General features: G+C 38.6%; 3 protein-coding genes across 4 annotated transcripts; 2 read left to right on the forward strand and 1 right to left on the reverse strand.

The window, feature by feature from the left end:
• Positions 1 to 30,698: 30,698 nt before the first annotated feature.
• LOC308389098 (uncharacterized protein) lies at positions 30,699 to 32,756 on the forward strand. The gene is made up of 2 exons (XM_080870253.1): positions 30,699 to 31,335; positions 31,848 to 32,756. Exons 1-2 carry the CDS (start codon positions 30,742 to 30,744, stop codon positions 32,181 to 32,183), a joined length of 930 nt encoding a protein of 309 aa, XP_080726379.1. The 5' UTR covers positions 30,699 to 30,741; the 3' UTR covers positions 32,184 to 32,756.
• Positions 32,757 to 34,021: 1,265 nt separating this feature from the next.
• LOC308389622 (uncharacterized protein) lies at positions 34,022 to 36,686 on the reverse strand (the record flags this gene model as incomplete). The annotated part of the gene is made up of 3 exons (XM_080871112.1): positions 36,528 to 36,686; positions 36,002 to 36,077; positions 34,022 to 35,878 (listed from the first exon to the last, which is right to left on the reverse strand). The coding sequence occupies exons 2-3, from the start codon at positions 36,074 to 36,076 to the stop codon at positions 34,022 to 34,024; spliced, it is 1,932 nt and encodes a 643-aa protein (XP_080727238.1). The 5' UTR covers position 36,077; positions 36,528 to 36,686.
• An 11,333-nt stretch (positions 36,687 to 48,019) lies between these two features.
• On the forward strand, positions 48,020 to 56,218 carry LOC308389148 (uncharacterized protein). Of its 2 annotated transcripts, none has more exons than XM_080870327.1 (2): positions 48,020 to 48,714; positions 53,645 to 56,218. In XM_080870327.1, exon 2 carries the CDS (start codon positions 54,030 to 54,032, stop codon positions 55,710 to 55,712), a length of 1,683 nt encoding a protein of 560 aa, XP_080726453.1. In that variant the 5' UTR covers positions 48,020 to 48,714; positions 53,645 to 54,029; the 3' UTR covers positions 55,713 to 56,218. The 2 variants fall into 2 exon arrangements, with proteins under 2 accessions (XP_080726453.1, XP_080726454.1); XM_080870328.1 differs by having other exon boundaries at positions 53,655 to 56,218.
• The last annotated feature ends 15,871 nt before the right edge of the window (positions 56,219 to 72,089 follow it).

The following is a 72,089-nucleotide window of genomic DNA, read 5'->3' on the forward strand; positions in this document are numbered from 1 at the left end:
ACTCAGACAAACATGTTTATGGCTTTATCTTATAGAACTCAATATCCCCGTGCTGGGCAAACAGGTCTTTGCAGCCGATTGAGCTAAGATTTTAAAATTATTCACATAATGAAAACCTATACTTAGTTTCAGGCGAGTTTCCCATTCAAATGCATGTAACAGTGAGAAACGCATTGTCTTGGCGAAATAAAGCGTTTTCGTACAACTTCATATAAATCGCTGTAACTTTTGATAGAAGACTCAGACAAACATGTTTATGGCTTTATCTTATAGAACTCAATATCCCCGTTTTGCAGCCGTTTGAGCTAAGATTTTAAAATTATTCAGATAATGAAAACCTATACTTTGTTTCAGGCGAGTTTCCCATTCAAATGCATGTAACAGTGAGAAACACACTGTCTTGGCGAAATAAAGCGTTTTTGAACAACTTCATATAAATCGCTGTAACTTTTGATAGAAGACTCAGACAAACATGTTTATGGCTTTATCTTATAGAACTCAATATCCCCGTGCTGGGCAAACAGGTTTTGCAGCCGTTTGAGCTAAGATTTTAAAATTATTCACATAATGAAAACTACTTTGTTTCAGTCGAGTTCCCCCTTCAAATGCATGTAACAGTGAGAAACGCATTGTCTTGGCGAAAGAAAGCGTTTTTGTACAACTTCATATAAATAGCTGAACTTTTGATAGAAGACTCAGATACACATGTTTATGGCTTTATCCTATAGAACTCAAGGTCCCCGTCCTGGGTAAACAGGTTTTGCAGCCGTTTGAGCTAAGATTTTAAAATTATTCACATAATGAAAACCTATACTTTGTCTCAGGCGAGTTTCCCATTCAAATGCATGTAACAGTGAGAAACGCATTGTCTTGGCGAAATAAAGCGTTTTCGTACAACTTCATATAAATCGCTGTAACTTTTGATAGAAGACTCAGACAAACATGTTTATGGCTTTATCTTATAGAACTCAATATCCCCGTGCTGGGCAAACAGGTCTTTGCAGCCGATTGAGCTAAGATTTTAAAATTATTCACATAATGAAAACCTATACTTAGTTTCAGGCGAGTTTCCCATTCAAATGCATGTAACAGTGAGAAACACATTGTCTTGGCGAAATAAAGCGTTTTCGTACAACTTCATATAAATCGCTGTAACTTTTGATAGAAGACTCAGACAAACATGTTTATGGCTTTATCTTATAGAACTCAATATCCCCGTGCTGGGCAAACAGGTTTTGCAGCCGTTTGAGCTAAGATTTTAAACTTATTCACATAATGAAAACCTATACTTTGTCTCAGGCGAGTTTCCCATTCAAATGCATGTAACAGTGAGAAACGCATTGTCTTGGTGAAATAAAGCGTTTTCGTACAACTTCATATAAATCGCTGTAACTTTTGATAGAAGACTCAGACAAACATGTTTATGGCTTTATCTTATAGAACTCAATATCCCCGTGCTGGGCAAACAGGTCTTTGCAGCCGATTGAGCTAAGATTTTAAAATTATTCACATAATGAAAACCTATACTTTGTCTCGGGTGAGTTTCCCATTCAAATGCATGTAACAGTGAGAAACACACTGTCTTGGCGAAATAAAGCGTTTTTGAACAACTTCATATAAATCGCTGTAACTTTTGATAGAAGACTCAGACAAACATGTTTATGGCTTTATCTTATAGAACTCAATATCCCCGTGCTGGGAAAACAGGTCTTTGCAGCCGATTGAGCTAAGATTTTAAAATTATTCACATAATGAAAACCTATACTTTGTCTCAGGCGAGTTTCCCATTCAAATGCATGTAACAGTGAGAAACGCATTGTCTTGGCGAAATAAAGCGTTTTTGAACAACTTCATATAAATCGCTGTAACTTTTGATAGAAGACTCAGACAAACATGTTTATTGCTTTATCTTATAGAACTCAATATCCCCGTGCTGGGCAAACAGGTCTTTGCAGCCGTTTGAGCTAAGATTTTAAAATTATTCACATAATGAAAACCTATACTTTGTCTCGGGCGAGTTTCCCATTCAAATGCATGTAACAGTGAGAAACGCATTGTCTTGGCGACAGAAAGCGTTTTCGTACAACTTCATATAAATCGCTGTAACTTTTGATAGAAGACTCAGAAACACATGATCATGGCTTTATCTTATAGAACTCAATATCCCTGTGCTGGGCAAACAGGTCTTTGCAGCCGTTTGAGCTAAGATTTTAAAATTATTCACATAATGAAAACTACTTTGTTTCAGTCGAGTTCCCCCTTCAAATGCATGTAACAGTGAGAAAGACACTGTCTTGGCGAAATAAAGCGTTTTTGAACAACTTCATATAAATCGCTGTAACTTTTGATAGAAGACTCAGACAAACATGTTTATGGCTTTATCTTATAGAACTCAATATCCCCGTGCTGGGAAAACAGGTCTTTGCAGCCGTTTGAGCTAAGATTTTAAAATTATTCACATAATGAAAACCTATGCTTTGTCTCGGGCGAGTTTCCAATTCAAATGCATGTAACAGTGAGAAACACACTGTCTTGGCGAAATAAAGCGTTTTTGAACAACTCCATATAAATCGCTGTAACTTTTGATAGAAGACTCAGACAAACATGTTTATGGCTTTATCTTATAGAACTAAATATCTCCGTGCTGGGAAAACAGGTCTTTGCAGCCGATTGACCTAAGATTTCCAAATTAATCACATAATGAAAACCTATACTTTGTCTCAGGCGAGTTTCCCATTCAAATGCATGTAACAGTGAGAAACGCATTGTCTTGGCGAAATAAAGCGTTTTCGTACAACTTCATATAAATCGCTGTAACTTTTGATAGAAGACTCAGACAAACATGTTTATGGCTTTATCTTATAGAACTCAATATCCCCGTGCTGGGCAAACAGGTCTTTGCAGCCGTTTGAGCTAAGATTTTAAAATTATTCACATAATGAAAACTACTTTGTTTCAGTCGAGTTCCCCCTTCAAATGCATGTAACAGTGAGAAACGCATTGTCTTGGCGAAAGAAAGCGTTTTTGTACAACTTCATATAAATAGCTGAACTTTTGATAGAAGACTCAGATACACATGTTTATGGCTTTATCTTATAGAACTCAAGGTCCCCGTCCTGGGTAAACAGGTTTTGCAGCCGTTTGAGCTAAGATTTTAAAATTATTCACATAATGAAAACCTATACTTTGTCTCAGGCGAGTTTCCCATTCAAATGCATGTAACAGTGAGAAACGCATTGTCTTGGCGAAATAAAGCGTTTTCGTACAACTTCATATAAATCGCTGTAACTTTTGATAGAAGACTCAGACAAACATGTTTATGGCTTTATCTTATAGAACTCAATATCCCCGTGCTGGGCAAACAGGTCTTTGCAGCCGATTGAGCTAAGATTTTAAAATTATTCACATAATGAAAACCTATACTTTGTCTTGGGTGAGTTTCCCATTCAAATGCATGTAACAGTGAGAAACGCATTGTCTTGGCGAAATAAAGCGTTTTTGAACAACTTCATATAAATCGCTGTAACTTTTGATAGAAGACTCAGACAAACATGTTTATTGCTTTATCTTATAGAACTCAATATCCCCGTGCTGGTCAAACAGGTCTTTGCAGCCGATTGAGCTAAGATTTTAAAATTATTCACATAATGAAAACCTATACTTTGTCTCAGGCGAGTTTCCCATTCAAATGCATGTAACAGTGAGAAACGCATTGTCTTGGCGAAAGAAAGCGTTTTCGTACAACTTCATATAAATCGCTGTAACTTTTGATAGAAGATTCAGACAAACATGTTTATGGCTTTATCTTATAGAACTCAATATCCCCGTGCTGGGCAAACAGGTCTTTGCAGCCGATTGAGCTAAGATTTTAAAATTATTCACATAATGAAAACCTATACTTAGTTTCAGGCGAGTTTCCCATTCAAATGCATGTAACAGTGAGAAACGCATTGTCTTGGCGAAATAAAGCGTTTTCGTACAACTTCATATAAATCGCTGTAACTTTTGATAGAAGACTCAGAAACACATGATCATGGCTTTATCTTATAGAACTCAATATCCCCGTGCTGGGCAAACAGGTCTTTGCAGCCGTTTGAGCTAAGATTTTAAAATTATTCACATAATGAAAACCTATACTTTGTCTCGGGCGAGTTTCCCATTCAAATGCATGTAACAGTGAGAAACGCATTGTCTTGGCGACAGAAAGCGTTTTCGTACAACTTCATATAAATCGCTGTAACTTTTGATAGAAGACTCAGAAACACATGATCATGGCTTTATCTTATAGAACTCAATATCCCTGTGCTGGGCAAACAGGTTTTGCAGCCGTTTGAGCTAAGATTTTAAAATTATTCACATAATGAAAACTACTTTGTTTCAGTCGAGTTCCCCCTTCAAATGCATGTAACAGTGAGAAAGACACTGTCTTGGCGAAATAAAGCGTTTTTGAACAACTTCATATAAATCGCTGTAACTTTTGATAGAAGACTCAGACAAACATGTTTATGGCTTTATCTTATAGAACTCAATATCCCCGTGCTGGGAAAACAGGTCTTTGCAGCCGTTTGAGCTAAGATTTTAAAATTATTCACATAATGAAAACCTATACTTTGTCTCGGGCGAGTTTCCCATTCAAATGCATGTAACAGTGAGTAACACATTGTCTTGGCGAAATAAAGCGTTTTCGTACAACTTCATATAAATCGCTGTAACTTTTGATAGAAGACTCAGAAACACATGATCATGGCTTTATCTTATAGAACTCAATATCCCCGTGCTGGGCAAACAGGTCTTTGCAGCCGTTTGAGCTAAGATTTTAAAATTATTCACATAATGAAAACCTATACTTTGTCTCGGGCGAGTTTCCCATTCAAATGCATGTAACAGTGAGAAACGCATTGTCTTGGCGACAGAAAGCGTTTTCGTACAACTTCATATAAATCGCTGTAACTTTTGATAGAAGACTCAGAAACACATGATCATGGCTTTATCTTATAGAACTCAATATCCCTGTGCTGGGCAAACAGGTTTTGCAGCCGTTTGAGCTAAGATTTTAAAATTATTCACATAATGAAAACTACTTTGTTTCAGTCGAGTTCCCCCTTCAAATGCATGTAACAGTGAGAAACGCACTGTCTTGGCGAAAGAAAGCGTTTTTGTACAACTTCATATAAATAGCTGAACTTTTGATAGAAGACTGAGATACACATGTTTATGGCTTTATCCTATAGAACTCAAGGTCCCCGTCCTGGGTAAACAGGTTTTGCAGCCGTTTGAGCTAAGATTTTAAAATTATTCACATAATGAAAACCTATACTTTGTCTCAGGCGAGTTTCCCATTCAAATGCATGTAACAGTGAGAAACGCATTGTCTTGGCGAAATAAAGCGTTTTCGTACAACTTCATATAAATCGCTGTAACTTTTGATAGAAGACTCAGACAAACATGTTTATGGCTTTATCTTATAGAACTCAATATCCCCGTGCTGGGCAAACAGGTTTTGCAGCCGTTTGAGCTAAGATTTTAAACTTATTCACATAATGAAAACCTATACTTTGTCTCAGGCGAGTTTCCCATTCAAATGCATGTAACAGTGAGAAACGCATTGTCTTGGCGAAATAAAGCGTTTTCGTACAACTTCATATAAATCGCTGTAACTTTTGATAGAAGACTCAGACAAACATGTTTATGGCTTTATCTTATAGAACTCAATATCCCCGTGCTGGGCAAACAGGTCTTTGCAGCCGATTGAGCTAAGATTTTAAAATTATTCACATAATGAAAACCTATACTTTGTCTCGGGTGAGTTTCCCATTCAAATGCATGTAACAGTGAGAAACACACTGTCTTGGCGAAATAAAGCGTTTTTGAACAACTTCATATAAATCGCTGTAACTTTTGATAGAAGACTCAGACAAACATGTTTATGGCTTTATCTTATAGAACTCAATATCCCCGTGCTGGGCAAACAGGTCTTTGCAGCCGATTGAGCTAAGATTTTAAAATTATTCACATAATGAAAACCTATACTTAGTTTCAGGCGAGTTTCCCATTCAAATGCATGTAACAGTGAGAAACGCATTGTCTTGGCGAAATAAAGCGTTTTCGTACAACTTCATATAAATCGCTGTAACTTTTGATAGAAGACTCAGACAAACATGTTTATGGCTTTATCTTATAGAACTCAATATCCCCGTGCTGGGCAAACAGGTCTTTGCAGCCGATTGAGCTAAGATTTTAAAATTATTCACATAATGAAAACCTATACTTTGTCTCAGGCGAGTTTCCCATTCAAATGCATGTAACAGTGAGAAACGCATTGTCTTGGCGAAATAAAGCGTTTTTGAACAACTTCATATAAATCGCTGTAACTTTTGATAGAAGACTCAGACAAACATGTTTATGGCTTTATCTTATAGAACTCAATATCCCCGTGCTGGGCAAACAGGTCTTTGCAGCCGATTGAGCTAAGATTTTAAAATTATTCACATAATGAAAACCTATACTTAGTTTCAGGCGAGTTTCCCATTCAAATGCATGTAACAGTGAGAAACGCATTGTCTTGGCGAAATAAAGCGTTTTCGTACAACTTCATATAAATCGCTGTAACTTTTGATAGAAGACTCAGACAAACATGTTTATGGCTTTATCTTATAGAACTCAATATCCCCGTGCTGGGCAAACAGGTTTTGCAGCCGTTTGAGCTAAGATTTTAAAATTATTCACATAATGAAAACCTATACTTTGTCTCGGGCGAGTTTCCCATTCAAATGCATGTAACAGTGAGTAACGCATTGTCTTGGCGAAAGAAAGCGTTTTCGTACAACTTCATATAAATCGCTGTAACTTTTGATAGAAGACTCAGACAAACATGTTTATGGCTTTATCTTATAGAACTCAATATCCCCGTGCTGGGCAAACAGGTCTTTGCAGCCGATTGAGCTAAGATTTTAAAATTATTCACATAATGAAAACCTATACTTTGTCTCGGGTGAGTTTCCCATTCAAATGCATGTAACAGTGAGAAAGACACTGTCTTGGCGAAATAAAGCGTTTTTGAACAACTTCATATAAATCGCTGTAACTTTTGATAGAAGACTCAGACAAACATGTTTATGGCTTTATCTTATAGAACTCAATATCCCCGTGCTGGGAAAACAGGTCTTTGCAGCCGATTGAGCTAAGATTTTAAAATTATTCACATAATGAAAACCTATACTTTGTCTCAGGCGAGTTTCCCATTCAAATGCATGTAACAGTGAGAAACGCATTGTCTTGGCGAAATAAAGCGTTTTTGAACAACTTCATATAAATCGCTGTAACTTTTGATAGAAGACTCAGACAAACATGTTTATGGCTTTATCTTATAGAACTCAATATCCCCGTGCTGGGCAAACAGGTCTTTGCAGCCGATTGAGCTAAGATTTTAAAATTATTCACATAATGAAAACCTATACTTAGTTTCAGGCGAGTTTCCCATTCAAATGCATGTAACAGTGAGAAACGCATTGTCTTGGCGAAATAAAGCGTTTTCGTACAACTTCATATAAATCGCTGTAACTTTTGATAGAAGACTCAGACAAACATGTTTATGGCTTTATCTTATAGAACTCAATATCCCCGTGCTGGGCAAACAGGTCTTTGCAGCCGATTGAGCTAAGATTTTAAAATTATTCACATAATGAAAACCTATACTTTGTCTCAGGCGAGTTTCCCATTCAAATGCATGTAACAGTGAGAAACGCATTGTCTTGGTGAAATAAAGCGTTTTTGAACAACTTCATATAAATCGCTGTAACTTTTGATAGAAGACTCAGACAAACATGTTTATGGCTTTATCTTATAGAACTCAATATCCCCGTGCTGGGCAAACAGGTCTTTGCAGCCGATTGAGCTAAGATTTTAAAATTATTCACATAATGAAAACCTATACTTAGTTTCAGGCGAGTTTCCCATTCAAATGCATGTAACAGTGAGAAACGCATTGTCTTGGCGAAATAAAGCGTTTTCGTACAACTTCATATAAATCGCTGTAACTTTTGATAGAAGACTCAGACAAACATGTTTATGGCTTTATCTTATAGAACTCAATATCCCCGTGCTGGGCAAACAGGTTTTGCAGCCGTTTGAGCTAAGATTTTAAAATTATTCACATAATGAAAACCTATACTTTGTCTCGGGCGAGTTTCCCATTCAAATGCATGTAACAGTGAGTAACGCATTGTCTTGGCGAAAGAAAGCGTTTTCGTACAACTTCATATAAATCGCTGTAACTTTTGATAGAAGACTCAGACAAACATGTTTATGGCTTTATCTTATAGAACTCAATATCCCCGTGCTGGGCAAACAGGTCTTTGCAGCCGATTGAGCTAAGATTTTAAAATTATTCACATAATGAAAACCTATACTTTGTCTCGGGTGAGTTTCCCATTCAAATGCATGTAACAGTGAGAAAGACACTGTCTTGGCGAAATAAAGCGTTTTTGAACAACTTCATATAAATCGCTGTAACTTTTGATAGAAGACTCAGACAAACATGTTTATGGCTTTATCTTATAGAACTCAATATCCCCGTGCTGGGAAAACAGGTCTTTGCAGCCGATTGAGCTAAGATTTTAAAATTATTCACATAATGAAAACCTATACTTTGTCTCAGGCGAGTTTCCCATTCAAATGCATGTAACAGTGAGAAACGCATTGTCTTGGCGAAATAAAGCGTTTTTGAACAACTTCATATAAATCGCTGTAACTTTTGATAGAAGACTCAGACAAACATGTTTATGGCTTTATCTTATAGAACTCAATATCCCCGTGCTGGGCAAACAGGTCTTTGCAGCCGATTGAGCTAAGATTTTAAAATTATTCACATAATGAAAACCTATACTTAGTTTCAGGCGAGTTTCCCATTCAAATGCATGTAACAGTGAGAAACGCATTGTCTTGGCGAAATAAAGCGTTTTCGTACAACTTCATATAAATCCCTGTAACTTTTGATAGAAGACTCAGACAAACATGTTTATGGCTTTATCTTATAGAACTCAATATCCCCGTGCTGGGCAAACAGGTTTTGCAGCCGTTTGAGCTAAGATTTTAAAATTATTCACATAATGAAAACCTATACTTTGTCTCGGGCAAGTTTCCCATTCAAATGCATGTAACAGTGAGTAACGCATTGTCTTGGCGAAAGAAAGCGTTTTCGTACAACTTCATATAAATCGCTGTAACTTTTGATAGAAGACTCAGACAAACATGTTTATGGCTTTATCTTATAGAACTCAATATCCCCGTGCTGGGCAAAAAGGTTTTGCAGCCGTTTGAGCTAAGATTTTAAAATTATTCACATAATGAAAACCTATACTTAGTTTCAGGCGAGTTTCCCATTCAAATGCATGTAACAGTGAGAAACACACTGTCTTGGCGAAATAAAGCGTTTTTGAACAACTTCATATAAATCGCTGTAACTTTTGATAGAAGACTCAGACAAACATGTTTATGGCTTCATCTTATAGAACTCAATATCCCCGTGCTGGGCAAACAGGTTTTGCAGCCGTTTGAGCTAAGATTTTAAAATTATTCACATAATGAAAACCTATACTTAGTTTCAGGCGAGTTTCCCATTCAAATGCATGTAACAGTGAGAAACGCATTGTCTTGGCGAAAGAAAGCGTTTTTGAACAACTTCATATAAATCGCTGTAACTTTTGATAGAAGACTCAGACAAACATGTTTATGGCTTTATCTTATAGAACTCAATATCCCCGTGCTGGGCAAACAGGTCTTTGCAGCCGATTGAGCTAAGATTTTAAAATTATTCACATAATGAAAACCTATACTTAGTTTCAGGCGAGTTTCCCATTCAAATGCATGTAACAGTGAGAAACGCATTGTCTTGGCGAAATAAAGCGTTTTCGTACAACTTCATATAAATCGCTGTAACTTTTGATAGAAGACTCAGACAAACATGTTTATGGCTTTATCTTATAGAACTCAATATCCCCGTGCTGGGCAAACAGGTTTTGCAGCCGTTTGAGCTAAGATTTTAAAATTATTCACATAATGAAAACCTATACTTTGTCTCAGGCGAGTTTCCCATTCAAATGCATGTAACAGTGAGAAACGCATTGTCTTGGCGAAATAAAGCGTTTTCGTACAACTTCATATAAATCGCTGTAACTTTTGATAGAAGACTCAGACAAACATGTTTATGGCTTTATCTTATAGAACTCAATATCCCCGTGCTGGGCAAACAGGTCTTTGCAGCCGATTGAGCTAAGATTTTAAAATTATTCACATAATGAAAACCTATACTTTGTCTCAGGCGAGTTTCCCATTCAAATGCATGTAACAGTGAGAAACGCATTGTCTTGGCGAAATAAAGCGTTTTTGAACAACTTCATATAAATCGCTGTAACTTTTGATAGAAGACTCAGACAAACATGTTTATGGCTTTATCTTATAGAACTCAATATCCCCGTGCTGGGCAAACAGGTCTTTGCAGCCGATTGAGCTAAGATTTTAAAATTATTCACATAATGAAAACCTATACTTTGTTTCAGGCGAGTTTCCCATTCAAATGCATGTAACAGTGAGAAACGCATTGTCTTGGCGAAATAAAGCGTTTTCGTAAAACTTCATATAAATCGCTGTAACTTTTGATAGAAGACTCAGACAAACATGTTTATGGCTTTATCTTATAGAACTCAATATCCCCGTGCTGGGCAAACAGGTCTTTGCAGCCGATTGAGCTAAGATTTTAAAATTATTCACATAATGAAAACCTATACTTAGTTTCAGGCGAGTTTCCCATTCAAATGCATGTAACAGTGAGAAACGCATTGTCTTGGCGAAATAAAGCGTTTTCGTACAACTTCATATAAATCGCTGTAACTTTTGATAGAAGACTCAGACAAACATGTTTATGGCTTTATCTTATAGAACTCAATATCCCCGTGCTGGGCAAACAGGTTTTGCAGCCGTTTGAGCTAAGATTTTAAAATTATTCACATAATGAAAACCTATACTTTGTCTCGGGCGAGTTTCCCATTCAAATGCATGTAACAGTGAGTAACGCATTGTCTTGGCGAAAGAAAGCGTTTTCGTACAACTTCATATAAATCGCTGTAACTTTTGATAGAAGACTCAGACAAACATGTTTATGGCTTTATCTTATAGAACTCAATATCCCCGTGCTGGGCAAACAGGTCTTTGCAGCCGATTGAGCTAAGATTTTAAAATTATTCACATAATGAAAACCTATACTTTGTCTCGGGTGAGTTTCCCATTCAAATGCATGTAACAGTGAGAAAGACACTGTCTTGGCGAAATAAAGCGTTTTTGAACAACTTCATATAAATCGCTGTAACTTTTGATAGAAGACTCAGACAAACATGTTTATGGCTTTATCTTATAGAACTCAATATCCCCGTGCTGGGAAAACAGGTCTTTGCAGCCGATTGAGCTAAGATTTTAAAATTATTCACATAATGAAAACCTATACTTTGTCTCAGGCGAGTTTCCCATTCAAATGCATGTAACAGTGAGAAACGCATTGTCTTGGCGAAAGAAAGCGTTTTTGAACAACTTCATATAAATCGCTGTAACTTTTGATAGAAGACTCAGACAAACATGTTTATGGCTTTATCTTATAGAACTCAATATCCCCGTGCTGGGCAAACAGGTCTTTGCAGCCGATTGAGCTAAGATTTTAAAATTATTCACATAATGAAAACCTATACTTAGTTTCAGGCGAGTTTCCCATTCAAATGCATGTAACAGTGAGAAACGCATTGTCTTGGCGAAATAAAGCGTTTTCGTACAACTTCATATAAATCGCTGTAACTTTTGATAGAAGACTCAGACAAACATGTTTATGGCTTTATCTTATAGAACTCAATATCCCCGTGCTGGGCAAACAGGTTTTGCAGCCGTTTGAGCTAAGATTTTAAAATTATTCACATAATGAAAACCTATACTTTGTCTCAGGCGAGTTTCCCATTCAAATGCATGTAACAGTGAGAAACGCATTGTCTTGGCGAAATAAAGCGTTTTCGTACAACTTCATATAAATCGCTGTAACTTTTGATAGAAGACTCAGACAAACATGTTTATGGCTTTATCTTATAGAACTCAATATCCCCGTGCTGGGCAAACAGGTCTTTGCAGCCGATTGAGCTAAGATTTTAAAATTATTCACATAATGAAAACCTATACTTTGTCTCAGGCGAGTTTCCCATTCAAATGCATGTAACAGTGAGAAACGCATTGTCTTGGCGAAATAAAGCGTTTTTGAACAACTTCATATAAATCGCTGTAACTTTTGATAGAAGACTCAGACAAACATGTTTATGGCTTTATCTTATAGAACTCAATATCCCCGTGCTGGGCAAACAGGTCTTTGCAGCCGATTGAGCTAAGATTTTAAAATTATTCACATAATGAAAACCTATACTTTGTCTCAGGCGAGTTTCCCATTCAAATGCATGTAACAGTGAGAAACGCATTGTCTTGGCGAAATAAAGCGTTTTTGAACAACTTCATATAAATCGCTGTAACTTTTGATAGAAGACTCAGACAAACATGTTTATGGCTTTATCTTATAGAACTCAATATCCCCGTGCTGGGCAAACAGGTCTTTGCAGCCGATTGAGCTAAGATTTTAAAATTATTCACATAATGAAAACCTATACTTAGTTTCAGGCGAGTTTCCCATTCAAATGCATGTAACAGTGAGAAACGCATTGTCTTGGCGAAATAAAGCGTTTTCGTACAACTTCATATAAATCGCTGTAACTTTTGATAGAAGACTCAGACAAACATGTTTATGGCTTTATCTTATAGAACTCAATATCCCCGTGCTGGGCAAACAGGTTTTGCAGCCGTTTGAGCTAAGATTTTAAAATTATTCACATAATGAAAACCTATACTTTGTCTCAGGCGAGTTTCCCATTCAAATGCATGTAACAGTGAGAAACGCATTGTCTTGGCGAAATAAAGCGTTTTTGAACAACTTCATATAAATCGCTGTAACTTTTGATAGAAGACTCAGACAAACATGTTTATGGCTTCATCTTATAGAACTCAATATCCCCGTGCTGGGCAAACAGGTTTTGCAGCCGTTTGAGCTAAGATTTTAAAATTATTCACATAATGAAAACCTATACTTAGTTTCAGGCGAGTTTCCCATTCAAATGCATGTAACAGTGAGAAACGCATTGTCTTGGCGAAAGAAAGCGTTTTTGAACAACTTCATATAAATCGCTGTAACTTTTGATAGAAGACTCAGACAAACATGTTTATGGCTTTATCTTATAGAACTCAATATCCCCGTGCTGGGCAAACAGGTCTTTGCAGCCGATTGAGCTAAGATTTTAAAATTATTCACATAATGAAAACCTATACTTAGTTTCAGGCGAGTTTCCCATTCAAATGCATGTAACAGTGAGAAACGCATTGTCTTGGCGAAATAAAGCCTTTTCGTACAACTTCATATAAATCGCTGTAACTTTTGATAGAAGACTCAGACAAACATGTTTATGGCTTTATCTTATAGAACTCAATATCCCCGTGCTGGGCAAACAGGTTTTGCAGCCGTTTGAGCTAAGATTTTAAAATTATTCACATAATGAAAACCTATACTTTGTCTCGGGCGAGTTTCCCATTCAAATGCATGTAACAGTGAGAAACGCATTGTCTTGGCGAAATAAAGCGTTTTCGTACAACTTCATATAAATCGCTGTAACTTTTGATAGAAGACTCAGACAAACATGTTTATGGCTTTATCTTATAGAACTCAATATCCCCGTGCTGGGCAAACAGGTTTTGCAGCCGTTTGAGCTAAGATTTTAAAATTATTCACATAATGAAAACCTATACTTTGTCTCAGGCGAGTTTCCCATTCAAATGCATGTAACAGTGAGAAACGCATTGTCTTGGCGAAATAAAGCGTTTTCGTACAACTTCATATAAATCGCTGTAACTTTTGATAGAAGACTCAGACAAACATGTTTATGGCTTTATCTTATAGAACTCAATATCCCCGTGCTGGGCAAACAGGTCTTTGCAGCCGATTGAGCTAAGATTTTAAAATTATTCACATAATGAAAACCTATACTTTGTCTCGGGTGAGTTTCCCATTCAAATGCATGTAACAGTGAGAAACACACTGTCTTGGCGAAATAAAGCGTTTTTGAACAACTTCATATAAATCGCTGTAACTTTTGATAGAAGACTCAGACAAACATGTTTATGGCTTTATCTTATAGAACTCAATATCCCCGTGCTGGGAAAACAGGTCTTTGCAGCCGATTGAGCTAAGATTTTAAAATTATTCACATAATGAAAACCTATACTTTGTCTCAGGCGAGTTTCCCATTCAAATGCATGTAACAGTGAGAAACGCATTGTCTTGGCGAAATAAAGCGTTTTTGAACAACTTCATATAAATCGCTGTAACTTTTGATAGAAGACTCAGACAAACATGTTTATGGCTTTATCTTATAGAACTCAATATCCCCGTGCTGGGCAAACAGGTCTTTGCAGCCGATTGAGCTAAGATTTTAAAATTATTCACATAATGAAAACCTATACTTAGTTTCAGGCGAGTTTCCCATTCAAATGCATGTAACAGTGAGAAACGCATTGTCTTGGCGAAATAAAGCGTTTTCGTACAACTTCATATAAATCGCTGTAACTTTTGATAGAAGACTCAGACAAACATGTTTATGGCTTTATCTTATAGAACTCAATATCCCCGTGCTGGGCAAACAGGTTTTGCAGCCGTTTGAGCTAAGATTTTAAAATTATTCACATAATGAAAACCTATACTTAGTTTCAGGCGAGTTTCCCATTCAAATGCATGTAACAGTGAGAAACGCATTGTCTTGGCGAAAGAAAGCGTTTTTGAACAACTTCATATAAATCGCTGTAACTTTTGATAGAAGACTCAGACAAACATGTTTATGGCTTTATCTTATAGAACTCAATATCCCCGTGCTGGGCAAACAGGTCTTTGCAGCCGATTGAGCTAAGATTTTAAAATTATTCACATAATGAAAACCTATACTTAGTTTCAGGCGAGTTTCCCATTCAAATGCATGTAACAGTGAGAAACGCATTGTCTTGGCGAAATAAAGCCTTTTCGTACAACTTCATATAAATCGCTGTAACTTTTGATAGAAGACTCAGACAAACATGTTTATGGCTTTATCTTATAGAACTCAATATCCCCGTGCTGGGCAAACAGGTTTTGCAGCCGTTTGAGCTAAGATTTTAAAATTATTCACATAATGAAAACCTATACTTTGTCTCGGGCGAGTTTCCCATTCAAATGCATGTAACAGTGAGAAACGCATTGTCTTGGCGAAATAAAGCGTTTTCGTACAACTTCATATAAATCGCTGTAACTTTTGATAGAAGACTCAGACAAACATGTTTATGGCTTTATCTTATAGAACTCAATATCCCCGTGCTGGGCAAACAGGTTTTGCAGCCGTTTGAGCTAAGATTTTAAAATTATTCACATAATGAAAACCTATACTTTGTCTCAGGCGAGTTTCCCATTCAAATGCATGTAACAGTGAGAAACGCATTGTCTTGGCGAAATAAAGCGTTTTCGTACAACTTCATATAAATCGCTGTAACTTTTGATAGAAGACTCAGACAAACATGTTTATGGCTTTATCTTATAGAACTCAATATCCCCGTGCTGGGCAAACAGGTCTTTGCAGCCGATTGAGCTAAGATTTTAAAATTATTCACATAATGAAAACCTATACTTTGTCTCGGGTGAGTTTCCCATTCAAATGCATGTAACAGTGAGAAACACACTGTCTTGGCGAAATAAAGCGTTTTTGAACAACTTCATATAAATCGCTGTAACTTTTGATAGAAGACTCAGACAAACATGTTTATGGCTTTATCTTATAGAACTCAATATCCCCGTGCTGGGAAAACAGGTCTTTGCAGCCGATTGAGCTAAGATTTTAAAATTATTCACATAATGAAAACCTATACTTTGTCTCAGGCGAGTTTCCCATTCAAATGCATGTAACAGTGAGAAACGCATTGTCTTGGCGAAATAAAGCGTTTTTGAACAACTTCATATAAATCGCTGTAACTTTTGATAGAAGACTCAGACAAACATGTTTATGGCTTTATCTTATAGAACTCAATATCCCCGTGCTGGGCAAACAGGTCTTTGCAGCCGATTGAGCTAAGATTTTAAAATTATTCACATAATGAAAACCTATACTTAGTTTCAGGCGAGTTTCCCATTCAAATGCATGTAACAGTGAGAAACGCATTGTCTTGGCGAAATAAAGCGTTTTCGTACAACTTCATATAAATCGCTGTAACTTTTGATAGAAGACTCAGACAAACATGTTTATGGCTTTATCTTATAGAACTCAATATCCCCGTGCTGGGCAAACAGGTTTTGCAGCCGTTTGAGCTAAGATTTTAAAATTATTCACATAATGAAAACCTATACTTAGTTTCAGGCGAGTTTCCCATTCAAATGCATGTAACAGTGAGAAACGCATTGTCTTGGCGAAATAAAGCGTTTTCGTACAACTTCATATAAATCGCTGTAACTTTTGATAGAAGACTCAGACAAACATGTTTATGGCTTTATCTTATAGAACTCAATATCCCCGTGCTGGGCAAACAGGTCTTTGCAGCCGATTGAGCTAAGATTTTAAAATTATTCACATAATGAAAACCTATACTTTGTCTCAGGCGAGTTTCCCATTCAAATGCATGTAACAGTGAGAAACGCATTGTCTTGGCGAAATAAAGCGTTTTTGAACAACTTCATATAAATCGCTGTAACTTTTGATAGAAGACTCAGACAAACATGTTTATGGCTTTATCTTATAGAACTCAATATCCCCGTGCTGGGCAAACAGGTCTTTGCAGCCGATTGAGCTAAGATTTTAAAATTATTCACATAATGAAAACCTATACTTAGTTTCAGGCGAGTTTCCCATTCAAATGCATGTAACAGTGAGAAACGCATTGTCTTGGCGAAATAAAGCGTTTTCGTACAACTTCATATAAATCGCTGTAACTTTTGATAGAAGACTCAGACAAACATGTTTATGGCTTTATCTTATAGAACTCAATATCCCCGTGCTGGGCAAACAGGTTTTGCAGCCGTTTGAGCTAAGATTTTAAAATTATTCACATAATGAAAACCTATACTTTGTCTCGGGCGAGTTTCCCATTCAAATGCATGTAACAGTGAGTAACGCATTGTCTTGGCGAAAGAAAGCGTTTTCGTACAACTTCATATAAATCGCTGTAACTTTTGATAGAAGACTCAGACAAACATGTTTATGGCTTTATCTTATAGAACTCAATATCCCCGTGCTGGGCAAACAGGTCTTTGCAGCCGATTGAGCTAAGATTTTAAAATTATTCACATAATGAAAACCTATACTTTGTCTCGGGTGAGTTTCCCATTCAAATGCATGTAACAGTGAGAAAGACACTGTCTTGGCGAAATAAAGCGTTTTTGAACAACTTCATATAAATCGCTGTAACTTTTGATAGAAGACTCAGACAAACATGTTTATGGCTTCATCTTATAGAACTCAATATCCCCGTGCTGGGCAAACAGGTTTTGCAGCCGTTTGAGCTAAGATTTTAAAATTATTCACATAATGAAAACCTATACTTAGTTTCAGGCGAGTTTCCCATTCAAATGCATGTAACAGTGAGAAACGCATTGTCTTGGCGAAAGAAAGCGTTTTTGAACAACTTCATATAAATCGCTGTAACTTTTGATAGAAGACTCAGACAAACATGTTTATGGCTTTATCTTATAGAACTCAATATCCCCGTGCTGGGCAAACAGGTTTTGCAGCCGTTTGAGCTAAGATTTTAAAATTATTCACATAATGAAAACCTATACTTTGTCTCAGGCGAGTTTCCCATTCAAATGCATGTAACAGTGAGAAACGCATTGTCTTGGCGAAATAAAGCGTTTTCGTACAACTTCATATAAATCGCTGTAACTTTTGATAGAAGACTCAGACAAACATGTTTATGGCTTTATCTTATAGAACTCAATATCCCCGTGCTGGGCAAACAGGTCTTTGCAGCCGATTGAGCTAAGATTTTAAAATTATTCACATAATGAAAACCTATACTTTGTCTCAGGCGAGTTTCCCATTCAAATGCATGTAACAGTGAGAAACGCATTGTCTTGGCGAAATAAAGCGTTTTTGAACAACTTCATATAAATCGCTGTAACTTTTGATAGAAGACTCAGACAAACATGTTTATGGCTTTATCTTATAGAACTCAATATCCCCGTGCTGGGCAAACAGGTCTTTGCAGCCGATTGAGCTAAGATTTTAAAATTATTCACATAATGAAAACCTATACTTTGTTTCAGGCGAGTTTCCCATTCAAATGCATGTAACAGTGAGAAACGCATTGTCTTGGCGAAATAAAGCGTTTTCGTAAAACTTCATATAAATCGCTGTAACTTTTGATAGAAGACTCAGACAAACATGTTTATGGCTTTATCTTATAGAACTCAATATCCCCGTGCTGGGCAAACAGGTTTTGCAGCCGTTTGAGCTAAGATTTTAAAATTATTCACATAATGAAAACCTATACTTTGTCTCGGGCGAGTTTCCCATTCAAATGCATGTAACAGTGAGTAACGCATTGTCTTGGCGAAATAAAGCGTTTTCGTACAACTTCATATAAATCGCTGTAACTTTTGATAGAAGACTCAGACAAACATGTTTATGGCTTTATCTTATAGAACTCAATATCCCCGTGCTGGGCAAACAGGTCTTTGCAGCCGATTGAGCTAAGATTTTAAAATTATTCACATAATGAAAACCTATACTTTGTCTCGGGTGAGTTTCCCATTCAAATGCATGTAACAGTGAGAAACACACTGTCTTGGCGAAATAAAGCGTTTTTGAACAACTTCATATAAATCGCTGTAACTTTTGATAGAAGACTCAGACAAACATGTTTATGGCTTTATCTTATAGAACTCAATATCCCCGTGCTGGGAAAACAGGTCTTTGCAGCCGATTGAGCTAAGATTTTAAAATTATTCACATAATGAAAACCTATACTTTGTCTCAGGCGAGTTTCCCATTCAAATGCATGTAACAGTGAGAAACGCATTGTCTTGGCGAAATAAAGCGTTTTTGAACAACTTCATATAAATCGCTGTAACTTTTGATAGAAGACTCAGACAAACATGTTTATGGCTTTATCTTATAGAACTCAATATCCCCGTGCTGGGCAAACAGGTCTTTGCAGCCGATTGAGCTAAGATTTTAAAATTATTCACATAATGAAAACCTATACTTAGTTTCAGGCGAGTTTCCCATTCAAATGCATGTAACAGTGAGAAACGCATTGTCTTGGCGAAATAAAGCGTTTTCGTACAACTTCATATAAATCGCTGTAACTTTTGATAGAAGACTCAGACAAACATGTTTATGGCTTTATCTTATAGAACTCAATATCCCCGTGCTGGGCAAACAGGTTTTGCAGCCGTTTGAGCTAAGATTTTAAAATTATTCACATAATGAAAACCTATACTTTGTCTCAGGCGAGTTTCCCATTCAAATGCATGTAACAGTGAGAAACGCATTGTCTTGGCGAAATAAAGCGTTTTTGAACAACTTCATATAAATCGCTGTAACTTTTGATAGAAGACTCAGACAAACATGTTTATGGCTTCATCTTATAGAACTCAATATCCCCGTGCTGGGCAAACAGGTTTTGCAGCCGTTTGAGCTAAGATTTTAAAATTATTCACATAATGAAAACCTATACTTAGTTTCAGGCGAGTTTCCCATTCAAATGCATGTAACAGTGAGAAACGCATTGTCTTGGCGAAAGAAAGCGTTTTTGAACAACTTCATATAAATCGCTGTAACTTTTGATAGAAGACTCAGACAAACATGTTTATGGCTTTATCTTATAGAACTCAATATCCCCGTGCTGGGCAAACAGGTCTTTGCAGCCGATTGAGCTAAGATTTTAAAATTATTCACATAATGAAAACCTATACTTAGTTTCAGGCGAGTTTCCCATTCAAATGCATGTAACAGTGAGAAACGCATTGTCTTGGCGAAATAAAGCCTTTTCGTACAACTTCATATAAATCGCTGTAACTTTTGATAGAAGACTCAGACAAACATGTTTATGGCTTTATCTTATAGAACTCAATATCCCCGTGCTGGGCAAACAGGTTTTGCAGCCGTTTGAGCTAAGATTTTAAAATTATTCACATAATGAAAACCTATACTTTGTCTCGGGCGAGTTTCCCATTCAAATGCATGTAACAGTGAGAAACGCATTGTCTTGGCGAAATAAAGCGTTTTCGTACAACTTCATATAAATCGCTGTAACTTTTGATAGAAGACTCAGACAAACATGTTTATGGCTTTATCTTATAGAACTCAATATCCCCGTGCTGGGCAAACAGGTTTTGCAGCCGTTTGAGCTAAGATTTTAAAATTATTCACATAATGAAAACCTATACTTTGTCTCAGGCGAGTTTCCCATTCAAATGCATGTAACAGTGAGAAACGCATTGTCTTGGCGAAATAAAGCGTTTTCGTACAACTTCATATAAATCGCTGTAACTTTTGATAGAAGACTCAGACAAACATGTTTATGGCTTTATCTTATAGAACTCAATATCCCCGTGCTGGGCAAACAGGTCTTTGCAGCCGATTGAGCTAAGATTTTAAAATTATTCACATAATGAAAACCTATACTTTGTCTCAGGCGAGTTTCCCATTCAAATGCATGTAACAGTGAGAAACGCATTGTCTTGGCGAAATAAAGCGTTTTTGAACAACTTCATATAAATCGCTGTAACTTTTGATAGAAGACTCAGACAAACATGTTTATGGCTTTATCTTATAGAACTCAATATCCCCGTGCTGGGCAAACAGGTCTTTGCAGCCGATTGAGCTAAGATTTTAAAATTATTCACATAATGAAAACCTATACTTTGTTTCAGGCGAGTTTCCCATTCAAATGCATGTAACAGTGAGAAACGCATTGTCTTGGCGAAATAAAGCGTTTTCGTAAAACTTCATATAAATCGCTGTAACTTTTGATAGAAGACTCAGACAAACATGTTTATGGCTTTATCTTATAGAACTCAATATCCCCGTGCTGGGCAAACAGGTTTTGCAGCCGTTTGAGCTAAGATTTTAAAATTATTCACATAATGAAAACCTATACTTTGTCTCGGGCGAGTTTCCCATTCAAATGCATGTAACAGTGAGTAACGCATTGTCTTGGCGAAATAAAGCGTTTTCGTACAACTTCATATAAATCGCTGTAACTTTTGATAGAAGACTCAGACAAACATGTTTATGGCTTTATCTTATAGAACTCAATATCCCCGTGCTGGGCAAACAGGTTTTGCAGCCGTTTGAGCTAAGATTTTAAAATTATTCACATAATGAAAACCTATACTTTGTCTCGGGCGAGTTTCCCATTCAAATGCATGTAACAGTGAGTAACGCATTGTCTTGGCGAAATAAAGCGTTTTCGTACAACTTCATATAAATCGCTGTAACTTTTGATAGAAGACTCAGACAAACATGTTTATGGCTTTATCTTATAGAACTCAATATCCCCGTGCTGGGCAAACAGGTCTTTGCAGCCGATTGAGCTAAGATTTTAAAATTATTCACATAATGAAAACCTATACTTTGTCTCGGGCGAGTTTCCCATTCAAATGCATGTAACAGTGAGAAAGACACTGTCTTGGCGAAATAAAGCGTTTTTGAACAACTTCATATAAATCGCTGTAACTTTTGATAGAAGACTCAGACAAACATGTTTATGGCTTTATCTTATAGAACTCAATATCCCCGTGCTGGGAAAACAGGTCTTTGCAGCCGATTGAGCTAAGATTTTAAAATTATTCACATAATGAAAACCTATACTTAGTTTCAGGCGAGTTTCCCATTCAAATGCATGTAACAGTGAGAAACGCATTGTCTTGGCGAAATAAAGCGTTTTCGTACAACTTCATATAAATCGCTGTAACTTTTGATAGAAGACTCAGACAAACATGTTTATGGCTTTATCTTATAGAACTCAATATCCCCGTGCTGGGCAAACAGGTTTTGCAGCCGTTTGAGCTAAGATTTTAAAATTATTCACATAATGAAAACCTATACTTTGTCTCGGGCGAGTTTCCCATTCAAATGCATGTAACAGTGAGTAACGCATTGTCTTGGCGAAAGAAAGCGTTTTCGTACAACTTCATATAAATCGCTGTAACTTTTGATAGAAGACTCAGACAAACATGTTTATGGCTTTATCTTATAGAACTCAATATCCCCGTGCTGGGCAAACAGGTTTTGCAGCCGATTGAGCTAAGATTTTAAAATTATTCACATAATGAAAACCTATACTTTGTCTCAGGCGAGTTTCCCATTCAAATGCATGTAACAGTGAGAAACGCATTGTCTTGGCGAAATAAAGCGTTTTTGAACAACTTCATATAAATCGCTGTAACTTTTGATAGAAGACTCAGACAAACATGTTTATGGCTTTATCTTATAGAACTCAATATCCCCGTGCTGGGCAAACAGGTTTTGCAGCCGTTTGAGCTAAGATTTTAAAATTATTCACATAATGAAAACCTATACTTAGTTTCAGGCGAGTTTCCCATTCAAATGCATGTAACAGTGAGAAACACACTGTCTTGGCGAAATAAAGCGTTTTTGAACAACTTCATATAAATCGCTGTAACTTTTGATAGAAGACTCAGACAAACATGTTTATGGCTTTATCCTATAGAACTCAATATCCCCGTGCTGGGCAAACAGGTCTTTGCAGCCGATTGAGCTAAGATTTTAAAATTATTCACATAATGAAAACCTATACTTAGTTTCAGGCGAGTTTCCCATTCAAATGCATGTAACAGTGAGAAACGCATTGTCTTGGCGAAATAAAGCGTTTTCGTACAACTTCATATAAATCGCTGTAACTTTTGATAGAAGACTCAGACAAACATGTTTATGGCTTTATCTTATAGAACTCAATATCCCCGTGCTGGGCAAACAGGTTTTGCAGCCGTTTGAGCTAAGATTTTAAAATTATTCACATAATGAAAACCTATACTTTGTCTCGGGCGAGTTTCCCATTCAAATGCATGTAACAGTGAGTAACGCATTGTCTTGGCGAAAGAAAGCGTTTTCGTACAACTTCATATAAATCGCTGTAACTTTTGATAGAAGACTCAGACAAACATGTTTATGGCTTTATCTTATAGAACTCAATATCCCCGTGCTGGGCAAACAGGTTTTGCAGCCGTTTGAGCTAAGATTTTAAAATTATTCACATGATGAAAACCTATACTTAGTTTCAGGCGAGTTTCCCATTCAAATGCATGTAACAGTGAGAAACACACTGTCTTGGCGAAATAAAGCGTTTTTGAACAACTTCATATAAATCGCTGTAACTTTTGATAGAAGACTCAGACAAACATGTTTATGGCTTTATCTTATAGAACTCAATATCCCCGTGCTGGGAAAACAGGTCTTTGCAGCCGATTGAGCTAAGATTTTAAAATTATTCACATAATGAAAACCTATACTTTGTCTCAGGCGAGTTTCCCATTCAAATGCATGTAACAGTGAGAAACGCATTGTCTTGGCGAAATAAAGCGTTTTTGAACAACTTCATATAAATCGCTGTAACTTTTGATAGAAGACTCAGACAAACATGTTTATGGCTTTATCTTATAGAACTCAATATCCCCGTGCTGGGCAAACAGGTCTTTGCAGCCGATTGAGCTAAGATTTTAAAATTATTCACATAATGAAAACCTATACTTAGTTTCAGGCGAGTTTCCCATTCAAATGCATGTAACAGTGAGAAACGCATTGTCTTGGCGAAATAAAGCGTTTTCGTACAACTTCATATAAATCGCTGTAACTTTTGATAGAAGACTCAGACAAACATGTTTATGGCTTTATCTTATAGAACTCAATATCCCCGTGCTGGGCAAACAGGTTTTGCAGCCGTTTGAGCTAAGATTTTAAAATTATTCACATAATGAAAACCTATACTTTGTCTCGGGCGAGTTTCCCATTCAAATGCATGTAACAGTGAGTAACGCATTGTCTTGGCGAAAGAAAGCGTTTTCGTACAACTTCATATAAATCGCTGTAACTTTTGATAGAAGACTCAGACAAACATGTTTATGGCTTTATCTTATAGAACTCAATATCCCCGTGCTGGGCAAACAGGTCTTTGCAGCCGTTTGAGCTAAGATTTTAAAATTATTCACATGATGAAAACCTATACTTAGTTTCAGGCGAGTTTCCCATTCAAATGCATGTAACAGTGAGAAACACACTGTCTTGGCGAAATAAAGCGTTTTTGAACAACTTCATATAAATCGCTGTAACTTTTGATAGAAGACTCAGACAAACATGTTTATGGCTTTATCTTATAGAACTCAATATCCCCGTGCTGGGAAAACAGGTCTTTGCAGCCGATTGAGCTAAGATTTTAAAATTATTCACATAATGAAAACCTATACTTTGTCTCAGGCGAGTTTCCCATTCAAATGCATGTAACAGTGAGAAACGCATTGTCTTGGCGAAATAAAGCGTTTTTGAACAACTTCATATAAATCGCTGTAACTTTTGATAGAAGACTCAGACAAACATGTTTATGGCTTTATCTTATAGAACTCAATATCCCCGTGCTGGGCAAACAGGTCTTTGCAGCCGATTGAGCTAAGATTTTAAAATTATTCACATAATGAAAACCTATACTTAGTTTCAGGCGAGTTTCCCATTCAAATGCATGTAACAGTGAGAAACGCATTGTCTTGGCGAAATAAAGCGTTTTCGTACAACTTCATATAAATCGCTGTAACTTTTGATAGAAGACTCAGACAAACATGTTTATGGCTTTATCTTATAGAACTCAATATCCCCGTGCTGGGCAAACAGGTTTTGCAGCCGTTTGAGCTAAGATTTTAAAATTATTCACATAATGAAAACCTATACTTTGTCTCGGGCGAGTTTCCCATTCAAATGCATGTAACAGTGAGTAACGCATTGTCTTGGCGAAAGAAAGCGTTTTCGTACAACTTCATATAAATCGCTGTAACTTTTGATAGAAGACTCAGACAAACATGTTTATGGCTTTATCTTATAGAACTCAATATCCCCGTGCTGGGCAAACAGGTTTTGCAGCCGATTGAGCTAAGATTTTAAAATTATTCACATAATGACAACCTATACTTTGTCTCAGGCGAGTTTCCCATTCAAATGCATGTAACAGTGAGAAACGCATTGTCTTGGCGAAATAAAGCGTTTTTGAACAACTTCATATAAATCGCTGTAACTTTTGATAGAAGACTCAGACAAACATGTTTATGGCTTTATCTTATAGAACTCAATATCCCCGTGCTGGGCAAACAGGTCTTTGCAGCCGATTGAGCTAAGATTTTAAAATTATTCACATAATGAAAACCTATACTTAGTTTCAGGCGAGTTTCCCATTCAAATGCATGTAACAGTGAGAGAAACACTGTCTTGGCGAAATAAAGCGTTTTTGAACAACTTCATATAAATCGCTGTAACTTTTGATAGAAGACTCAGACAAACATGTTTATGGCTTCATCTTATAGAACTCAATATCCCCGTGCTGGGCAAACAGGTTTTGCAGCCGTTTGAGCTAAGATTTTAAAATTATTCACATAATGAAAACTACTTTGTTTCGGTCGAGTTCCCCATTCAAATGCATGTAACAGTAAGAAACGCATTGTGTTGGCGAAATAAAGCGTTTTTGAACAACTTCATATAAATAGCTGTAACTTTTGATAGAAGACTCAGACACACATGTTTATGGCTTTATCTTATAGAACTCAATATCCCCGTGCTGGGCAAACAGGTTTTGCAGCCGTTTGAGCTAAGATTTTAAAATTATTCACATAATGAAAACCTATACTTTGTCTCGGGCGAGTTTCCCATTCAAATAAATGTAACAGAGAAACGCATTGTGTTGGCTAAAGAAAGCGTTTTTGAACAACTTCATATAAATAGCTGTAACTTTTGATAGAAGATTCAGATATACATATTCATGGCTTTGTCTTATACAATTCAATATCCCCGTGCTAGGCAAACAGGTTTTGCAGCTGTTTGAGCTAAGATTTTCAAGTTATTTACATAATGAAAACCTATACTTTGTTTCTAGCGAATTCCCCATTCAAATGCATGTAACAGTGAGAAACACACTGTCTTGGCGAAATAAAGCGTTTTTGAACAACTTCATATAAATTGCTGTAACTTTTGATAGAAGACTCAGACAAACATGTTTTTGGCTTTATCTTATAGAACTCAATATCCCCGTGCTGGGCAAACAGGTTTTGCAGCCGTTTGAGCTAAGATTTTAAAATTATTCACATAATGAAAACCTATACTTTGTCTCGGGCGAGTTTCCCATTCAAATGCATGTAACAGAGAGAAACGCATTGTCTTGGCGAAATAAAGCGTTTTCGTACAACTTCATATAAATCGCTGTAACTTTTGATAGAAGACTCAGACAAACATGTTTATGGCTTTATCTTATAGAACTCAATATCCCCGTGCTGGGCAAACAGGTCTTTGCAGCCGATTGAGCTAAGATTTTAAAATTATTCACATAATGAAAACCTATACTTTGTCTCAGGCGAGTTTCCCATTCAAATGCATGTAACAGTGAGAAACGCATTGTGTTGGCGAAATAAAGCGTTTTCGTACAACTTCATATAAATCGCTGTAACTTTTGATAGAAGACTCAGACACACATGTTTATGGCTTTATCTTATAGAACTCAATATCCCCGTGCTGGGCAAACAGGTTTTGCAGCCGTTTGAGCTAAGATTTTAAAATTATTCACATAATGAAAACCTATACTTTGTCTCGGGCGAGTTTCCCATTCAAATAAATGTAACAGAGAAACGCATTGTGTTGGCTAAAGAAAGCGTTTTTGAACAACTTCATATAAATAGCTGTAACTTTTGATAGAAGATTCAGATATACATATTCATGGCTTTGTCTTATACAATTCAATATCCCCGTGCTAGGCAAACAGGTTTTGCAGCTGTTTGAGCTAAGATTTTCAAGTTATTTACATAATGAAAACCTATACTTTGTTTCTAGCGAATTCCCCATTCAAATGCATGTAACAGTGAGAAACACACTGTCTTGGCGAAATAAAGCGTTTTTGAACAACTTCATATAAATTGCTGTAACTTTTGATAGAAGACTCAGACAAACATGTTTTTGGCTTTATCTTATAGAACTCAATATCCCCGTGCTGGGCAAACAGGTTTTGCAGCCGTTTGAGCTAAGATTTTAAAATTATTCACATAATGAAAACCTATACTTTGTCTCGGGCGAGTTTCCCATTCAAATGCATGTAACAGAGAGAAACGCATTGTCTTGGCGAAATAAAGCGTTTTTGTACAACTTCATATAAATCGCTGTAACTTTTGATAGAAGACTCAGACAAACATGTTTATGGCTTTATCTTATAGAACTCAATATCCCCGTGCTGGGCAAACAGGTCTTTGCAGCCGATTGAGCTAAGATTTTAAAATTATTCACATAATGAAAACCTATACTTTGTCTCAGGCGAGTTTCCCATTCAAATGCATGTAACAGTGAGAAACGCATTGTGTTGGCGAAATAAAGCGTTTTCGTACAACTTCATATAAATCGCTGTAACTTTTGATAGAAGACTCAGACAAACATGTTTATGGCTTTATCTTATAGAACTCAATATCCCCGTGCTGGGCAAACAGGTTTTGCAGCCGTTTGAGCTAAGATTTTAAAATTATTCACATAATGAAAACCTATATAAAGTTGTGCAAAAACGCTTTATTTCGCCAAGACAATGTGTTTCTCACTGTTACATGCATTTGAATGGGAAACTCGCCCGAGACAAAGTATAGGTTTTCATTATGTGAATAATTTTAAAATCTTAGCTCAATCGGCTGCAAAACCTGTTTGCCCAGCACGGGGATATTGAGTTCTATAAGATAAAGCCATAAACATGTGTTTCTGAGTCTTCTATCAAAAGTTACAGCGATTTATATGAAGTTGTACGAAAATGCTTTCTTTCGCCAAGACAGTGTGTTTCTCACTGTTACATGCATTTGAATGGGAAACTCGCCCGAGACAAAGTATAGGTTTTCATTATGTGAATAATTTTAAAATCTTAGCTCAAACGGCTGCAAAACCTGTTTGCCCAGCACGGGGATATTGAGTTCTATAAGATAAAGCCATAAACATGTGTTTCTGAGTCTTCTATCAAAAGTTACAGCGATTTATATGAAGTTGTACGAAAATGCTTTCTTTCGCCAAGACAGTGTGTTTCTCACTGTTACATGCATTTGAATGGGAAACTCGCCTGAAACAAAGTATAGGTTTTCATTATGTGAATAATTTTAAAATCTTAGCTCAAACGGCTGCAAAACCTGTTTGCCCAGCACGAGGATATTGAATTCTTTAAGATGAAGCCATAGACATGTGTGTCTGAGTCGTCTATCAAAAGTTGCACCGATTTATATAAAGTTGTGCAAAAACGCTTTCTTTCGCCAAGACAATGTGTTTCTCACTGTTACATGCATTTGAATGGGAAACTCGCCCGAGACAAAGTATAGGTTTTCATTATGTGAATAATTTTAAAATCTTAGCTCAAACGGCTGCAAAACCTGTTTGCCCAGCACGAGGATATTGAATTCTTTAAGATGAAGCCATAGACATGTGTGTCTGAGTCGTCTATCAAAAGTTGCACCGATTTATATAAAGTTGTGCAAAAACGCTTTATTTCGCCAAGACAATGTGTTTCTCACTGTTACATGCATTTGAATGGGAAACTCGCCCGAGACAAAGTATAGGTTTTCATTATGTGAATAATTTTAAAATCTTAGCTCAAACGGCTGCAAAAACCTGTTTGCCCAGCACGGGGATATTGAGTTCTATAAGATAAAGCCATGATCATGTGTTTCTGAGTCTTCTATCAAAAGTTACAGCGATTTATATGAAGTTGTACGAAAACGCTTTCTGTCGCCAAGACAATGCGTTTCTCACTGTTACATGCATTTGAATGGGAAACTCGCCCGAGACAAAGTATAGGTTTTCATTATGTGAATAATTTTAAAATCTTAGCTCAAACGGCTGCAAAACCTGTTTGCCCAGCACGAGGATATTGAATTCTTTAAGATGAAGCCATAGACATGTGTGTCTGAGTCGTCTATCAAAAGTTGCACCGATTTATATAAAGTTGTGCAAAAACGCTTTATTTCGCGAAGACAATGTGTTTCTCACTGTTACATGCATTTGAATGGGAAACTCGCCCGAGACAAAGTATAGGTTTTCATTATGTGAATAATTTTAAAATCTTAGCTCAATCGGCTGCAAAGACCTGTTTGCCCAGCACGAGGATATTGAATTCTTTAAGATGAAGCCATAGACATGTGTTTCTGAGTCGTCTATCAAAAGTTGCACCGATTTATATAAAGTTGTGCAAAAACGCTTTCTTTCGCCAAGACAATGTGTTTCTCACTGTTACATGCATTTGAATGGGAAACTCGCCCGAGACAAAGTATAGGTTTTCATTATGTGAATAATTTTAAAATCTTAGCTCAATCGGCTGCAAAGACCTGTTTGCCCAGCACGGGGATATTGAGTTCTATAAGATAAAGCCATAAACATGTTTGTCTGAGTCTTCTATCAAAAGTTGCACCGATTTATATGAAGTTGTTCAAAAACGCTTTCTGTCGCCAAGACAATGCGTTTCTCACTGTTACATGCATTTGAATGGGAAACTCGCTCGAGACAAAGTATAGGTTTTCATTATGTGAATAATTTTAAAATCTTAGCTCAAACGGCTGCAAAGACCTGTTTGCCCAGCACGGGGATATTGAGTTCTATAAGATAAAGCCATGATCATGTGTTTCTGAGTCTTCTATCAAAAGTTACAGCGATTTATATGAAGTTGTACGAAAACGCTTTCTTTCGCCAAGACAGTGTGTTTCTCACTGTTACATGCATTTGAATGGGAAACTCGCCTGAAACAAAGTATAGGTTTTCATTATGTGAATAATTTTAAAATCTTAGCTCAAACGGCTGCAAAACCTGTTTGCCCAGCACGAGGATATTGAATTCTTTAAGATGAAGCCATAGACATGTGTTTCTATGGAAGCCCGTTTCCGCCACTAAAAAAAAAAAAAAAGGATACTTAACTCGAAATTTCGAGTTATCTTTCTCGAAATTTCGACTTATTTTCTCGAAATTTCAACTTAGCAACTCGAAATTTCGACTTAATAACTCGAAATTATGAGAAAAATAACTCGAAATTTTGAGTTATTTTCTCATAATTTCGAGTTAGCTCTGCCAATCAGTAATCTATGTGAATGACGTCATTTCTGTGTTACCCGGAAGCTGAAGCCCTCAGCTACAAATGCTACAGAAATGCTAATTATAGATACGGATCATGAATTCACAAATTGCTGAGTATTTTAAGCGTGGCTTCACAAATGAGGAGATTCTTGCGTTATTAGCTGAATCACATGGCATTACTATCAGCCTCCGTACACTTGAAAGGATTTTACACAACAACCGACTTTGGCGCAGAAAGAACAAAACAGAGGTGGGAGAGGTAGCAGCCTTTATACAAGCACAATTGGCAACCTCAGGACAGTGTCATGGGTATCGTTGGATGCACCAGAAGTGTTGGATGAATGGCATTGTTACTGACAGAGAAACCGTTCGTCTTCTGCTCCGTTTATTCGATGGAGAAGGTGTGGATTTGAGGTCACGTAGACGACTGCTGAGGCGAGTGTATCATAGCAGAGGCCCCAACTATGTGTGGCATATCGACGGCTACGATAAACTGAAGCCATTTGGGATTGCAATCAGTGGATGCATTGACGGATTTTCAAGGAGTATAATATGGCTAGACGCTTACAAGACAAATAATGACCCGAGAGTAATTGCTGGCTACTTCATGGATGCCGTGATTCAACAAGGTGGTTGCCCTGATCGAGTGAGATTAGATCTAGGAACAGAAAACGTCCATGTGGCTCACATGCAACGATTTTTGCACTTTACAGACAATGAACCAGAAAGAGAGCACGTCATATTTGGAGCAAGTACAGGAAATCAACGCATTGAAAGATGGTGGCTAATCTTACGAAGCCAGTGTATCCAGTACTGGATTGAACTATTTGACAAACTAAGAGAGGATGGCCACTTCTCAGACTCTTTCTTGGACAAATCATTGGTCCAGTTCTGTTTTCTTCACATTATACAGGTGAGTTTACATAGGTGATTGTGTAAACGACATGTATTGTAACTGTTTAATTTGTAACAACTCACACGGCCTTTGTATATTATAGAAACATCAGATATATTAAAGTACACGTGAAAAGTAGTGCTTTTTTTTTTTTTTTTTTTTAAACTGTTTTGTTAAAAAAAAAATTCCACATATATATCAAGGAACACAATTATACATTATAACACATTGATTATTTATGTGTTTAGGCCTCTCTCTGTACTTGGTTAGCATTTTTGGTGGGTCAAAACTAAGTAAATAAGTATCTGTCTGTTCATGGTGTGTGTGTGTGTGTGTGTGTGTGTGTGTGTGTGTGTGTATGTGTGTGTGTGTGTATATATACGGATATATATCATTAATGTAGCTCAAAGCTAAATTAATGGTGTGTAAGCTAAGAAAATCAATGTAGAAGTTAGTTGTGCTTTTGTACATTAACATTTTCATATTGTATGCCTGAAAATGTTTCTTTTGTTCATTTTGTTTTCATCTAGGAAGAATTAAATGAAGTTGCTTTGGCCTGGAATGACCACAGAATGCGCCCAGTCCACAACTCCCGAAGTCCTCATGGCCGACCATCTTTTATGTATGCCCTCCCAGACATTTATGGCGCGAGGGACTGTCTCAAACATGTCAATATGGACAAAGTTGAAGCCTGCCTTGAAGAATGCGTGTTCAAAGACTTTCCATGTGAAGAGGATGTCTTTCATCTCTGTGTAGAACTCATGTCAGAACATAACCTGGACTTCTCAGATGATGTGTTTCATACAGTGGATCTGTATGTAAAGCTAAGGCAGTTGATGCTTACTGAGTTGGAGCTTTTGCCTTAAAGGTTAGACATCGTTATGCATTTTTAATTCTGTATTTTCATATTTAAATTGTAAACTTTTATGAGTTATTAATTTTTGGATGGTTGTCGTTTTTGGGGCACACATACATGGGTTTTGAGGGCCTGAAAATGTATTTCACGAACAGGGCCAATTGAAAAAGGCTATAAAAATTGTATTTAATTTTTGGAGGGTTGTTTTTTTTTTGGATGGTTTATTTCAATTAACAAACCAATTTTTTGTTTTAAAAGCCTTATTATTAAAACATATGTAAACATAATGTCTGTTAGACCTGCTATTTGGAGGATATGCAGCGCATGTCACCTTGGAATTATGATTTCAACTTTTTGTAAATATGCTTTTTCATCTTTCTTTTTATTTGAGTAATTATTGATGTTTTGAAATATCTGGTTATGTAGCAGTAAAAAAAATTTTCACTGTCATTTTTTTCACTGCTGAGACTTTTTATATATACTGACTGTTTTCCTGATTATGGGCAGTATAATTATATATTTTTTAGCATATGGATAACCTAACTGAGTGAGATTTATGGACCTTTTTTTTTTTTCGGATTGCGCCTCAGAATAATAAAAACCCAGAAATTACCAAAATTAAAGATGTAATTTGTCTCATTGAACACTTTATTATAAAACACAGATCTTTTGCCATCATCTTGTCTTAAAACAAAATAACTGTACTGTATTTACAGTAACACAAAAAACCTTAAAGTATTCTTATAAAACGATAATTGCAAGCACAAGACTTGGAAAAAGTACGATAATACACTCAACAAAAATATGCAATATGTTCTGCAAAAGTTCAATTATTATTAAAAATACAAAAAGAATGGGACAATAAAAAGAGATTGAGGATAATATGGCAAGATCTGATAACAATATCCTACAATTAAAGAATAAGAACGTGTGGTCTAAAACCACTATGAAGCAAATACATTAGGCTCAAACATGAAAACAGAAATATAGGAAAATATCTTTTAAATAACTACCCCATCGGCTATGTAGTTTTGAAAAAGGGGGCTATGATACAGGGGTTTTTTTCCATTACAAAAATCAGGAAAAGCCAACCAAAAATCAACCTTCAGCTAAGCAATTGCTGATTTCACAGAAATCCAAAATAAAAGCATATAGGTGTGCCTTATGGCCATTCAATTTAGCAAAAGTCACCATAACCCAGATGGCTAAACAGAACTGTACAAACATAACTGTAATAAAATACAATGATAAAGTAAAACCTGACTTGTAAACTGTAAAATGTGTGCACGATGATAAAAAATGTAGGAGATATTGCATATATCTCCTACATGTACTATACACTACATATTGCAGGGGTCTCTCTAATTTTCTGGTGAACCACTACAATACATGTCATCTTTTGACATTACATTAATAAAATTTGACAAATTAAAATTAACCTAATGCATTTTTTAAAGTTGATTTTGGATTCAAATAATAGAAAAAATGAATAAAAGGTGGAAAAACTGCTTTCATTGTTCACATGCACACATGCTGACTGAGGAAATGGGAATGCTTATAAATGGTCTCCAGACTGCCACTCTGAGACCTCTGCAGAAATGCATTTCACAAGTGTTTAGAAAAATATTGCCTCAGTTGTAATAGGAAAACACAGAAACACAAAGAAGTACCTCAAATTGCATTACAGTGGTATTTCACCAAATACTTTTTCTTGGAACTCAGTTTTTAAACACCTGAAACCTTTGCTGTGACATTCACATGGGAACACTTTAGTCTTAGTTCACAACTCAAATATAATCTGTTGTAAAACAACAATGGCTTTTAAGCCATTGTCCGTGAATCAAACCTTTAGATAATGTCCATAACCCACACATTTGATTCCAACACACTGTTCATCTCCGATCTGAAGTCAGGATAGCTGTCATAATTTATCGACAGCTCCAGTACACACCCACATGTGTGTGCCACAAGTCGTCTCTGGAAACCTTTCAGTTCGTTAAACCCAATGATGATGTTCTTTCCCAGATGTAAATCTGAACCTGTGCAAAACCTGAGGAACAAACACAAATGTTCCTTCTCAGCATTCTTCACATATGTAGTTAGATATTTCTGAATCAGCTTCTGGTGAGCCGTCATTGTTTCAGGGAAAGTGAGACACTTGAGAACTTTTCTCACAGTTGGTTGGAGGGTTTCATAAACTGAAGATAGATCACAAAGGCTTTCCCATGCAGTGCTGAGTGTTCTTGCCCACTGTTCAATAACATAGGCAGGCTCTTGGACAAGTGTTTTGTGTGCAAGCTCCAATAGGACTTCAGTGGCATTGCAGGCTGTTGGTATCTTTCTGCAGCTGTGGTTATCAAGTATGTCTATAAGTTCTTCTTGGTCCACGGTGCTAAAGTCTGATCGCCACGCCTCTAACACTGTACGCTCAGAGTCAGGCATGAACTTAAGGAAATTCTCCACAATATCACTCTTTACATATCCAAAGGCAGCTTGTTCCAGAATGGCAGGTGCAATTTTCACAGGCAGATATTTCTCTCTAACCCATCCAAATGCAATGATTCTGCCCACACTCTCCCACTCCGGTTGCCCAAGATCATGCCTTAAGAAGGGCACTTTGTAAACGTTTCCAGTGGTGCACTGGTCATAGAATTCTTTCCAGAATTCTGAAAGACAGTCTCTCACAACTCCCCCATCGTCATGGGCCATTTCAGGTGTTCCATCAGGCAGTAAGACCTGGATTTTGATGTCGACATCTTCAAGGTCCTTATCACTAAAATGTGAAATGAGCTCTGACATTACCTGCCCTCTGTGGACCACCACTACTCTCCTCACTCTCTCACTGGATGGACCAGGTTGTGGAGAAAAAATCAGGGTGTCATCCAAATTTATTGGCTCACTGTCAGAAAAGGGGCCAACAAAAATAATGTCACTGCTGTGAGAAGTGTTAGCGCTTAGAGACTGCGTGGAAGATTGTGGAAGGTTATCGTTTGGAGTGTCTTCAATGTATGTCACATCATGGCTGATTGTTTCAAATGGAGCAGATGTTTGGACTGTAGTGACAGTAAAAGAAGAGGTTTGGTTTTGAGGACTCGCTTCAATTTCTGAAGATGGATGCAAACCTGGGTTGGAGCTCTGAAGGCTGTCATTTTGTTTTTTCTTTGTGGTGAGGTAGAACCTGAGGATATTAAGTTTTGTGACATGATAAAGTTCTCCTACTGTCAATGCATCATCGACTATCATCTCTTGATAATCCTTCAGATCACAGTCAAAATCTGTTAAGGGCCCCTGAATGTTTCCTCCATCTGGAAAGAACAGGCCTGTTGCAACCTGTAATATGTCCCTTTTCTTGGCATCCTTGCAGATGTCTATTTTTCTTGTTCCTCCTCCTCGTCTAGCTCTAACCTGCTTGAAAACCTCAGTGTCTTCATCATAATGCATCCATCCTATTTCTATTTTTCTATTTCTCTTCAGAGCATTTCTTTTATGGGTTGTTTGGGAATGTTCTTCTTGCCGTGTGCTACTGCCATCCTCTTCAGATAATTTTCTTTTGGACAGTTTGGATTTCAGCCGTTCAAAAAGCGCTGACTTGCGGCTGCTGCCCCTCCGTCTGCAAAATCCAAATACTGCTAGACGATCACCGTATGATGGCAAATAAGTCTTCAGCTCCTCATCTGTCATTAGACTTATGACACTGGCATCAATCTAAAGATGGAAAAATAATTTAATTTATTGAAACAACCAGCCTTGAAAATCCAATTCTATTTTTAACTTAAGAACAATGAGGAAAAGTTGCATTTCAACCAGTATCTTGTTGGAATTAAGTACCTTCTCATTCTCCAAGGTCTGTATAATTTCCTCAGAGACTTCTCTTTGTTTCAAGAATTCAGTCAAGTCTCCCATGCTGTAAGGAAGGATGTAAATTAAAATTACAAAATTAAAATAAAGCCACCATATTATCGTCAAAGTATCTGTGCCTACCTACATTATGAGCTCTGACTATGGTGGAGAAGTGGGAACTGCATTTTTAAGTGTCCATTTGCACTGTAACTACAATCAGCATCACAATACAGTCAATCCCACATTTTCTCAGTTGTCTGGTTACAGTTTTATTGGTTTTGTTCCTTATTTATATAGTTGTCAGTCATATTCCCTGTTTTGGGTGATTTGTGATTTTGTTTTATACAGTGCTGTATACTTATTACGCATGCTTTCAGCAAAACGTCTGTTTCATCAGACGTAACAGGTGTCATTAGCGTGTAACAGAAACCTCATAGGTACCTTTGGTTAACCCTGACGTTGCATTCTATTCAACTTTGTATGTAACAATCGCTGTCACACTGTTTTTATATACCTTTTATCCAGTTATCATTTGTAGGAAGGCATTCAAAACTGAAGAACCTGGCGCCATTTGTTGTTAATACAGCAGCTCACGACACGATCCAGTTTTGAGTGCGCACCCCTTTGCGCCATATCCTTCCGGGTAACAAGGAAATGACATCAGCCACGTAGATTTCTTATTGGCAGCGCTAACTCGAAATTTCGAGTTATTTTCTCAAAATTTCGAGTTAATAACTCGAAATTTCGAGTTAATAAGTCCGAATTTTGAGAAAATAACTCGAAATTTCGAGAAAATAAGTCGAAATTTCGAGAAAGATAACTCGAAATTTCGAGTTATGGATCTTTTTTTTTTTTTTTTTAGTGGCGGAAACGGGCTTCCATATGTTTCTGAGTCGTCTATCAAAAGTTGCACCGATTTATATAAAGTTGTGCAAAAACGCTTTCTTTCGCCAAGACAATGTGTTTCTCACTGTTACATGCATTTGAATGGGAAACTCGCCCGAGACAAAGTATAGGTTTTCATTATGTGAATAATTTTAAAATCTTAGCTCAATCGGCTGCAAAACCTGTTTGCCCAGCACGGGGATATTGAGTTCTATAAGATAAAGCCATAAACATGTTTGTCTGAGTCTTCTATCAAAAGTTACAGCGATTTATATGAAGTTGTTCAAAAACGCTTTCTGTCGCCAAGACAATGCGTTTCTCACTGTTACATGCATTTGAATGGGAAACTCGCCGGAGACAAAGTATAGGTTTTTGTAGAAAACCCCTGTGATTTGTGTATATAGACTGTTCCACGGACCCCCTCTAACCACTGCTAAGATGGTACATTCCTCCCATCCCTTGTTTGTGTTTGAGCTGGTCCACCTTGATAGCGCTGGTGGAGCTGGGCTGTTGTACTGAACATGTGTAGTGCGTGTGCGTGAATGATAAGTAAGTGCCTTGTATTTGTTTGTTCTATGGTTGTAACTTATCATATACTTAGCTATGTACATTGGGTGATGCTTAGTAGAGTTTTCCAGCTGTTCGTGTAGCCACGAGACACTGTATATTCACGCTGATTTGACCAAAATGGCGCTACCCTTGTGAACTGAGCTGCCCAAAGTAAAGATGGAGTCTATCCCTGTGCAGCAGCCCATTTGTGTCCACCAGGGGGTGGTGTTTAGTCATTTCTGTTCAACCCTTTCTGTATTATTTAGACCAGTTTGGTTGACTTTAATTGTTTGCTAATTGTAATTTCTGTTATTTTACAGAACCACACACACATATACATATACTCACACGAATTCACTTCTGGAGATGTTTGGATTAAAAGAACCCTAATTATCATTGCTGTGGACCCTCTCTTTCATCATATAAGTCACCTGTGCCTTCTGACCGAGGATAGGAAAATCCTGCTGTAATTTGCCAGTCTATTAAGCACACACATGTCCAGTTCAAGTGGTCCTTCGAGCCGGATTAATTACAGCATTTCCTAACATGGCGACATCCCGATATGATGAAGAACAACAAGGTGCCCGGCAAAGGAGACCACATAGGGCTCCAAGATATCTGGATGACTTCATCTGGACCTATCTCCCACAGCCGACTAACCCAGTTCCACCGAACACTAACGCAGCTACTCCAATACACCAAATCGCTGGCATCGATGGCTCACCAGAGATGGAGAGAATAAGGAGGATGGAGCAGTGTGTTACCCAGGTACAGGAGCAGATGAGGGAGATACAGAGCGCTATACAAGTGTCTTTGAACTTTGGCCAAAGAACCCCCCAAGTACAGTTACAAACCCAGGTCCGGAGCCATAGTATGCCTTTACTAACTGTGGATAATAATCCTACACAAGCTCCTCCTATGGGCGGACTAGAAAACATCCCTCCCATATCTCCAGTAATACCTAGCCCTCAGTTTCATACTGTACAGCAGACCTCCCCTTCCACAGCTCATCATGTTGATAACCCTCAAATATTACAGTCAACAGCTCCTACTCTCCCTGTTAACCGACCTATTCCTCAGTCCCCTCCATACGTCCACTCTTCTATGCCATCAGCTGCTCAGCCAACACCAGTGGTACCCCGGTCTGCATTTACAGCAACAGAACAGCCACATCCTCCCTGGTATCAGCAAAGAGACCTGAACTGGCAGTCATCAACCCCACAGTGGTCTGTGCCACACAGTGCTGCTCAGTTTAGTATCCCTGGCACTATGCAGTACCCTGTCACGCTGCCGCCTGGCATGCCCTCTCCAGGCTATCCGCTTTGGACTTCAGGCCCACCTCTCAGTCAGCCATACGTTACACCAGTGCTGCCACCTGCTGTTAGCTCACAGTATACCTATCGGCATCCTGCTCCAGCTGCACCTGTCAGTTCACAGCATGATGTAATTCAGAGCATCCCACAACACTCCTCATCTCTGCTTTCCTCTCAGAGACCGAACTTGATGGAGATGGCTATTTCCTCTTCTTATGGCATCCCAAAACCCAACCTGATCCGCTTCACCACAGGAAAAGAGAGTGATTTCCTGCTACTGAAGAAAGGTCTGGATGGAGTTTTGGGACCACACCCACACCTGTCTGAGGATTACAAATTCCAAGTACTTCTGGATCATCTAAAGTTTCCTCCTGCGTTTCAGCTTGCAAAGAGGTATGTGCATGACACTATGCCCTTCAGTAAAGCAATGCAGGCTCTACAGCAGCGCTATGGACAACCACGCCAATTAGTCCAAGGTGAAATTAACAACATTTTGAGAGCTCCCACAGTGAAAGCTGGAGATGCACAGGGGTTTGAAGACTTTGCTCTATCAGTTAGTAGTTTGGTGGGACTACTAAACTCCATGGAAGGAGCTGCTAAGAGCGAACTAGAGTGTGGTTCCCATGTGGACAGGCTTTTGAGTAAACTCCCCTTCTCCTATCAAGACAGTTTTGCTGAATATTGTCTTGCAAAGGGCATCTTGCGGAGTGACTCAGCTAACACCTATACTCTCCCTGACTTTGCACAGTGGTTGGAGAGGAAGTCACAGGCCATACAGATATCACGAAGGGCTACAGAAAGCTACATATCTGATAAACCCCGCTCAGATCGTAGAGACAAGTCATCACGACCATTAAAGACATCCTCATCAGTCTACTATGGCACTGACAAGCCTACAACACCGACGGCTAATACCACTTCAGCCCCTACTGACAGTAAAGAACCTATGAAAGGGAAGAAAAGAGAGAAATTTAAGCCCTACTGCCCCTTCTGTAGCAGTACAGAACATTACTTGAGTTCCTGTTCTGACTTCAGTAAGCTGAGTACTACACAGATTATTACATGGATTAATGACAATAAGAGATGCTGGAGATGTGGTTGGAGTCACCAGCCTGACAGTTGCAATCTGAAGAAACCTTGTGCCACCTGTGGAGAACAACACCTGCAGATCCTTCATGAAGCTGCCTCTCGCCCAAACAAGAGTATCCTGACATTGAGTACAGCCTCCAGCATGGTGTATTTGGACCAAGTCACTCATTCAGGCAGAGTCATGCTTAAAGTGGTCCCAGTTACCCTCCACAACAATGGGCGATCTCTGTCCACCTATGCCATTCTTGACGATGGATCAGAGCGGACTATTGTTTTATCTGCAGCGGTTCATTACCTGCAATTAAATATCACAGAGGAGTCCCTCAAACTACGAACCATCAGGCAGGAGGTGTCACAGTTACAAGGCGCATCGGTTTCTTTTGAACTGAGTGCACCCAGCTCTCCCCAAATCAAACATCACATCAGACGTGTCTTCACTGCTAAAGAACTTAATCTGGCAAAACAATCCTGCCCAGTGGACATACTCCGTCAGAGATATCCACATCTGGCCGACGTTCCCATCAAAGCATTTAAGGATGTGCAGCCTATGCTTCTTATAGGCTCAGATAATGTCCAGCTCATCACCCCTCTGTCACCTGTCAAAGTCGGTCCACTAGGCAGCCCTGTTGCTGTCAACACTAACCTCGGTTGGGCCATCCAGGGACCAGCTACCTTTCTACATCTACCTACTGAAGCTTCATGTCTGCACACATCCCTGTTACCATCTCCTTCTCAAGCGTTAAGACAGAACGTTGAGAAGCTGTGGCAGTTAGATGTGCTCCCCTTTCGATCAGAGAAAGAGGTAACTCGCTCTAAACAAGACAAAGAGGCACTGGAGTTACTGCAGAAAACCACAGAACGTGTACAGGTGGATGGAGTAGCTCGTTATGCTACTCCTCTGCTCCGCCGCAGAGACTCCACTAAACTACGAACTGACCATGACGCAGTGATGGCTCTCCTTCGGTCCACAGAGAAGCGCCTGATTAAAGATCCTGATCTAGCGGCTGTGTACAATGCAGAAATACACAAACTGGAACAAGCAGGTTATGTAAGAAAACTCACTCCTGAAGAGGCAAACCTCACAGATGAATCCTGGTTCATTCCCCATCATATTGTGCATCATAACAATAAGCCTAGGATAGTTTTCAACTGTTCCTTCCAATACAGGCAAGACTGTCTTAACGATCAGCTGCTACCAGGTCCAACTCTCGGTCCATCCTTAATAGGTGTCCTGTTGAGATTTAGGGAGCACCCTGTTGCTGTGAGTGGGGACATACGAGGTATGTTCCATCAGGTGCGGCTTCTTCCGCATGACCGGCCCCTGCTGAGATTCGTGTGGAGAGATATGGAAAGAGATCGGAGCCTGGACATTTATGAGTGGTGTGTCCTGCCCTTTGGAACCACATGCAGCCCCTGTTGTGCCACGTATGCCCTTCAGCGCCATGTGCAGGATCATAAAGATGGCAATGAACAAGTACTAGACTCAGTGCTGCGCTCATTTTATGTCGATAACTGTTTGCAATCTCTGCCCTTTGCTTTGCAGGCACGACCACTTGTCGATAACATCAGAGAGTTGCTATCTACTGGTGGTTTCGAAATCCGACAGTGGGCAAGTAACTACCCAGAGGCCATTGCTCATCTCCCCTCTGAAGCAAAGTCCCCTACCTGCGAGCTGTGGTTGACTGAACACCAACCAGATCCCCAAGAACCAACTTTAGGCTTGGCATGGCACTGCTCCACAGACCAGATTGCCTACAGATGTCGGCCAGTGGTTCCTCAGGAGTCAACCATGAGAAATATCTACAGCATCCTCGCCTCTCAATACGACCCACTGGGCTTCATCATCCCCTTCACGACCCGGGCAAAGGTTATTGTTCAACGTCTGTGGCAGAATGACAGGAACTGGGATGATCCCATCGAGGGCGAGTTACTCCAGCGGTGGCAAGAGTGGGTGAGTGAGTTACAGTATCTACAAGAAATCTGTCTGCCTAGATGCTACATAGCCCCAGCAACCCAAGAGGGAACTTTCCAGCTGCATGTATTCTGTGATGCGTCAGAGAGTGCTTACGGAGCAGTGACATATTTGAGATTTAAATCGGCAGAACATGAGGTCCACACTGCCTTTATCATGGCCAGATCACGTGTAGCTCCCCGCAAGAAACTGTCAATTCCCCGTTTAGAGCTGTGTGCTGTACTGGCTGGGGCACAACTGTCTAGACTCCTCCTCAGTGAGCTTACTCTGCCCATTAGTGAGACTACTTTATGGACCGATTCTACCACTGTGTTGAACTGGATCCAGTCCGAGTCCTGTCACTATAAAGTGTTTGTAGGTACTCGTATTGCCGAAATACAGGAGCTGACTGAGGCCGCCAGCTGGAGGTATGTCCCCTCGGCTTTGAACCCAGCAGATGACATCACCCGGGGAAAACCATTACGTGAGCTGTCAAAACCTAGCCAGTGGATGGATGGGCCCCCCTTCCTGAGACAAGCATCTGAGCAGTGGCCAGCACGACCTACTGTGAGTACAGACACTGAAGATAATACTGAGTTAAAGAAATCAGCTTTCTGTGCCTGTGTCACTACAGATTTGGCACAGTCTGATCCTGCATACAACACCTGGGCTGATTTGGTGCAGGCCACCCACCTGTCTTCTCACGGGGCGGCTGGCCTCCCTATGTCAGCAGCACAACGACTAGAGACAGAAGTTCAAATTCTCAAACAGGCGCAACAAGAAAGCTTCCCTGTTGAAGTACACACCCTTAAATCTGGGAAAGAGGTGTACAAAGACAGCAGACTGAGCAACCTTTCTCCCGAATATGACAGTCAGCTTGGCCTCATACGAGTAGGTGGACGCCTCCGGCGAGCAGAGCAGATGGATGTTGATACTCTGCATCCTATCGTGTTGTCACCAGACCATCCTACTACTCAGCTCATCATCAAAGACTATGATACACGTCTCCTGCATCCTGGCCCAGAACGTGTCTTTGCCGAATTGAGACGCAGGTATTGGATTTTAAGAGGCAGACAGGCCATAAGGAAGCATCAGTATCGCTGTTTGGAGTGTAAGAAGTGGAGAGCCAAGCCTGTTTCACCGAAGATGTCTGATCTCCCTGCTACCCGCTTGCGATTAAATCAGCCGCCATTCTGGTCCACAGGAATTGACTGTTTTGGCCCTTTCACTATAAAGATAGGCAGGAGACAAGAAAAACGGTGGGGCATTATATTTAAATGCCTTACGACCCGCTGCATTCACCTCGACCTTCTCACTGGTATGGACACTGACTCCTTTCTCATGGCTCTGCGCAGATTTATTGCTCGAAGAGGAAAACCCTTTGAAATACTGAGTGATCAGGGCACCAATTTCAGAGGAGGAGACAGAGAGCTGCAGGAGGCATTCAAAGTGATGGAGCCACGACTGCAGGAGAAGCTCAGTGAACAGAGCATCACTTTCCACTTCAACCCTCCGCATGCTCCACATTTTGGGGGAGCCTGGGAACGGGAGATCCGTTCAGTCAAATCTGCACTTCAAGTTGCCCTCAAAGGTCAAGCGGTGCCAGAGGATTTGTTGCTTACTGTTCTTATTGAAGTAGAGGGCATACTTAATTCCAAGCCACTGGGATACGTTTCCTCGGATATTGCAGATGTTGACCCGATCACGCCAAATATGTTGCTCATGGGGCGGCGCGATGCTTCCCTTCCCCAGGCAGTATATGGCACCAGAGAAGAACTTGGAAGGCGAAAATGGCGTCACAGCCAAGTCATAGCGGACCGGTTCTGGACTCAGTTCATTCAGCGCTACCTGCCTGGACTGCAGCCTCGCCAGAAGTGGAACCAGACTACTCCACCTTTGAAAGTGGGACAGACTGTCATGGTGGTGGACTATCAGCTCCCACGGGCTTCCTGGTCCGTAGGACGGGTAACACAGGTATTTCCCAGCCCGGATGGACAGGTGCGAGTAGCTGAAGTCGCTATTGGGGAACATAAATACCAGCGGCCTGTGTCAAAACGTATCACGTTACCTGAACTGTCAGCTGAACGTCCTTAGTTATATTCACATGGGTTTTTGATGTTTACTAATGTGCTATACACATTAGGGGGCGGCTGTAGAAAACCCCTGTGATTTGTGTATATAGACTGTTCCACGGACCCCCTCTAACCACTGCTAAGATGGTACATTCCTCCCATCCCTTGTTTGTATTTGCGCTGGTCCACCTTGATAGCGCTGGTGGAGCTGGGCTGTTGTACTGAACATGTGTAGTGCGTGTGCGTGAATGATAAGTAAGTGCCTTGTATTTGTTTGTTCTATGGTTGTAACTTATCATATACTTAGCTATGTACATTGGGTGATGCTTAGTAGAGTTTTCCAGCTGTTCGTGTAGCCACGAGACACTGTATATTCACGCTGATTTGACCAAAATGGCGCTACCCTTGTGAACTGAGCTGCCCAAAGTAAAGATGGAGTCTATCCCTGTGCAGCAGCCCATTTGTGTCCACCAGGGGGTGGTGTTTAGTCATTTCTGTTCAACCCTTTCTGTATTATTTAGACCAGTTTGGTTGACTTTAATTGTTTGCTAATTGTAATTTCTGTTATTTTACAGAACCACACACACATATACATATACTCACACGAATTCACTTCTGGAGATGTTTGGATTAAAAGAACCCTAATTATCATTGCTGTGGACCCTCTCTTTCATCATATAAGTCACCTGTGCCTTCTGACCGAGGATAGGAAAATCCTGCTGTAATTTGCCAGTCTATTAAGCACACACATGTCCAGTTCAGTTTTCATTATGTGAATAATTTTATAATCTTAGCTCAAACGGCTGCAAAGACCTGTTTGCCCAGCACGGGGATATTGAGTTCTATAAGATAAAGCCATAAACATGTTTGTCTGAGTCTTCTATCAAAAGTTACAGCGATTTATATGAAGTTGTTCAAAAACGCTTTATTTCGCCAAGACAATGCGTTTCTCACTGTTACATGCATTTGAATGGGAAACTCGCCCGAGACAAAGTATAGGTTTTCATTATGTGAATAATTTTAAAATCTTAGCTCAAACGGCTGCAAAGACCTGTTTGCCCAGCACGGGGATATTGAGTTCTATAAGATAAAGCCATAAACATGTTTGTCTGAGTCTTCTATCAAAAGTTGCACCGATTTATATGAAGTTGTTCAAAAACGCTTTCTGTCGCCAAGACAATGCGTTTCTCACTGTTACATGCATTTGAATGGGAAACTCGCCCGAGACAAAGTATAGGTTTTCATTATGTGAATAATTTTAAAATCTTAGCTCAAACGGCTGCAAAGACCTGTTTGCCCAGCACGGGGATATTGAGTTCTATAAGATAAAGCCATGATCATGTGTTTCTGAGTCTTCTATCAAAAGTTACAGCGATTTATATGAAGTGGTACGAAAATGCTTTCTTTCGCCAAGACAGTGTGTTTCTCACTGTTACATGCATTTGAATGGGAAACTCGCCTGAAACAAAGTATAGGTTTTCATTATGTGAATAATTTTAAAATCTTAGCTCAAACGGCTGCAAAACCTGTTTGCCCAGCACGAGGATATTGAATTCTTTAAGATGAAGCCATAGACATGTGTTTCTGAGTCGTCTATCAAAAGTTGCACCGATTTATATAAAGTTGTGCAAAAACGCTTTATTTCGCCAAGACAATGTGTTTCTCACTGTTACATGCATTTGAATGGGAAACTCGCCCGAGACAAAGTATAGGTTTTCATTATGTGAATAATTTTAAAATCTTAGCTCAAACGGCTGCAAAGACCTGTTTGCCCAGCACGGGGATATTGAGTTCTATAAGATAAAGCCATGATCATGTGTTTCTGAGTCTTCTATCAAAAGTTACAGCGATTTATATGAAGTTGTACGAAAATGCTTTCTTTCGCCAAGACAGTGTGTTTCTCACTGTTACATGCATTTGAATGGGAAACTCGCCTGAAACAAAGTATAGGTTTTCATTATGTGAATAATTTTAAAATCTTAGCTCAAACGGCTGCAAAACCTGTTTGCCCAGCACGAGGATATTGAATTCTTTAAGATGAAGCCATAGACATGTGTTTCTGAGTCTTCTATCAAAAGTTGCACCGATTTATATAAAGTTGTGCAAAAACGCTTTATTTCGCCAAGACAATGTGTTTCTCACTGTTACATGCATTTGAATGGGAAACTCGCCCGAGACAAAGTATAGGTTTTCATTATGTGAATAATTTTAAAATCTTAGCTCAAACGGCTGCAAAGACCTGTTTGCCCAGCACGGGGATATTGAGTTCTATAAGATAAAGCCATAAACATGTTTGTCTGAGTCTTCTATCAAAAGTTGCACCGATTTATATGAAGTTGTTCAAAAACGCTTTCTGTCGCCAAGACAATGCGTTTCTCACTGTTACATGCATTTGAATGGGAAACTCGCCCGAGACAAAGTATAGGTTTTCATTATGTGAATAATTTTAAAATCTTAGCTCAAACGGCTGCAAAGACCTGTTTGCCCAGCACGGGGATATTGAGTTCTATAAGATAAAGCCATGATCATGTGTTTCTGAGTCTTCTATCAAAAGTTACAGCGATTTATATGAAGTGGTACGAAAATGCTTTCTTTCGCCAAGACAGTGTGTTTCTCACTGTTACATGCATTTGAATGGGAAACTCGCCTGAAACAAAGTATAGGTTTTCATTATGTGAATAATTTTAAAATCTTAGCTCAAACGGCTGCAAAACCTGTTTGCCCAGCACGAGGATATTGAATTCTTTAAGATGAAGCCATAGACATGTGTTTCTGAGTCGTCTATCAAAAGTTGCACCGATTTATATAAAGTTGTGCAAAAACGCTTTATTTCGCCAAGACAATGTGTTTCTCACTGTTACATGCATTTGAATGGGAAACTCGCCCGAGACAAAGTATAGGTTTTCATTATGTGAATAATTTTAAAATCTTAGCTCAAACGGCTGCAAAGACCTGTTTGCCCAGCACGGGGATATTGAGTTCTATAAGATAAAGCCATGATCATGTGTTTCTGAGTCTTCTATCAAAAGTTACAGCGATTTATATGAAGTTGTACGAAAATGCTTTCTTTCGCCAAGACAGTGTGTTTCTCACTGTTACATGCATTTGAATGGGAAACTCGCCTGAAACAAAGTATAGGTTTTCATTATGTGAATAATTTTAAAATCTTAGCTCAAACGGCTGCAAAGACCTGTTTGCCCAGCACGGGGATATTGAGTTCTATAAGATAAAGCCATAAACATGTTTGTCTGAGTCTTCTATCAAAAGTTGCACCGATTTATATGAAGTTGTTCAAAAACGCTTTCTGTCGCCAAGACAATGCGTTTCTCACTGTTACATGCATTTGAATGGGAAACTCGCCCGAGACAAAGTATAGGTTTTCATTATGTGAATAATTTTAAAATCTTAGCTCAAACGGCTGCAAAGACCTGTTTGCCCAGCACGGGGATATTGAGTTCTATAAGATAAAGCCATGATCATGTGTTTCTGAGTCTTCTATCAAAAGTTGCACCGATTTATATAAAGTTGTGCAAAAACGCTTTATTTCGCCAAGACAATGTGTTTCTCACTGTTACATGCATTTGAATGGGAAACTCGCCCGAGACAAAGTATAGGTTTTCATTATGTGAATAATTTTAAAATCTTAGCTCAAACGGCTGCAAAACCTGTTTGCCCAGCACGAGGATATTGAATTCTTTAAGATGAAGCCATAGACATGTGTTTCTGAGTCGTCTATCAAAAGTTGCACCGATTTATATAAAGTTGTGCAAAAACGCTTTATTTCGCCAAGACAATGTGTTTCTCACTGTTACATGCATTTGAATGGGAAACTCGCCCGAGACAAAGTATAGGTTTTCATTATGTGAATAATTTTAAAATCTTAGCTCAAACGGCTGCAAAGACCTGTTTGCCCAGCACGGGGATATTGAGTTCTATAAGATAAAGCCATGATCATGTGTTTCTGAGTCTTCTATCAAAAGTTACAGCGATTTATATGAAGTTGTACGAAAATGCTTTCTTTCGCCAAGACAGTGTGTTTCTCACTGTTACATGCATTTGAATGGGAAACTCGCCTGAAACAAAGTATAGGTTTTCATTATGTGAATAATTTTAAAATCTTAGCTCAAACGGCTGCAAAGACCTGTGTTAAGAGAATTTTTATTTTAGTTAAATCATTAAAGTATAATCAAGTAGAAACAAGTATGCCTTATAATCAAGTGTTTATATATTTTCACACGGTAAAGCTTACTGTTGAAAAGAACACAATGTATTCCTTGCTTAAGTGTGTGAGATGTTTGACAAAGACAGGACATATACATGCATTCTTTACTTCAGTGTCTGCGATGTCAGATAAGCATGAATACTGCTGTGTCGTTGTTTTTCAGTTTGTGTGCAGAAGTTAGATAGCTAAGACAATGCCTGAGCTCTCCCCTCTTCAGTTGAAAGAGGAAGTATTATGTAACCCATTTTGCCTTATAAATAAAGCGAGTAAACGGTGCTCGGTGTGTTAGTCTGCTCAGAGACTCTCACCCGTGCGCACGTCTTTGAAACTCTGAGTCGGTCTGCCAGTGTCTCATTTCTCTCTTACTGTGTTTGAACAAATTGTCAACCCTTGACATTTAATTGGTCCTTCGTAGCCGGAGAACTGACTGTTATTTTAACGTCTAGTTTTCCACAGACGGTCTCCATCGGATCCTGACGTCGTGACGCCTGCGCTGGAAGAAATCTGATCAGTAAAACGAAAAACCCGGGAACGTGAATTCGATCTCCGGTCAGCGTTCGGCCTTCACGGCTCCAGGACCCGATGAGCACCGGATCTTAAAACGCAGCGCCACAGTAGAGGTGAATATGACACGCATTCCACCAAGCGCTAAAATACGTTGATATTGAGATTTTCCTTTAAGTAGTGTGTAAACCTAGGTACGCCGACAGATCTCAGTGTCCATGCGGGACTAAGAAGACGACAGGCAAGAGCGAAATTCTAGAAAAATCGCTATTAAAAGTTCCGGTCGCTCTGGGAGTGGCTGCAACGGAACAGGTTTCCGGTCACTCAAGAAGAGTGGCTGAAGGTGAAGGTGTTACACAAATAAATAGGCCTACGGAAAATCTCAATAAAAATCATAGAAACGCGCTTTGTTTGTGAGGAGTGAGTTGTTTTTACGACCCAATACGCGGTCGAACCACTTCTCAAACTGTTTTCCTGTGTACACTCACGTATTGGTAAAGGTGGAAAAAAGGGTTGTGCTTCATCACGTAAAATTGATAACCGCTCTCTCAATTAGTGGGAGAGTAGAAGGCTGTTATCGAAAACCCATTCTCACTTTTTCATGCCAAAGAAGGTGTCACAGTTCTGACGTAATTAGTTCAAAATGGGTAACTCTAAAACTAAAGTAAAATTAACAGCAGATGAAGGATGGTTGGAAAAAAACTGTCCAAATGCAGGAAGAGTCAGTGCAAATAGGTGGAGAAATCCACATAAAATTTATTGCCCAGCCTGGCAAGGCAAATGCAATCAAGAATCAATAACTGCTTTAAAGGCTGCTTTACAAAAAGAATTATTTGAGGAAAAGAGCCAAAAGAAAAAAGCAAAACGCTTAGCAGAATGGCACCTTTTCAAGGCGTGGATGGTAGAAAACGATAAACGCATTGCTAAACGTGCCCAAAATTCAAAAACAAAAAGAAAAAACAGAAGGAGTTTTCATGATTGATCCAGAGACAGGCTTTATAGCCTTCTCAGGACAGCAACACACGGCAGGTTTTAAGCAAAGTAGGGGAAAGCAAAAAGCAGGACAAAGAAGAGATAGAAGAGATATGAGATGTTATAACTGTGGTAAAATCGGGCACTTTGCTCGAAACTGTAGAAATGTAAGCCAAGAACAGGAAGGTGGAGATGACAGGCGCAGACGCCGTGATGAATGACTAGCACAAGAAAAGGGAAGTGAAACAAGTGAAGGGGAAGTTTACAACATTGAACAACTGCTGTTAGGCTCAGAAGCAAAGCCCACCGTTATAGTGCACGTTAACGGGGTCCCAATAAAATTCCTTTGCGACACAGGTGCTTGTAAAACTGTCCTAACAGTAGAAGTCCCAAATTTAACCTCTTCAAAAGATACCTTAATCGTGAAATCAGCCTCAGGACATGTGACAAAACAGCATCTAACCGACCCCCTTTTTATGTCACATAGAGATAGTGGCCGTGCCTGCAAAAATCAGTGCATCTATGATCCATCTTGTCCACTAAATTTGTTAGGAAGAGATGCTTTAACAAAATTAAAAATAGGAGTTTTTCCTGAAGAAAGTGGCATGAAAGCCAGACTCCTACTCTCTGAAAGTCAGAGCCAAACTGAAGATATTTTTGTTTGTGAAGGTTTAGGTGAGCCAAATTATTACTGGGCCTTAGATTTACCAAAACTTGAACCATTAGAGGCCAAAGCTAATATGTACTTACCTGAGCACTCACATAGACAGGACCCAGCAAAATATCACAACACCTTGTGGTATAAATATGTCCCAGGTCCAGACAAAATTTATGATCAACAAGTGCACAGACTAGGACCGCAAAAACTAGTCCTACAACACCTGTATGTGACACAGAGTGGTAATGCAGTATGCTCAGTGTTACAGACAGATGCAGTGCAGCGCTTAAATAAGATATGCAACCCTCATGTATCTGTTGCACGCAACGACCAAACGCCTTGGTCTGAGTTAGGCACAGTGCTGAGAAATGTAGAAATGGACAGATATGACAAAATAGAGTGTGAGGACTGGCAAAAAGGCCGTAGAACTGGGTGCATGAGGCTAACGCTGTGTTGGCCGGTGACAGCCACACCAGCCACACATTTAGCCACAACAGAGCAAGATGAATGACAAGTATTAACAATTGAAGCACATCCAGAACTAGAGAAGCTGCCACAAACATTATGGTCTCAAGGACCCACGGATGTAGGCCTAATAAAAGGAGCAGATCCAGTAGTGGTGAAAACTACAACCTCATATAGGCCTGTAAAACCACAATATCCCTTGAGTGCAGAGGCAAAAGAAGGTATCAGACCAGTCATAGCAGAGATGCAAAAAGCAGGTATTCTCGTGAAAACTAATGAAGCCACGTGTAATACACCAATTTTTCCAGTAAAAAAGGCTAATACAGGAAAATATCGCTTAGTTCATGATCTAAGAGCAATAAATGAGGTAACAGAGCAAATACCTCCAGTGGTTGCAAATCCACACACAATTCTAAATCAAGTAACACCAAAAGAACGGTGGTTCTCTGTAATAGACTTGTCCAATGCCTTCTTCTCCGTACCTCTGCACCCTGACTCACAGAAGTTATTCGGATTCACCTTTGACAATCAAAAGTATACTTATACAAGGTTGCCTCAGGGATTCCAGAATAGCCCAACTCTGTATGCAGAGGCTTTGAGAAAATCAATGTCATCTTGTACGCTCCCTGCCCCAGGGCAGTTCTTGTTGTATGTAGATGATATATTGATCACAGGCCATACAAAAGATGAGTGCAAAGAAAACACATTAACAGTTTTGCAACATCTCGCAGAGCAAGGCCATAAAGTGTCACAGCATAAACTGCAATTGTGGAGCCAGGAAGTAACATACCTTGGCCACAAATTGACAGGACAAGGCAGGCAGCTGTTAGAGAGCAGAAAGATAGCAGTCCAAAATGCCCCAAAACCAGTAACTAAACAACAAATGATGAGTTTTTTAGGACTGTGCAATTTCTGTAGATGCTGGATTCCAGAATACGCATTACTAGCTCAACCACTACAGAACCTCATTTATGGTAAAGATCTAGCATTAAAAGACAAAGTACAATGGATTCCAGAAGCAGAAAAAGCTTTCGTTGATTTGAAAATAGCACTGCAGACATGTACCGTCTTAGCATTACCAGACTATGGAAAACCTTTCGTTCTCCATGTTGATGGTGCAGGAGGGTATATGAAAGCAGTCTTAACTCAAGCTTTTGGAGAAAAACAACGTCCATTAGCTTTCTACTCATGCAAACTTGACTCTGTAGCTGCTGGATTACCTACCTGTGTTCAGGCATGCGCAGCAGCAGCAGAGGCAGTTAAAAAATGTGCAGACATTGTTCTAGGACATAAATTGATCATCAAAGTCCCACATGCAGTGACCTCTATTTTGCTCCAAGCGAACCTCTCTTTCCTCACGCATGCAAGACAACTTTCTTATGTGGGGATTCTACTTACACAATCACACATAAAAATAGAGAAGTGTGGCCAGCTAAACCCAAGTACACTTTTGCCGACTTCTCTGGACGGAGAACAACACTGTTGTATTCAAAAATTAGAGGAAGATACAAAACCTCGCACTGATATATACAGCTCCCCCCAGAGCAGTTTCAGTAATGTTTTTGTGGACGGCTCAGCGTCAAAAGACATTCACGGTAGAAATTGTGTGGGTTATGCGGTCACAACTGTTGATAAAGTGATAGAAGCAAAAGCTCTCAGCTCCTCAAACTCTGCTCAAAGCGCAGAACTAACCGCAGTCATCAGAGCATGTACTTTATATAAGGGTCAAAGTGTTAATGTTTATACAGACAGTCAATATGTCTATTCAGCAGTTCATCATTTCGCTAAAATATGGCATAACAGAGGAATGACAACTTCCTCAGGCAACACAGTTCAACATGCAAACCTTCTAAAAAAGCTATTAGAAGTAATAACGTTGCCAAAAGAATTAGCACTATGCAAATGTGCAGCTCATCAAAAGGATGACACAGAAATTACGAGAGGAAATAACTTTGCTGACAAAGCAGCAAAAGCAGCTGCAGAAAAACAAATTGATGTTTTAACAACAGAAACCATAGATCTAATACCTTTAGAAATACTAGCAGATGCACAGAAAACAGCATCGCTGAGTGAACAAAAATCTTGGGTGAAAGATGGAGCAGAATTAAAAGACAACCTTATGATGTGTAATGGCAAACCAGTGCTTCCAAAATCTTTGCATAGAACTGCTGCTTTAGTGACACATGGGAAAACTCATGTGTCATCAGGAGGGATGATTAATATTCTTAATAAACAATTCTATACAAAAAATTTTGAAAGTTCAGCACAAGAGTTTATCAGAACATGTATGATTTGCCAAAGACACAACGCACAGGGAAATCTACGTCCAAAGCGAGGGCATTTCCCTATACCACCGCATCCATTTCACACTGTCCACATGGATTTCATAGAATTAAATGAATCACAATCCTCCAAATATGCACTTGTGATAATTGATGTATTTTCCAAGTGGCCAGAAATATACCCAGTGAAAAAAGCAGATGCAATATCAGTAGCAAAATGTCTATGTAATCATTTTATTCCAACGTACGGTATTCCATCTCTGATAAGATCAGACAATGGCACACATTTTGTAAATGAAGTAATAAGTAAAGTTTCTGAAGCTTTAGGCTTCAGCATAAAACATCACTGTTCTTATCATCCACAAAGTGCAGGATTAGTCGAGAGAACTAACGGCACAATTAAACAAAGGTTGAGGAAATGTATGGAAGAGACTAAAAAACCTTGGCCTGAATGTCTAAGCTTGGTTAAATTATGGATGAGAATAACTCAAGGAACAGGTGGTCTAACGCCATTTGAAATCGTACATGGCAGACATTTTCCACTCCCCATAATGAGTGAGCCAATTAATAAATCTATTGCAGAAACAACAATGGCAGAATGGATGACAAAACTATTTGAGAATAAAGAAGTGAGATTAAGCAATCAACTGCCGAGTGACTTTTCTTCAGTTTCTTGCAGGTTGAACCCCGGTGATTGGATTCTGATTAAAGTCCTCCAGCGGAAAAACTGGAGTGCTCCAAAGTGGGAAGGTCCCTTCCAGGTGCTACTTACCACACCCACAGCGTGTAAGATAGCCGAACGAGTTTCGTGGATTCATCAATCCCACGTGAAGAAAGTGTTTGCACCACAATAAGACGCCGGTTCCCCTGACTCTTACGTGAACCCCTGCTGGAGGACAGGGCTGAACGGGTTTCCCGCCCTGTGCTTCCTCGGCAGTGCTACTCACGTGGGAGCTCGGGTGTGCCTGGTCGCCCTGAAGATCAGACTGACCTATCCCACCGAAGAGCAGAACCAATAATAACACCAGGGACGCCTGAATAAAATCTCAACAAGATGACTGAGGAAAACAACCTGATAAATCCAGAAGAAGAACCAGCTTCAGAATCAATGCTAGCACCAGTTCCAGCCCCAAAGCTGTTGTGCTTGGGCGCTTGTGACATCAAACGAAAACTACTCATGTGCTACATATTCTGTCTAATGGCTATCCTCCTGATGACGACACTCTTTTGGTTGATGCCCAGTGGAACCCACAAGACAGTACCAATTATTCTCCGACCTAAGAGGTGGACCCACGACAACTCGCACCTGAAGGAGATAGACAAAGAACACAACCACCCGTGGCTGAACAATGCATGGTACCGGTATGTCCATGACAGAGTGCACAGAGAAGACAATGCCGCAAACTGCTATGTCTGCTCACATATGCCCACGACAGCACTCCATGCCACAGTGTATGGAAAACCCCCAACCAAGGCTGAAGCACTCTGCATATATGACAAAGCCATTACCGGGACCTGCTCAACACCAGGAAAACCTGTGATGGTGATAGGTGGATCCATAAAGGACCAAAACAGCAACACATGCCACAACACTACACAATATATAGTCCCACAGAGTGTAAAGTCTTTAATCTACAACATAACAAACTGCACCCACCAGTACCCAAATATAAACTACACCTGCAATGAAGCCTACTGGGTGCATATAAACGTCAGCCATAGAAAACTGAAATCATTCTCAGTTGTTTTGCCACCTGACATACAACACCCAGTGTGCTTTAACTTCACAGGAGCAACCGGACAAACAGGTACGCCCCAGGGTCTGAAGAAATTAGGACAAAACCGAAACTGCTCCATGATCCTGGCGGCACCAGATTGGGATGGCATCGGCTCATCGACAGGTACATACTGGGTACAGGGCGCAGCTTGGGCGTGTGGCCTGAAAGTCTATTTCATGCTGCCACCAAACAGCACCGGACTCTGTGCCCCTGTTCTGGTATCTGACCACACCTTTAAGATGTCAGTGAACAGCAACACCAGAGCTAAACGTAGCACAGGCCTCAAGCCCCATGATCCATATCTTGGTTCTGATGTACCAGATGACTTCAAACTCTGGACCAAGAGCCAGAAGGTAATACACGCTTTGTTTCCATGGATAGGAGTAGGGAAACACGCACTACGGATAGAAACCCTGGACTATCGTTTTGGATTATTTTTAAATGCTTCAACCCGCATTAATCAAGGACAGAATGAAGAAATTGATGCAATTCGCATCACTGTCATGCAGCACCGAGTGGCTTTAGACATCATTCTCGCAGAGAAAGGTGGTCTCTGCGTATTGTTTAACACTACATGTTGTACCTACATACCTGATAACATCCATTCATTAAACATGACAAATGCTTTGAATGTTTTGAAACAACTGAGAGACGCTCAGCAGCAGGACTACGTTACCGATACTCAAGGTTGGTGGGACTGGCTGCTGAGCGGCTCTTGGAAATCTCTACTGATTAAAGGCCTGTTGGCCCTTTTCAGTGTGATGTTACTATTTTGCCTTTTCATTGCTTGTATTATCCCATGTCTGAGAAGCATAATGACAAACATGTTCAAGCGTATGTTAGGAAACCATGTCTTGGCTCAGTCAGTTATGGAGGATCCCTATCGTCAGTATGGTATGCTGAGTGTGGGAGAGAGAGAAGAAAATCTCTATGACAATCTTGACAAGCTTGTTGTTTAATTATTTCACTGAATGACGTGCAAGTTGAAAATGTGACTAACAAGTGACTATGCATTGAGTAAAACATGTGAAATATATTAACATCAGGAGGGAATGTTAAGAGAATTTTTATTTTAGTTAAATCATTAAAGTATAATCAAGTAGAAACAAGTATGCCTTATAATCAAGTGTTTATATATTTTCACACGGTAAAGCTTACTGTTGAAAAGAACACAATGTATTCCTTGCTTAAGTGTGTGAGATGTTTGACAAAGACAGGACATATACATGCATTCTTTACTTCAGTGTCTGCGATGTCAGATAAGCATGAATACTGCTGTGTCGTTGTTTTTCAGTTTGTGTGCAGAAGTTAGATAGCTAAGACAATGCCTGAGCTCTCCCCTCTTCAGTTGAAAGAGGAAGTATTATGTAACCCATTTTGCCTTATAAATAAAGCGAGTAAACGGTGCTCGGTGTGTTAGTCTGCTCAGAGACTCTCACCCGTGCGCACGTCTTTGAAACTCTGAGTCGGTCTGCCAGTGTCTCATTTCTCTCTTACTGTGTTTGAACAAATTGTCAACCCTTGACAACCTGTTTGCCCAGCACGGGGATATTGAGTTCTATAAGATAAAGCCATAAACATGTTTGTCTGAGTCTTCTATCAAAAGTTGCACCGATTTATATGAAGTTGTTCAAAAACGCTTTCTGTCGCCAAGACAATGCGTTTCTCACTGTTACATGCATTTGAATGGGAAACTCGCCCGAGACAAAGTATAGGTTTTCATTATGTGAATAATTTTAAAATCTTAGCTCAAACGGCTGCAAAGACCTGTTTGCCCAGCACGGGGATATTGAGTTCTATAAGATAAAGCCATGATCATGTGTTTCTGAGTCTTCTATCAAAAGTTACACCGATTTATATAAAGTTGTGCAAAAACGCTTTATTTCGCCAAGACAATGTGTTTCTCACTGTTACATGCATTTGAATGGGAAACTCGCCCGAGACAAAGTATAGGTTTTCATTATGTGAATAATTTTAAAATCTTAGCTCAATCGGCTGCAAAACCTGTTTGCCCAGCACGAGGATATTGAGTTCTATAAGATAAAGCCATGATCATGTGTTTCTGAGTCTTCTATCAAAAGTTACAGCGATTTATATGAAGTTGTACGAAAATGCTTTCTTTCGCCAAGACAGTGTGTTTCTCACTGTTACATGCATTTGAATGGGAAACTCGCCCGAGACAAAGTATAGGTTTTCATTATGTGAATAATTTTAAAATCTTAGCTCAAATGGCTGCAAAGACCTGTTTGCCCAGCACGGGGATATTGAGTTCTATGAGATAAAGCCATAAACATGTTTGTCTGAGTCTTCTATCAAAAGTTACAGCGATTTATATGGAGTTGTTCAAAAACGCTTTATTTCGCCAAGACAATGCGTTTCTCACTGTAACATGCATTTGAATGGGAAACTCGCCCGAGACAAAGTATAGGTTTTCATTATGTGAATAATTTTAAAATCTTAGCTCAAACGGCTGCAACACCTGTTTGCCCAGCACGGGGATATTGAGTTCTATGAGATAAAGCCATAAACATGTTTGTCTGAGTCGTCTATCAAAAGTTACAGCGATTTATATGAAGTTGTACGAAAATGTTTTCTTTCGCCAAGACAGTGTGTTTCTCACTGTTACATGCATTTGAATGGGAAACTCGCCTGAAACAAAGTATAGGTTTTCATTATGTGAATAATTTTAAAATCTTAGCTCAAACGGCTGCAAAACCTGTTTGCCCAGCACGAGGATATTGAATTCTTTAAGATGAAGCCATAGACATGTGTTTCTGAGTCGTCTATCAAAAGTTGCACCGATTTATATGAAGTTGTTCAAAAACGCTTTCTGTCACCAAGACAATGCGTTTCTCACTGTTACATGCATTTGAATGGGAAACTCGCCCGAGACAAAGTATAGGTTTTCATTATGTGAATAATTTTAAAATCTTAGCTCAAACGGCTGCAAAACCTGTTTGCCCAGCACGGGGATATTGAGTTCTATAAGATAAAGCCATAAACATGTTTGTCTGAGTCTTCTATCAAAAGTTACAGCGATTTATATGAAGTTGTTCAAAAACGCTTTCTGTCGCCAAGACAATGCGTTTCTCACTGTTACATGCATTTGAATGGGAAACTCGCCCGAGACAAAGTATAGGTTTTCATTATGTGAATAATTTTAAAATCTTAGCTCAAACGGCTGCAAAGACCTGTTTGCCCAGCACGGGGATATTGAGTTCTATGAGATAAAGCCATGATCATGTGTTTCTGAGTCTTCTATCAAAAGTTACAGCGATTTATATGAAGTTGTACGAAAATGCTTTCTTTCGCCAAGACAGTGTGTTTCTCACTGTTACATGCATTTGAATGGGAAACTCGCCCGAGACAAAGTATAGGTTTTCATTATGTGAATAATTTTAAAATCTTAGCTCAAACGGCTGCAAAGACCTGTTTGCCCAGCACGGGGATATTGAGTTCTATAAGATAAAGCCATAAACATGTTTGTCTGAGTCTTCTATCAAAAGTTACAGCGATTTATATGGAGTTGTTCAAAAACGCTTTATTTCGCCAAGACAATGCGTTTCTCACTGTAACATGCATTTGAATGGGAAACTCGCCCGAGACAAAGTATAGGTTTTCATTATGTGAATAATTTTAAAATCTTAGCTCAAACGGCTGCAAAACCTGTTTGCCCAGCACGGGGATATTGAGTTCTATAAGATAAAGCCATAAACATGTTTGTCTGAGTCGTCTATCAAAAGTTACAGCGATTTATATGAAGTTGTACGAAAATGTTTTCTTTCGCCAAGACAGTGTGTTTCTCACTGTTACATGCATTTGAATGGGAAACTCGCCTGAAACAAAGTATAGGTTTTCATTATGTGAATAATTTTAAAATCTTAGCTCAAACGGCTGCAAAACCTGTTTGCCCAGCACGAGGATATTGAATTCTTTAAGATGAAGCCATAGACATGTGTTTCTGAGTCGTCTATCAAAAGTTGCACCGATTTATATAAAGTTGTGCAAAAACGCTTTATTTCGCCAAGACAATGTGTTTCTCACTGTTACATGCATTTGAATGGGAAACTCGCCCGAGACAAAGTATAGGTTTTCATTATGTGAATAATTTTAAAATCTTAGCTCAATCGGCTGCAAAACCTGTTTGCCCAGCACGGGGATATTGAGTTCTATAAGATAAAGCCATAAACATGTGTTTCTGAGTCGTCTATCAAAAGTTACAGCGATTTATATGAAGTTGTACGAAAATGCTTTCTTTCGCCAAGACAGTGTGTTTCTCACTGTTACATGCATTTGAATGGGAAACTCGCCTGAAACAAAGTATAGATTTTCATTATGTGAATAATTTTAAAATCTTAGCTCAAACGGCTGCAAAACCTGTTTGCCCAGCACGGGGATATTGAGTTCTATAAGATAAAGCCATAAACATGTTTGTCTGAGTCTTCTATCAAAAGTTACAGCGATTTATATGAAGTTGTTCAAAAACGCTTTATTTCGCCAAGACAATGCGTTTCTCACTGTTACATGCATTTGAATGGGAAACTCGCCTGAGAGAAAGTATAGGTTTTCATTATGTGAATAATTTTAAAATCTTAGCTCAAACGGCTGCAAAGACCTGTTTGCCCAGCACGGGGATATTGAGTTCTTTAAGATGAAGCCATAGACATGTGTTTCTGAGTCGTCTATCAAAAGTTGCACCGATTTATATAAAGTTGTGCAAAAACGCTTTATTTCGCCAAGACAATGTGTTTCTCACTGTTACATGCATTTGAATGGGAAACTCGCCCGAGACAAAGTATAGGTTTTCATTATGTGAATAATTTTAAAATCTTAGCTCAATCGGCTGCAAAACCTGTTTGCCCAGCACGGGGATATTGAGTTCTATAAGATAAAGCCATAAACATGTTTGTCTGAGTCTTCTATCAAAAGTTACAGCGATTTATATGAAGTTGTTCAAAAACGCTTTCTGTCGCCAAGACAATGCGTTTCTCACTGTTACATGCATTTGAATGGGAAACTCGCCCGAGACAAAGTATAGGTTTTCATTATGTGAATAATTTTAAAATCTTAGCTCAATCGGCTGCAAAACCTGTTTGCCCAGCACGGGGATATTGAGTTCTATAAGATAAAGCCATAAACATGTGTTTCTGAGTCGTCTATCAAAAGTTACAGCGATTTATATGAAGTTGTACGAAAATGCTTTCTTTCGCCAAGACAGTGTGTTTCTCACTGTTACATGCATTTGAATGGGAAACTCGCCTGAAACAAAGTATAGATTTTCATTATGTGAATAATTTTAAAATCTTAGCTCAAACGGCTGCAAAACCTGTTTGCCCAGCACGGGGATATTGAGTTCTATAAGATAAAGCCATAAACATGTTTGTCTGAGTCTTCTATCAAAAGTTACAGGTTACAGCGATTTATATGAAGTTGTTCAAAAACGCTTTATTTCGCCAAGACAATGCGTTTCTCACTGTTACATGCATTTGAATGGGAAACTCGCCTGAGAGAAAGTATAGGTTTTCATTATGTGAATAATTTTAAAATCTTAGCTCAAACGGCTGCAAAGACCTGTTTGCCCAGCACGGGGATATTGAGTTCTTTAAGATGAAGCCATAGACATGTGTTTCTGAGTCGTCTATCAAAAGTTGCACCGATTTATATAAAGTTGTGCAAAAACGCTTTATTTCGCCAAGACAATGTGTTTCTCACTGTTACATGCATTTGAATGGGAAACTCGCCCGAGACAAAGTATAGGTTTTCATTATGTGAATAATTTTAAAATCTTAGCTCAATCGGCTGCAAAACCTGTTTGCCCAGCACGGGGATATTGAGTTCTATAAGATAAAGCCATAAACATGTTTGTCTGAGTCTTCTATCAAAAGTTACAGCGATTTATATGAAGTTGTTCAAAAACGCTTTCTGTCGCCAAGACAATGCGTTTCTCACTGTTACATGCATTTGAATGGGAAACTCGCCCGAGACAAAGTATAGGTTTTCATTATGTGAATAATTTTAAAATCTTAGCTCAATCGGCTGCAAAACCTGTTTGCCCAGCACGGGGATATTGAGTTCTATAAGATAAAGCCATAAACATGTGTTTCTGAGTCGTCTATCAAAAGTTACAGCGATTTATATGAAGTTGTACGAAAATGCTTTCTTTCGCCAAGACAGTGTGTTTCTCACTGTTACATGCATTTGAATGGGAAACTCGCCTGAAACAAAGTATAGGTTTTCATTATGTGAATAATTTTAAAATCTTAGCTCAAACGGCTGCAAAACCTGTTTGCCCAGCACGAGGATATTGAATTCTTTAAGATGAAGCCATAGACATGTGTTTCTGAGTCGTCTATCAAAAGTTGCACCGATTTATATAAAGTTGTGCAAAAACGCTTTATTTCACCAAGACAATGTGTTTCTCACTGTTACATGCATTTGAATGGGAAACTCGCCCGAGACAAAGTATAGGTTTTCATTATGTGAATAATTTTAAAATCTTAGCTCAATCGGCTGCAAAACCTGTTTGCCCAGCACGGGGATATTGAGTTCTATAAGATAAAGCCATAAACATGTTTGTCTGAGTCTTCTATCAAAAGTTACAGCGATTTATATGAAGTTGTACGAAAATGCTTTCTTTCGCCAAGACAATGCGTTTCTCACTGTTACATGCATTTGAATGGGAAACTCGCCTGAAACAAAGTATAGATTTTCATTATGTGAATAATTTTAAAATCTTAGCTCAAACGGCTGCAAAACCTGTTTGCCCAGCACGGGGATATTGAGTTCTATAAGATAAAGCCATAAACATGTTTGTCTGAGTCGTCTATCAAAAGTTACAGCGATTTATATGAAGTTGTTCAAAAACGCTTTATTTCGCCAAGACAGTGTGTTTCTCACTGTTACATGCATTTGAATGGGAAACTCGCCTGAGAGAAAGTATAGGTTTTCATTATGTGAATAATTTTAAAATCTTAGCTCAAACGGCTGCAAAACCTGTTTGCCCAGCACGGGGATATTGAGTTCTATAAGATAAAGCCATAAACATGTTTGTCTGAGTCTTCTATCAAAAGTTACAGCGATTTATATGAAGTTGTTCAAAAACGCTTTATTTCGCCAAGACAGTGTGTTTCTCACTGTTACATGCATTTGAATGGGAAACTCGCCCGAGACAAAGTATAGGTTTTCATTATGTGAATAATTTTAAAATCTTAGCTCAATCGGCTGCAAAACCTGTTTGCCCAGCACGGGGATATTGAGTTCTATAAGATAAAGCCATAAACATGTTTGTCTGAGTCTTCTATCAAAAGTTACAGCGATTTATATGAAGTTGTTCAAAAACGCTTTCTGTCGCCAAGACAATGCGTTTCTCACTGTTACATGCATTTGAATGGGAAACTCGCCCGAGACAAAGTATAGGTTTTCATTATGTGAATAATTTTAAAATCTTAGCTCAATCGGCTGCAAAACCTGTTTGCCCAGCACGGGGATATTGAGTTCTATAAGATAAAGCCATAAACATGTGTTTCTGAGTCGTCTATCAAAAGTTACAGCGATTTATATGAAGTTGTACGAAAATGCTTTCTTTCGCCAAGACAGTGTGTTTCTCACTGTTACATGCATTTGAATGGGAAACTCGCCTGAAACAAAGTATAGGTTTTCATTATGTGAATAATTTTAAAATCTTAGCTCAAACGGCTGCAAAACCTGTTTGCCCAGCACGAGGATATTGAATTCTTTAAGATGAAGCCATAGACATGTGTTTCTGAGTCGTCTATCAAAAGTTGCACCGATTTATATAAAGTTGTGCAAAAACGCTTTATTTCACCAAGACAATGTGTTTCTCACTGTTACATGCATTTGAATGGGAAACTCGCCCGAGACAAAGTATAGGTTTTCATTATGTGAATAATTTTAAAATCTTAGCTCAATCGGCTGCAAAACCTGTTTGCCCAGCACGGGGATATTGAGTTCTATAAGATAAAGCCATAAACATGTTTGTCTGAGTCTTCTATCAAAAGTTACAGCGATTTATATGAAGTTGTACGAAAATGCTTTCTTTCGCCAAGACAATGCGTTTCTCACTGTTACATGCATTTGAATGGGAAACTCGCCTGAAACAAAGTATAGATTTTCATTATGTGAATAATTTTAAAATCTTAGCTCAAACGGCTGCAAAACCTGTTTGCCCAGCACGGGGATATTGAGTTCTATAAGATAAAGCCATAAACATGTTTGTCTGAGTCGTCTATCAAAAGTTACAGCGATTTATATGAAGTTGTTCAAAAACGCTTTATTTCGCCAAGACAGTGTGTTTCTCACTGTTACATGCATTTGAATGGGAAACTCGCCTGAGAGAAAGTATAGGTTTTCATTATGTGAATAATTTTAAAATCTTAGCTCAAACGGCTGCAAAGACCTGTTTGCCCAGCACGGGGATATTGAGTTCTTTAAGATGAAGCCATAGACATGTGTTTCTGAGTCGTCTATCAAAAGTTGCACCGATTTATATAAAGTTGTGCAAAAACGCTTTATTTCGCCAAGACAATGTGTTTCTCACTGTTACATGCATTTGAATGGGAAACTCGCCCGAGACAAAGTATAGGTTTTCATTATGTGAATAATTTTAAAATCTTAGCTCAATCGGCTGCAAAACCTGTTTGCCCAGCACGGGGATATTGAGTTCTTTAAGATGAAGCCATAGACATGTGTTTCTGAGTCGTCTATCAAAAGTTGCACCGATTTATATAAAGTTGTGCAAAAACGCTTTATTTCGCCAAGACAATGTGTTTCTCACTGTTACATGCATTTGAATGGGAAACTCGCCCGAGACAAAGTATAGGTTTTCATTATGTGAATAATTTTAAAATCTTAGCTCAATCGGCTGCAAAACCTGTTTTCCCAGCACGGGTATATTGAGTTATATAAGATAAAGCCATAAACATGTGTTTCTGAGTCGTCTATCAAAAGTTACAGCGATTTATATGGAGTTGTTCAAAAACGCTTTATTTCACCAAGACAATGTGTTTCTCACTGTTACATGCATTTGAATGGGAAACTCGCCCGAGACAAAGTATAGGTTTTCATTATGTGAATAATTTTAAAATCTTAGCTCAAACGGCTGCAAAACCTGTTTGCCCAGCACGAGGATATTGAATTCTTTAAGATGAAGCCATAGACATGTGTTTCTGAGTCGTCTATCAAAAGTTACAGCGATTTATATGAAGTTGTACGAAAATGCTTTCTTTCGCCAAGACAGTGTGTTTCTCACTGTTACATGCATTTGAATGGGAAACTCGCCTGAAACAAAGTATAGGTTTTCATTATGTGAATAATTTTAAAATCTTAGCTCAAACGGCTGCAAAACCTGTTTGCCCAGCACGGGGATATTGAGTTCTATAAGATAAAGCCATAAACATGTTTGTCTGAGTCTTCTATCAAAAGTTACAGCGATTTATATGAAGTTGTTCAAAAACGCTTTTTTTCGCCAAGACAATGCGTTTCTCACTGTTACATGCATTTGAATGGGAAACTCGCCTGAAACAAAATATAGGTTTTCATTATGTGAATAATTTTAAAATCTTAGCTCAAACGGCTGCAAAACCTGTTTGCCCAGCACGAGGATATTGAATTCTTTAAGATGAAGCCATAGACATGTGTTTCTGAGTCGTCTATCAAAAGTTGCACCGATTTATATGAATTTGTTCAAAAACGCTTTATTTCGCCAAGACAGTGTGTTTCTCACTGTTACATGCATTTGAATGGGAAACTCGCCTGAGAGAAAGTATAGGTTTTCATTATGTGAATAATTTTAAAATCTTAGCTCAATCGGCTGCAAAACCTGTTTGCCCAGCACGGGGATATTGAGTTCTATAAGATAAAGCCATAAACATGTTTGTCTGAGTCGTCTATCAAAAGTTACAGCGATTTATATGAAGTTGTACGAAAATGCTTTCTTTCGCCAAGACAGTGTGTTTCTCACTGTTACATGCATTTGAATGGGAAACTCGCCTGAAACAAAGTATAGGTTTTCATTATGTGAATAATTTTAAAATCTTAGCTCAAACGGCTGCAAAACCTGTTTGCCCAGCACGGGGATATTGAGTTCTATAAGATAAAGCCATAAACATGTTTGTCTGAGTCTTCTATCAAAAGTTACAGCGATTTATATGGAGTTGTTCAAAAACGCTTTTTTTCGCCAAGACAATGCGTTTCTCACTGTTACATGCATTTGAATGGGAAACTCGCCCGAGACAAAGTATAGGTTTTCATTATGTGAATAATTTTAAAATCTTAGCTCAAACGGCTGCAAAACCTGTTTGCCCAGCACGGGGATATTGAGTTCTATAAGATAAAGCCATAAACATGTTTGTCTGAGTCGTCTATCAAAAGTTACAGCGATTTATATGAAGTTGTACGAAAATGCTTTCTTTCGCCAAGACAGTGTGTTTCTCACTGTTACATGCATTTGAATGGGAAACTCGCCTGAAACAAAGTATAGGTTTTCATTATGTGAATAATTTTAAAATCTTAGCTCAAAACCTGTTTGCCCAGCACGGGGATATTGAGTTCTATAAGATAAAGCCATAAACATGTTTGTCTGAGTCTTCTATCAAAAGTTACAGCGATTTATATGGAGTTGTTCAAAAACGCTTTTTTTCGCCAAGACAATGCGTTTCTCACTGTTACATGCATTTGAATGGGAAACTCGCCCGAGACAAAGTATAGGTTTTCATTATGTGAATAATTTTAAAATCTTAGCTCAAACGGCTGCAAAACCTGTTTGCCCAGCACGGGGATATTGAGTTCTATAAGATAAAGCCATAAACATGTGTTTCTGAGTCGTCTATCAAAAGTTACAGCGATTTATATGAAGTTGTACGAAAATGCTTTCTTTCGCCAAGACAGTGTGTTTCTCACTGTTACATGCATTTGAATGGGAAACTCGCCTGAAACAAAGTATAGGTTTTCATTATGTGAATAATTTTAAAATCTTAGCTCAAACGGCTGCAAAACCTGTTTGCCCAGCATGAGGATATTGAATTCTTTAAGATGAAGCCATAGACATGTGTTTCTGAGTCGTCTATCAAAAGTTGCACCGATTTATATAAAGTTGTGCAAAAACGCTTTATTTCGCCAAGACAATGTGTTTCTCACTGTTACATGCATTTGAATGGGAAACTCGCCCGAGACAAAGTATAGGTTTTCATTATGTGAATAATTTTAAAATCTTAGCTCAATCGGCTGCAAAACCTGTTTGCCCAGCACGGGGATATTGAGTTCTATAAGATAAAGCCATAAACATGTTTGTCTGAGTCTTCTATCAAAAGTTACAGCAATTTATATGGAGTTGTTCAAAAACGCTTTTTTTCGCCAAGACAATGCGTTTCTCACTGTTACATGCATTTGAATGGGAAACTCGCCCGAGACAAAGTATAGGTTTTCATTATGTGAATAATTTTAAAATCTTAGCTCAAACGGCTGCAAAACCTGTTTGCCCAGCACGAGGATATTGAATTCTTTAAGATGAAGCCATAGACATGTGTTTCTGAGTCGTCTATCAAAAGTTGCACCGATTTATATAAAGTTGTGCAAAAACGCTTTATTTCGCCAAGACAATGTGTTTCTCACTGTTACATGCATTTGAATGGGAAACTCGCCCGAGACAAAGTATAGGTTTTCATTATGTGAATAATTTTAAAATCTTAGCTCAATCGGCTGCAAAACCTGTTTGCCCAGCACGGGGATATTGAGTTCTATAAGATAAAGCCATAAACATGTTTGTCTGAGTCGTCTATCAAAAGTTACAGCGATTTATATGGAGTTGTTCAAAAACGCTTTTTTTCGCCAAGACAATGCGTTTCTCACTGTTACATGCATTTGAATGGGAAACTCGCCTGAAACAAAATATAGGTTTTCATTATGTGAATAATTTTAAAATCTTAGCTCAAACGGCTGCAAAACCTGTTTGCCCAGCACGAGGATATTGAATTCTTTAAGATGAAGCCATAGACATGTGTTTCTGAGTCGTCTATCAAAAGTTACAGCGATTTATATGAAGTTGTACGAAAATGCTTTCTTTCGCCAAGACAGTGTGTTTCTCACTGTTACATGCATTTGAATGGGAAACTCGCCTGAAACAAAGTATAGGTTTTCATTATGTGAATAATTTTAAAATCTTAGCTCAAACAGCTGCCCAGCACGGGGATATTGAGTTCTATAAGATAAAGCCATAAACATGTGTTTCTGAGTCGTCTATCAAAAGTTACAGCGATTTATATGAAGTTGTACGAAAATGCTTTCTTTCGCCAAGACAGTGTGTTTCTCACTGTTACATGCATTTGAATGGGAAACTCGCCTGAAACAAAGTATAGGTTTTCATTATGTGAATAATTTTAAAATCTTAGCTCAAACGGCTGCAAAACCTGTTTGCCCAGCACGGGGATATTGAGTTCTATAAGATAAAGCCATAAACATGTTTGTCTGAGTCTTCTATCAAAAGTTACAGCGATTTATATGGAGTTGTTCAAAAACGCTTTTTTTCGCCAAGACAATGCGTTTCTCACTGTTACATGCATTTGAATGGGAAACTCGCCCGAGACAAAGTATAGGTTTTCATTATGTGAATAATTTTAAAATCTTAGCTCAATCGGCTGCAAAACCTGTTTTCCCAGCACGGGGATATTGAGTTATATAAGATAAAGCCATAAACATGTGTTTCTGAGTCGTCTATCAAAAGTTACAGCGATTTATATGGAGTTGTTCAAAAACGCTTTATTTCACCAAGACAATGTGTTTCTCACTGTTACATGCATTTGAATGGGAAACTCGCCCGAGACAAAGTATAGGTTTTCATTATGTGAATAATTTTAAAATCTTAGCTCAAACGGCTGCAAAACCTGTTTGCCCAGCACGAGGATATTGAATTCTTTAAGATGAAGCCATAGACATGTGTTTCTGAGTCGTCTATCAAAAGTTACAGCGATTTATATGAAGTTGTACGAAAATGCTTTCTTTTGCCAAGACAGTGTGTTTCTCACTGTTACATGCATTTGAATGGGAAACTCGCCTGAAACAAAGTATAGGTTTTCATTATGTGAATAATTTTAAAATCTTAGCTCAAACGGCTGCAAAACCTGTTTGCCCAGCACGGGGATATTGAGTTCTATAAGATAAAGCCATAAACATGTTTGTCTGAGTCTTCTATCAAAAGTTACAGCGATTTATATGAAGTTGTTCAAAAATGCTTTCTTTCGCCAAGACAGTGTGTTTCTCACTGTTACATGCATTTGAATGGGAAACTCGCCCGAGACAAAGTATAGGTTTTCATTATGTGAATAATTTTAAAATCTTAGCTCAAACGGCTGCAAAACCTGTTTGCCCAGCACGGGGATATTGAGTTCTATAAGATAAAGCCATAAACATGTTTGTCTGAGTCTTCTATCAAAAGTTACAGCGATTTATATGAAGTTGTTCAAAAACGCTTTATTTCGCCAAGACAGTGTGTTTCTCACTGTTACATGCATTTGAATGGGAAACTCGCCTGAGAGAAAGTATAGGTTTTTTCATTATGTGAATAATTTTAAAATCTTAGCTCAAACGGCTGCAAAGACCTGTTTGCCCAGCACGGGGATATTGAGTTCTTTAAGATGAAGCCATAGACATGTGTTTCTGAGTCGTCTATCAAAAGTTGCACCGATTTATATAAAGTTGTGCAAAAACGCTTTATTTCGCCAAGACAATGTGTTTCTCACTGTTACATGCATTTGAATGGGAAACTCGCCCGAGACAAAGTATAGGTTTTCATTATGTGAATAATTTTAAAATCTTAGCTCAATCGGCTGCAAAACCTGTTTGCCCAGCACGGGGATATTGAGTTCTATAAGATAAAGCCATAAACATGTTTGTCTGAGTCTTCTATCAAAAGTTACAGCGATTTATATGAAGTTGTTCAAAAACGCTTTCTGTCGCCAAGACAATGCGTTTCTCACTGTTACATGCATTTGAATGGGAAACTCGCCCGAGACAAAGTATAGGTTTTCATTATGTGAATAATTTTAAAATCTTAGCTCAATCGGCTGCAAAACCTGTTTGCCCAGCACGGGGATATTGAGTTCTATAAGATAAAGCCATAAACATGTGTTTCTGAGTCGTCTATCAAAAGTTACAGCGATTTATATGAAGTTGTACGAAAATGCTTTCTTTCGCCAAGACAGTGTGTTTCTCACTGTTACATGCATTTGAATGGGAAACTCGCCTGAAACAAAGTATAGGTTTTCATTATGTGAATAATTTTAAAATCTTAGCTCAAACGGCTGCAAAACCTGTTTGCCCAGCACGAGGATATTGAATTCTTTAAGATGAAGCCATAGACATGTGTTTCTGAGTCGTCTATCAAAAGTTGCACCGATTTATATAAAGTTGTGCAAAAACGCTTTATTTCGCCAAGACAATGTGTTTCTCACTGTTACATGCATTTGAATGGGAAACTCGCCCGAGACAAAGTATAGGTTTTCATTATGTGAATAATTTTAAAATCTTTGCTCAATCGGCTGCAAAACCTGTTTGCCCAGCACGAGGATATTGAATTCTTTAAGATGAAGCCATAGACATGTGTGTCTGAGTCGTCTATCAAAAGTTACACCGATTTATATAAAGTTGTGCAAAAACGCTTTATTTCGCCAAGACAATGTGTTTCTCACTGTTACATGCATTTGAATGGGAAACTCGCCCGAGACAAAGTATAGGTTTTCATTATGTGAATAATTTTAAAATCTTAGCTCAATCGGCTGCAAAACCTGTTTGCCCAGCACGGGGATATTGAGTTCTATAAGATAAAGCCATAAACATGTTTGTCTGAGTCGTCTATCAAAAGTTACAGCGATTTATATGAAGTTGTACGAAAATGCTTTCTTTCGCCAAGACAGTGTGTTTCTCACTGTTACATGCATTTGAATGGGAAACTCGCCTGAAACAAAGTATAGGTTTTCATTATGTGAATAATTTTAAAATCTTAGCTCAAACGGCTGCAAAACCTGTTTGCCCAGCACGAGGATATTGAATTCTTTAAGATGAAGCCATAGACATGTGTTTCTGAGTCGTCTATCAAAAGTTGCACCGATTTATATAAAGTTGTGCAAAAACGCTTTATTTCGCCAAGACAATGTGTTTCTCACTGTTACATGCATTTGAATGGGAAACTCGCCCGAGACAAAGTATAGGTTTTCATTATGTGAATAATTTTAAAATCTTTGCTCAATCGGCTGCAAAACCTGTTTGCCCAGCACGAGGATATTGAATTCTTTAAGATGAAGCCATAGACATGTGTGTCTGAGTCGTCTATCAAAAGTTACACCGATTTATATAAAGTTGTGCAAAAACGCTTTATTTCGCCAAGACAATGTGTTTCTCACTGTTACATGCATTTGAATGGGAAACTCGCCCGAGACAAAGTATAGGTTTTCATTATGTGAATAATTTTAAAATCTTAGCTCAATCGGCTGCAAAACCTGTTTGCCCAGCACGGGGATATTGAGTTCTATAAGATAAAGCCATAAACATGTTTGTCTGAGTCGTCTATCAAAAGTTACAGCGATTTATATGAAGTTGTACGAAAATGCTTTCTTTCGCCAAGACAGTGTGTTTCTCACTGTTACATGCATTTGAATGGGAAACTCGCCTGAAACAAAGTATAGGTTTTCATTATGTGAATAATTTTAAAATCTTAGCTCAAACGGCTGCAAAACCTGTTTGCCCAGCATGAGGATATTGAATTCTTTAAGATGAAGCCATAGACATGTGTTTCTGAGTCGTCTATCAAAAGTTGCACCGATTTATATAAAGTTGTGCAAAAACGCTTTATTTCGCCAAGACAATGTGTTTCTCACTGTTACATGCATTTGAATGGGAAACTCGCCCGAGACAAAGTATAGGTTTTCATTATGTGAATAATTTTAAAATCTTAGCTCAATCGGCTGCAAAACCTGTTTGCCCAGCACGGGGATATTGAGTTCTATAAGATAAAGCCATAAACATGTTTGTCTGAGTCTTCTATCAAAAGTTACAGCAATTTATATGGAGTTGTTCAAAAACGCTTTTTTTCGCCAAGACAATGCGTTTCTCACTGTTACATGCATTTGAATGGGAAACTCGCCCGAGACAAAGTATAGGTTTTCATTATGTGAATAATTTTAAAATCTTAGCTCAAACGGCTGCAAAACCTGTTTGCCCAGCACGGGGATATTGAATTCTTTAAGATGAAGCCATAGACATGTGTTTCTGAGTCGTCTATCAAAAGTTGCACCGATTTATATAAAGTTGTGCAAAAACGCTTTATTTCGCCAAGACAATGTGTTTCTCACTGTTACATGCATTTGAATGGGAAACTCGCCCGAGACAAAGTATAGGTTTTCATTATGTGAATAATTTTAAAATCTTAGCTCAATCGGCTGCAAAACCTGTTTGCCCAGCACGGGGATATTGAGTTCTATAAGATAAAGCCATAAACATGTTTGTCTGAGTCGTCTATCAAAAGTTACAGCGATTTATATGGAGTTGTTCAAAAACGCTTTTTTTCGCCAAGACAATGCGTTTCTCACTGTTACATGCATTTGAATGGGAAACTCGCCTGAAACAAAATATAGGTTTTCATTATGTGAATAATTTTAAAATCTTAGCTCAAACGGCTGCAAAACCTGTTTGCCCAGCACGAGGATATTGAATTCTTTAAGATGAAGCCATAGACATGTGTTTCTGAGTCGTCTATCAAAAGTTGCACCGATTTATATAAAGTTGTGCAAAAACGCTTTATTTCGCCAAGACAATGTGTTTCTCACTGTTACATGCATTTGAATGGGAAACTCGCCCGAGACAAAGTATAGGTTTTCATTATGTGAATAATTTTAAAATCTTAGCTCAATCGGCTGCAAAACCTGTTTGCCCAGCACGGGGATATTGAGTTCTATAAGATAAAGCCATAAACATGTGTTTCTGAGTCGTCTATCAAAAGTTACAGCGATTTATATGAAGTTGTACGAAAATGCTTTCTTTCGCCAAGACAGTGTGTTTCTCACTGTTACATGCATTTGAATGGGAAACTCGCCTGAAACAAAGTATAGGTTTTCATTATGTGAATAATTTTAAAATCTTAGCTCAAACAGCTGCCCAGCACGGGGATATTGAGTTCTATAAGATAAAGCCATAAACATGTGTTTCTGAGTCGTCTATCAAAAGTTACAGCGATTTATATGAAGTTGTACGAAAATGCTTTCTTTCGCCAAGACAGTGTGTTTCTCACTGTTACATGCATTTGAATGGGAAACTCGCCTGAGAGAAAGTAT

The sequence above is a fragment of the Rhamphochromis sp. 'chilingali' genome (assembly GCF_963969265.1).
Source record: "Rhamphochromis sp. 'chilingali' genome assembly, chromosome: 21".
Classification (NCBI taxonomy): Eukaryota; Metazoa; Chordata; class Actinopteri; order Cichliformes; family Cichlidae; genus Rhamphochromis; species Rhamphochromis sp. 'chilingali'.

Excerpts from the sequence above, each read along its gene's own strand:
- LOC308389098 (XM_080870253.1), top strand. The coding sequence starts at position 30,742 with ATGCACCAGAAGTGTTGGATGAATGGCATTGTTACTGACAGAGAAACC. Across the intron at positions 31,336-31,847 it reads GTTTTCTTCACATTATACAG|GAAGAATTAAATGAAGTTGC; the intron begins GTGAGTTTACAT and ends GTTTTCATCTAG.
- LOC308389148 (XM_080870327.1), top strand. The coding sequence starts at position 54,030 with ATGACTGAGGAAAACAACCTGATAAATCCAGAAGAAGAACCAGCTTCA.